Source organism: Rousettus aegyptiacus, unplaced genomic scaffold (genome assembly GCF_014176215.1).
Source record: "Rousettus aegyptiacus isolate mRouAeg1 unplaced genomic scaffold, mRouAeg1.p scaffold_m13_p_2, whole genome shotgun sequence".
NCBI lineage: Eukaryota > Metazoa > Chordata > Mammalia > Chiroptera > Pteropodidae > Rousettus > Rousettus aegyptiacus.
In genome coordinates, this window is record NW_023416295.1 from 176,829,014 (window position 1) to 176,897,734 (window position 68,721).

The window sequence follows — 68,721 nt, forward strand, 5'->3', positions numbered from 1 at the left end:
GGCTTGGGGTCCCCTGTCGCCCGAGAGGCACCTCCGGGGCCCCTGCAAAGGCCGCACCTGGTGGCAGGTCAGGCTGACAGCTGTGAACCTGAAGAGAAGCAAATTTCACCGCGTCCTCGGAGGCTCAGGTCTGGAAATTAAACGCGGATCTGGAAAGAGCCGGGAGAGTCTCACCGGACGCAGTGAACGCGAATGCCATGGGCTTCGCGTTCAGCCCCGCAGGTGGCATTAGCTTCTGAGGGGCGACACTGGCGGTCAGGTGACAATCAGGGCTCTGGAACAAAGTGGTCCAGAGAGCCGCTGCCGCCGGGGGCCGTGCCGGACGTCCTCCTGTGCCCCCACTTGGGCCGAGGGTGCCCACGCCCGCAGGGCACAAGCTGCCGCCGCGGCAGCCGAGCGGCCGAGCTCCCTCCAAAACGCGCCTGGACGGGTCCCCACAACTAGAATCAAGACCCCACCCTCAGATAACCTGTGCCCCTGACCCTGCAAGGGCCACCGTGGCACGGGGAGGGCCGGCAGGGCGCCATGTCCCGAGGCAGCCGGGCGGCGTGCACCCCACACTGGCCCAGGACCTGGGTGGGAGGTGGGAGCTGGGAGCTGGGTGCGGCTCACACGAGGGCCGCTCGGGGGCTGGACCGAGGTCAGACTGCCAGCTGTCTGCGTTTCGGGAGCTGGATAGCTGGGTGCTCAGGAAGACGGGCAGGCAGGGGGCGGAGGGCTTAGACGCCACCCAGGGGAAAAGGGCCCACCCAGACCACTGCCCAGCCTGGCTCCCCCAAGAAGGGGCCCGGCTTCTGATCAGCCAGGAAGGAGGCTCCAAGCCGGGGAGGCGGCCTCGGGCCAGCCTCGGCCTGCCCTGGAGAACGTCTCATCGGCATTAGTCTGCAGTGGGCCTCGGTGCAATTTTCCTTGCTTGCTTGGAGCTTATCGAGCTCGTCATGGGTTTGTGCTGTGCATTATACTTGGGAAATCTGAGGCCATTATTTCTTTAAAAAAGTAGAAAATCTCAAGTGCCGACAAGGAGGTGGAGCTTCTAGAAGTCTCTCACATTGCTGGTGGGGACAGACTGGCGTCTGTCACAAAGTCAAACACACATCGTCCGTCACTGGGTGCTGACCCAAGAGAGATGCAACGGGCCGTCGGCCGAGGCCTGCACACGGACGCGGTGAAAACTGGGGACAACCTCAAACTGGCGAATGGGCCCTGCGACAGAGCACTCGGCAGCGAGGGGGGCCTCCTGCATCCGCACACGGCCATCGCACACGTCACGCGTGATGCCTGGCCCTTCGTCTTGCCGACGGCCGCACGCTGGCACTTGCCGATTTTCCAGGCCGGGACCAGCCTTGCTGCCTGGGGTGGATCCCGCTTAGCCCCGCAGCGTAACTCTTTCGACACATTCTTGCATTTGAGTTGCTAACGTTTTGTCACTGTGTAAGTCTTTCGACGCATTGTTGCATTTGAGTTGCTAACATTGTGTCGATGAAGATGAATTTTCACCTCCGTGTTTGAGACATATGATCTGTAATTTCTTTTTCCAGGGATGTCTGTATTCGAAGAAAGTAGCCTCACTCAACGGGCGATGAGACATTTCCCCTGCTTCCAGCTTCTGGAATGGACTGTAATGAAATCGATCCCATTTCTTCCTTAAGTGTTGGGTGGACTTCATTGGCGACGTCGTCTGGGCTCAGTCTCTTTGTTCGGGAAGGTCACTGATCATTGATTCAATTTCTTTGGTAGACATAGGCCTATTCAGATTATATCTCCTTGCGTGACTTTGGTAGGTCATGTCTCTCAAGAAATCAGTCCACTTGATCTAAATTTTCAAATTTGTAGCATAGAGTGGTTTGTAATATTCCTTTACTGTCTTTTAATGTCCATGGGATCTGTAGTGATGGCCCATTTTTCTTATATTAGTGATTTGTGTTCTTTTCTTGGTTAGCCTGGCTAAAGTTTTATCCATTTTATTGATCTTTTCGAAGATCAATAGCTTTTAGTTTCCTCGATTTTCTCTATTGCTTTTCTGTTCCCAATTTCGTGACCTTCTGGTTTTTTACTTTTATTTTGCCCGTTTTGGATATAATTCGCCCTGCTTTGTTCCTGTTTCCGAAGGGGAGAGCTGAACTATTGACCCCAATCCGCCTTCCTTTCTGAAATCCACATTCTTCTAGAAATTCCCCGTGAGACAGCTCTCACTGAGCCCACCAGTTTTGATAGCATATTTCCATTTTCATTCAGTTCAAAATACTTTTTACTTCCTCCTGAGACTTCTTTGACCTATGTGTTCTTTATTCTCCAAGTATGTGGAGATTTTCCGGCCATCTCTCTCTTATTGACTTCTAGCTTACGTCCACTGGGGTCTGGGAGCAGACCCTACAAGGGTCTGTTTGTGTAAACTCGTTAGGGGAGGGGGCAGCCCAGAGCGTGGTCTGCCGGGGTGCACACTCCACGCGAGCCTGAGAAGTGTGTTCTCTGTGGGTGGGCAGAGCCATCTACAGGTGTCCATCAAGTCCAGGGGATTGATGTGCTGTTGAGGTCAACCGTCTTTAAATTTCCTCCCGCTGGGTCTGGCCTCACTAACAGAGGGTGTTGCCGCCTCGAACTGCCACGGAGGGTTTGTCCGCTTCTCCTCGCGGTCCGCCGGGCCTCCCCTCGCATGCTTTGATGCCTTGCTGTTAAGACGCACTCACCTCCACGCTTGCAGAAGGTGGGGGTGGGTGAGGAAGGGCGCGCACCCCAGGGAGAGGCAGGAGTGGCCCCGGCCCGGCTTGCTGGGTGGGGAGAAGGGGCTGGACAGAGGAGGGAGGCGAGGTTCGGCGGACCCCAGGGTGCCTTGGCCTCCCCACCCCAGGGCCGTGGGGCTCTGACGCCTGGAAGGCTGTGGCAGACACATGTGGGGTGGGCCCACGCCCCACACCGGGCGCCCACGCCCCGCACGCCCTGCTCCCCTTGGATGCGGGAGGGACCTGTGACTGGCTTCTAACCAAGAGTGATGGGTGCACGTGACTGTGTGCATGTGACGTCACCTAGGACTGTGGCCTCATCTTGCTGTATCACTGAGGGAGCGAAGCAGCCACACGTGGGGACCAACGGTGGCCGCTGACAAAAAACCAGAACCAACAAGCCGACGGGGCCGGGAAGCCGGCCCTGCCCGCGCCAATGGCCGCCTGGCCACGGCCACGTGCGACCTGCCCACAGACGCCGCCAGAGCCCGAACACACGCGGCCCGAGCCACGGCCATGGTGGGGGGTCTTCCTCCGCTGCAAAGGACAACAAACGCAGCGGCTCCTGCCACCAGCCTGCGGGCCCGACGCGGCGGCCTTGGGGGCTTTGCGGCCGAGTCCAGAGGGCGCCCTGGCCAGCACACGGGCCAGTCGACAGCCGCAGCCCCAGCCGCCGCTGCGCACTGGGGCTCCTTCCGCGGCCCTCGGGGAGGACAGAGGGCTGGGGGGGGCATCTCCAGTCCTGCCAGCAAGTGCCGGGCAGGGTGGGTGGGGGGCGGCGGGGGTCCCATGGGGCTGCAGGGTGTGGCCCCCGGGCACCAGCTCCTGGGGACGCCCCGTGTGTGCTGGCAGGAGCCACGCATGACTTGGTTTAACTCGGAGGTGGTGCCGACGCACTGGGCTTATCGCGGCCACACCGTCGCGGCCACCGCCCCGCGGCCGGCCGGCACTCACGTGGCCCCCGGCAGCAACGTGGCGGCCCCACCACGTTCCGGGAGGGTTGCCGTCTTGTCCGAACGCCTTCTAACTCTTCTTTCCACGGTCTCCAAGTTTCTCCGGCCCCGACGCTGATGAGTTCCAGCTAAATCTGCCTTTTCTCATCAAAAGAAAAGATCATGTATTTTATTTTTAATTAACATGCAGGAATCTATCAGAAATAATCCGGCTAACCCTCATCACTCACGATCCAATTCCTCAAGCTGCCGGGAGCCCAGGGGCCCGGGGACCAGGCCACCCCCCCTGCTGGGGTGCAGCGGAGGGGGGCACGGGGCCCGCTCGCTCCAGGTGGGGCTGCCGTGGGCGCGGGCCCCCCAAGGGAGCAGGAGAGCGGGGGATGCCCCCAACCTGCGCTCCAGGCCTGGCCCAAGTCACACCGGGACCCGGCCGCCAGGCTGCCCCCTCGCCTGCCACCCCCGGGACGCTCGGCTCGGCCTCCACACGCCAGCGCCACCAGCCCGGTCTCAGGGGCCGGCGTCCCGCGGTGCTCACGCCGTGACCCCGGGGGCTGTGGACCCGCGTGGCCTGCTCCGTGCCTCCGGGTGGGACTTCGCCCACACCATTTCCCTCCCGGCCTGGGGCAGGTGGCATGTGCGAGCCCACGTCACCGCGGGAGGGCAGCCGGGGGGCTTTCCGGATTCCCAGACGGCAGCCCCACTCTGGCCACCAAGGCCCTGCAGGGACCCTCCCCTGACCCCACGAACGGCGCCGTTCTCATGCCTCATTCTGACCGCCCTGCCCGCAGCGGACAGGCGGGCGGCGAGCGGGGACAGGGCCAGGGGTCTGCAGGGGAGGTGGCGCCTGGGGCCCGAGCTCGTCCGCGGGACCAGCTGCAGCCCCTGCGCACCCCAGCAGACCGAGCCGCGCTCGGCACAGGCGGGGACGGGCCACAGCTCCATCACTGGGCCCCTCCGCGTCGTCCCCCAGCACCTCGAGCCCCAGCCCCTTGCCCAGGCCTTGCCCAGGGGCCCTTCGCAGCAGACGGAGGCAGGTGAGCACCCCGGGGCTGGCTGTGTCTCCTGCGTGTCCGTGGGCGGCTCCTGCCCCCCCACAGAGCACCCAGCCCCTCAGGCCCTGCGTCCCCACACCAGCCTCAGCCCCAAGGAGCCCAGCTGTGCAGCTGCGGCCCTGGCTGAGGTGAAGGTGACTGATGGTGACAGAGGCCCGGAAAGGCCGCTGAAATGCCACCCAAGGTGATGGGGTGATGCGCGTGGGCTGCAGCGAAGACCAAGCACCCGCCCTCCGCAAACAAAGGCAAACCTGCGATCCTCCGAGGACAAGCGCAGCATGAGGCGGCCCACGCACAGGACGCGTGTGCGCGCCTCCAGCGCAGAACCACCGAGCACGCGGGCCTGGGAGGCGCCGCTGCCCCAAGGCCGCGGCCGCGTGTCCGGGGTGCCCGGGGTGCCGGCTGGGACGCAGGGCGTCTGTCCCGGGGTGCCCGGGTCTGCGCCGCAGCTCCGGCCCCCGCCCCGCCTCCCAACGCGGCACCCCCGCCGCAAGTCGCAAGTCGCTGGAATAAAAGCTCCGGGGTTGAAATATAAACGTAAGCACAGACGTGGTTTTCACGACTTGTTTATCCATCAAACAGAAATTAAGCCGCTGGGTTGACAGCAAACCCCGACGCTGCTGCACGGAGGGCCGGCGTAGGGGCCCGGCCTGGCCGCGGACGCCTCGCCGCCAAGACCCCACGCCGAGCGCAGCGACAGGTCACGGAGGCTGGGCGTTTCGGGGTGGCAGCCCCCTCTGCAAGGCTGACATCAAATCCAAACTCAGGCCTGTTCCCCCAGATGCGTCTCACTGGAACAGAAAGCCTGCAGAGGGGGTCCGGCACCCCGGCACGCGCGGACAGGAGCGCCGAGTGCCGGGCTCCGCCCATGCCCGCGGCCCGCCGTGGCTTCCTGCTTCGAGCTGTGCGCATCTCTGTCCCTGGAAGTGGGAGCCCAGGGCCAGCCCCCCGAGGTGGCTGGGCGCCGCCTACACCCCCTCCCCGGTGGGTTTTCCTGGGGAGCCCCTGGTCTCTGCGGTGTCTCCCCAATCCACAGAAAAGATCCAAGGTCAGGTCCCCAACCTCCACAAACCACTGCTGCGTCCTGTGGGCCACGGATGAACCTCAGAGCACTGAACATTTTCAATCTTAGCATTACTTTTTAAGACCAAACGAAACGCCCTCTCCAGGATACCGAAGCGTTTATTTCTAACGCGAGTCTCGTGTGTGAAGCAGTGGAGAGAACCACAAACACCGCCCGCGCTGCGCTTGGTGACTCAGCAGCAGCCAAGTGCTCTGGCCACGCCACAGGTCGCGCTTGTTTCTACTACAACAATGTCTCTTTAAAATGAGTTTCTGGGTCACACCAACTGGGCTGGGGGCTCAGCTCCTCTCCCGTGGCCGTGGGCAGGGGCAGGCCTCCCCAGGATGGGCTCCTGCATGATCAGGCACGGCCAGGCTCTGCTGGGCCCCGGCCCCCCAGCCGCCCCGGGGACGCCCTACAGCCCACTCACCCCCTGCCCAGCTCCGCCCGGAGCCCGGGACCCAGGTGAGAGCTGGGTACCCTGATACCCCCACACCACAGTGCCAAAGGAGACCCCACACGGGTGTCATGGCCTTCAGCCACCCTGCAAGGGACAGGAATCCAGAACATTCGTGAAAAATGCCTCAAATCAGCCTCGGAAGAAGGTCAGATCTAAACAGGAAACAGGCCTTGCCGCCTGCTGCCTGTGAGGCCCCCATAAGGTGGCCGGCCTCTCGTTCAACCTGCTGGCTTCACTCCATGCTCATACCTTGGTCTGAAACAGTAGAGAATAAGCAGCAACGAAGCACAGCACCCCGACCCCGACCCCGACCCCATCGCTAGGCGCTCAGCAGCAGCAGGAGGGGGCGGGCCGCGGGGCCGCGGATCCCGGAGGCTGGACTCTGACTGGCTTCCCGCCCTGGGCAGCAGTGCGGGACAGAAAAGGCCGTCGCAGCCATGAGCCCTGGCCCCGGCGCTCCATCAGGGACCGTGCTGCCCAAGAGGTCCTGCTGAGACACAGGTGCCCTCGCCCCAGACAGCGGGGACCCCGGCCAGCTCCGTAGAGCAGCCTCATCCAGCCTGGGCCAGAGGTCAGAGCTGAGCCCAGGGCACTTCTGAGGGGGGCGGGGCTTCCTGGGCCACAGTGTGTGTGTAGGGGGGGGGGGAAGGGCATTGGGGAGGGAGGGCACTTCCTGGGCCACTGAAGGGGGCTTCCTGGATCACTGAGTGGAGTGCTTCCTGGGCCACGGGGTAGGGTGGGGCTTCCTGGGCCACAGGGAGGGGGTGGGGCTTCCTGGGCCGCCAGGGTGTCCTTGGCGCTGAGTGCTGCCTGGGCTGGGGACTGAGGAGCCGCCAGGGACGCTGACGCTCGTGCCGACGCCAAAACGTCCTGCGCAGACAGGGACGAGCTGGCCGCCCCCCCCCCCCCGCCAGCGAGTACACACAGAAAGCGCCACCCCTAGGTGACCCGGCAGTGCCCGCGTGGGGACTCACGGCAAGGTCCAGCTGCAGTGGGCGGGCAGAACTGGGGACCGGCAGGGGCCTCCCCGCAGCCCGGGGACCCCCGCGCCCTTCCCTGCAGCCTGTCCCCGCCCCCCGAGGCCCAGTGACAGCAGCCTCCTGCAGCCACGCGTGGGCGCCCCGCACGGCTCACCTGCCACCACTCGGGCTGGCCCTCCCACAGACCCGCTGACGGGGGCCGCGGGCCCAGGGGACTACAGCAGAGAGAAGGTGTCTGCCAGACACGGGACAAAACTAAGAAAGAAAGGCGTTTTATTTTCAAGTTTCTGTGGAGACGTTACAAACAATGGAGACTGAAATGAAAAAGAAACATTTAAAAATTTCAAACTCCCACGTAAAACAAAAATATGGTCAGCAAAGTAATAAATAATGCCATCCCATCACAGTTTCGAGATGAAAGCACATGACGCGTCTCGATGAGCGGGCAGGAGCAGGCCCAGGGACCCGGGACCCTCCCGGCCGCCTCGGGCCCGGCACTCTGGTGATGTAGGAATGAAATGGCCACACTGTCCAAATCTTGACTTTATTTTTTAATATAAAAAAATCCAATTTCGGAAACCCACCCTACCTTTTCCCCTAACATAATGCTTTACCTCTTAAAAATAAAAATAAAGTACTAATTCTATGTACATCACATGTACCATACAAAAAGGTGTCCAAAGTTTCTATTGCTACCAAAGTGTCCTAAATTAAAACAGGTTACAGAAAGCCCCCATTGTAAACAAAAGGTTACGAGTTACAAAATTGAAGCACACACAGCCGGTCATTTACGCAGCGCAGCCCGCGCCGGGGCAAGTGGGATCTTTATGTGCCTGTATAAAAATGCATATCAATATATTTCTCAAATTTATTTTCATTATAAAGCAAATGAATACACTTTCTACAATAAATAACCCGCTGGGGGCGCCCCGGGGGCCGGGCGGGCAGGCGGGCGAGAGGGCGGCACCCTGAGGGGCCCGGCGCGCGGGGCGGAGTGTTTTTGGTGATCGCAGGTGACCGCGTGGCGTAGACTTTGACTCTCCGCCTCTTTCCACAGAGCACCTTTCAAAATAATGTCATTTTCTTTCTTAAAATACACATTTGTCACTGTAAATTTACACCCCGTCTTATTAAATAAGTGGTACTCTGTGGAAAGAGTATGATTTACAAAATTATTAAACATTCAAAAGTCTTTAAAAAAACAGCTACGGGTTAGAGAACGCGAGGCCAGCAGCAGCCCCCGGTGTGACCTGTGCTGGGCACAGAGTCGCGCCCGGAAGACGCACCCAGACGAGATGGGCTCGGGAACCTGGAAGTGACCCTCCCCACCCCCACCCCCCGGGGAGAGAATCACAGAGCTACGCCTAGGAACGGGGATAAGTTAGGGCGCGACAGCATACAGACATGTACAGCTCGAGGGCACGCGGCCGAGGCCGGGCCTCAGTCGATGTCGCTGAGGTCGCTGGCCGGCTCCCCGTGCACGCGGCTCAGGTGGTTCATGGCGCGGTCGAAGGCGACCCGCACGGCCTTGCGGATGCTGGAGCTCCGCCCCTCCATCATCTTCAGCTTGTCTATGGTCTCGTCGACGCCGAGCGGGGCCATCTTGGACTTGGGAAGCCACTGCCTTTCGAGACAAGAGAGAAGCAGCAGTAAGTGACCTGCAGGCGGCCTGGGGCGGGAGGGGGGGGTGGCTCCTGGCGAACCCCCAGAGCGGCAGCCCCTGAGCCGCTGGCCCTGGTCACCCTCCGGCCGGACCTCTGGGAGGCGGGGCTCAGGGAGGCACGAGGACCGGGTCGCCACGGCCTGTCCTCCACGATTCCCAAGGGGCCGCTGTGCCCTGGAGGCCTGGTCTGCCGTCCCGCACAGTGCGACGCAGAGGCCCCGCCCCGCCGCAGAGCCCGCGCCGGCCGTGCCCACGCGGCGGCCCTCCCCAAGGCCACTGTGCTCGTGGGCCTGAGGCTCGGGCCTCTGCTCGGACTCCCGGGGGCCATGCCAGCACTGAGGTGCTGAGGGCGCTGAGGGCCACGCAGACCACACGGCTACGAGGTGGGCAGAACGCCCGGCCGCCTGCAGCGCCCAAGCCGGGGGAGCGCGAAGCGGCCGGAGGCGAGACCGGCCGGAGCTGCGCTCACACCCCCGTCCGGTTCTGGCCCCAGCCGTGTCCACGGGGACGCAGGTGTGGGGAGCACACGTGGACGGGGCCCTCGGCCCGGCGCTCACCAGCTCCTCTTGTTGTCGAAGAACAGGACGAGGAACAGCCGCTCGCCGGCCTTGGTCTGCATGTGCTCGCCCGCCCGCAGCACGTCCAGCGGCGGTGCCGGGATCGTGACGCCGTTGTGGTGGCCGGGCACGCGCGGCATCTTCGGGTCAATAATCTGCCGACGGAGGACGTGGGGGTCGCATCTGCGTGCGCGCACCGCACCCCGGGGAGCATCCTGGGCCCCGACCTGAGATGCCCAGCCCCGCCCCCAGTCCCAGCCCCAGCCCCGACCCCTGACCCTGCACGCGGCCTCTCGACAGGCGCTCACAGCGCTGGTGGGACAGCTCAGGGCCTGGAGCCCCGGGCCCAGCGTGTCCGCTCCCACAGGGCGGCCCCGCGCCCCGCGCCCCAGGCTCACCAGGGCCGGGTACGAGGGGTAGCCGCTGCACTTGGCCCACACCACTTTCAAGGGCTCGAGAACGGAGGCCGCGGCGTCGGTGGAGATCCACATGCTGTTCTGACCCACTTCTGGGGAGGCAAAGGACGGAGAGAGTCACGGCAGGGCACCCGCCTCCCTGGCCCCGGCACGCCACCCACGCGGCCACCGCGGTCGGCGAGTCATCCCCACACCGAGAGCCCTGCGGCAGCAGGAGGGCCGCTAGTGGACCCGACCCGGCCTGAGGGTGCCCGACGCCCGAGTCCCCTGCTGTAGACACCACGGCACCCGCGGCCTCGCCACAGGCTTCCTCGAGCCCCTCCCTGCTGGAGGTTGCAAACACCCCCCCCCCCGCCCCCGAGCGCCCTGCGCCAACCTCCAAGGAGGGCCCCCCGTGTGACTGTGCTGCCAGCATCCCAAATCCAAAACCACGGCCCTGACTCCCTCCAAAGAGCCGTGTCTGCACCCGCATGCCTGCCCGGGAGGGGACCTGGCCCTGAGGACCTGCCGAAAGCCTGCCAGGTCCCGCTGGGTCCCCAGCACTCTCTCCACAGTCAAGGGTGCTGCTCAAAGCCGCTGCTCGAAGCCATCTGAATGACTGACCACGCTGCTCGGAACCGTCCCCAGCCACGTCGCTGCCCATGCATTGCCAGGGCCGTCTCTCCCCTGCCAACCCCAAGCCTCCTCTGGGTGCTGGAAGGCGGGGGCCACCACCCTGCACATCCCACACACGACTGCAAACCACAGACGAGCCTAAACCAACATCCGGTGTGTGAGGCCCAGAAGCCGTTTGGAGCCGAGTGTTCCACACGAAAACAGCAAGTGCAGGACAGGACTGTCACCCGGCCCCGGGCCCCCGCGCTGTGCCGTCCCGTCGGGGAGGAAGTCGGGGCGTGCAGAGGCGCCTGCGTCACGGTGCGAGCCCCCTGGAGGCCCGGCCAGAGCGGGGCGCGGGAGGGGCCTGGGCGCGACCCACCTGCTGCGATCCTGGCTGCCTTGGCGTAGTCCCCGCTCTCGATGCAGGAGATGAGCTGGCTGCGGTCCTCCAGCGTGTGCCTGCGCGCCAGGGCCGGCTTGCCGCGGCCGCACCGGGGGGCGCCGAAGCTGCGGGCGGGAACGGAGCTGGTCAGAGCGGCCTGTGCCTCCCGCCCCGCCGCCCGCGGCCCCAGGGCCAGGCCCGGGGAGCAGGGGCTGCCCGACAGGCTGGGAGTGCGGGGCCGGGGCCTGGAGCGGCCCCGCGGGGCAGGCGCCAGGGCTGTGCTCGCCCCCATGTCAAGAGGCCAAACTCAGCGCAGGGAACAGAGTCTGAGTTTTCTGCGGATTCAAACACTGTGCTCGTCCATGCCGTCGCATGTCCCGTGTCTGGTTAAAGTCTGTGAAACAGACCCCCCCGTGGGGGACCGCGCCCGGCGAGCGCCCACCTGGCGTCGCAGAGCGGGCTGCTGCTGGAGGACACGCTGGACTCGGAGGCGCAGCGGCGCCGGGCTGCGGCCTTCCTGCCCGCGGCGCCGTCCGGCTCCTGCTCGCTCCTCACGCCCCCGAAACCGTTGGTGAGACCTGCAACAGACACGTGGGCCCCTGAGCGCGCCGGCCACGGCCCGCGGCCGCGAGCACGGCTGCCCCTCCGCCCTGGCGCCCAGCCCCCGCCCCGGCGCCCGCGCAGTCTGACGGCGCGGCGGACGCGGGCGCTCACGGGACGCACGAGGGTGCCACGCGGGGGACGCGCTCCGGGGCGGGGCGCACGGGCCTGGGGCCGCCCTCCTCAGAAGGAGCGCGCGTCGGAGGCGCCCGAGGCGGAGAACGGCGCCCGAGACCCGCGCCCGGGGCAGGGTGGGTGCACGCGCTTTTCCACACTGGGGACAGGCCACGTCTGGGGGAGGCGAGGCCTCCCACCACAGCCTGACACCCCTGCCAGTGGCTTCACACAGCGGGGCCGCAAATGGAAACAAGGCCTACGTTTAAACGTCTTTGTTCGAGAGAAAAGCACGAAGCAGAACCTCACGGACGCTTGTGGGGCTCCCTGAAACTGGCCCCGTGTCGTGTGGGCCGGGCCACCCCGGGTCCAGCAGCGCCTGTAACCAGGGGCAGCGACGCCGGGAGCGGAGCCGTGGGCTGGGCTCGCGGGGCTCAAACACCCCAAGCCGCAGGCCACCATGTCCTCGCCGACTCTGACAAGTGTCTTAGTCGAAGCAAATCTCAAACCGGAACCACCTTCCTCCCAAACGGCCCGACCAGTAGACAGACACGGCGCACTGCCCAGGACCCCTCCCGTCCACGTCAGGACTGGGGGGCGGGGTGCAGAAGCGGCCCCCGCAGACGTGAGCACGGCCCGCATCCACTGCCGCAGGCCCAGCCCAGCTCTGGCGCAACGGATGCCGCATGCGTTATTTTTTCCCCAAAAGAAGAATCCTATCTCTGATGCTTAAAAAGTTAAAAACCTGCATCTTTACAACCGCCTTGGCGTGAGCGGCCAAATCATGAGGCTCCTCGTCCGCTTCAGCAGGCGCACCGTGCTTCATGGCTTGGCAGACGCTGCGTTGTGCACAGACTGAGGGTCAGTGGCGACCCCGGGCCCAGCACGTCCAGCGGCACCGTTCCTCCCACAGCCTGAGCTGACTCTGACTCCGCGCCACACTCCGGTGACTCAACACTTCACACCCTGTCATTATTCCACTCGCTACGGGGACCTGTGATCAGCGACCGCCGATGCTACCGCTGCACCTGCTTTAGGGCAGCGGTCCCCAACCTGCGTGGCCCCAGGGACTGGGCTCCTGTGAGAATCTGCGGCCTGGGGACCTGCGGCGGAGCTGAGGGGTGAGGCCAGCACTGGGGTGCTTCGCTCGCTCACCTGCCGCTCGCCTCCTGCTGTGCAGCCCGGTTCCCAACAGGCCACGGATCAGTACCAGACCGCAGCCTGGAGGTCGGGGACCCTGGCACTAGGGCACCGCAAACCGCGCCCACAGAAGACGGCGAACTTAACCAGTAAACGCGGGGCGTGTCCTGGCGGCTCCACCGACCGGCTGTCCCCCTTTGTCCCCCTCTCCTCGGGCCGCCCTGTTCCCTGAGACACAGCACTGAACCTGGGCCAGCGAACAACCCCACAGCGGCTTCTCGGGGCTCGCGTGAAAGGCAGAGTCCCGGGTCCCCCACTCTAAATTGAAAGCGAGACACGACTCGGCTCGGGGGCGGGGGGCGGGGACGGGGGGTACTGAAAGCCGGGACAGGCGAAGGCTCGGCTTCTGGCGAGGACGGCCGTGCTGCGGACGCGGCGGGAAGCTCCTGCGGGAAACGACGCGCGTGGCTCCAGGGGCCGCGCGGCCGCCGTGCGGAAGGTCCGACGCCAGAGCCTCGTCCCGCCGAGGCCCACACGCGCCTCGGCTCCGAGGCCGAGAGGTGAGGCGGCTACAGAGGAAGGCGAGGCCGGCGGAGCCGGGTCCACGGGGTCCACGGGGGAAGCCGTCTGCGTGACGGCGACGGCAGGTGCGGCCGCACGTGCTGAGGGAGACGCTGCGGCACGCCGCCCGGAAGGGCCAGCCGGACGCCTCGGGGGTGGCCGCGCTGAACGACAGATTCTCAGCGCAGGAAAAGCAGCCCTTACCGCAGAGATGCCACCTGGACTTTCCCGGCCAGAGGGGGCCGGTGCCTGGCTTCGACGCCCCCGAGGACGGGCTGACGCGCGTGCCGGGGCGAGCGCAGCCGGCGGCTTCGGGTTGAAGCCAGTGCTCACTCGCCACCTGCCCGTCCTGAGGTCCTCACGAACCCCGCTCGATCCGCTCCGCTGAGCTCTGCTAACGGGACGCGCCTGACGGCGGCGCATCTGCCCACGACGTGCTTCGCTGACGCTCGGAAAGAGATTCCTTTCAAAATGTGACTGCTCGCCGACGAGGCGCCCGGCCCCCCAAGAGCTCTGATGGGGACGGACGTGCCGAACGTCATCTTCACGCCCGCGAACACAGCACCCGCTCTGCAGCCCCTGGACCACGGAGTGACTTGGGCTCAGAGATCTTCCTTCCTGCTTGAGAGACGCATTTCGCGAGGCCAGAGCTGCCGCGGACCGCGGTTCCTCTGATGGGGCCGGGCACGGTGAGTGGGAACCCTTCCGGAGAGGATCCTGCACTCTAGATGGCATTAAAACGTTCGCGACTCAGGGACGCGGCCAAAACATCGACACTGACGGGAGCTGGGAAGAAGCCGACTGCCACCTCCTCGGACGACCGAGGGTCTGAGATCAGTGGAGAAAGTCGCTGCACACGGGGCGGAAACAAAGAGCAGGTGAGTCGGCAGCGGAGCCTGAAGATGCGACCGGGCCGGGGCCGCCCCGCGACAGAGCTGGGGCGGGGAGGAGCGGCTGCTTGTGCCGCGCGAGGAGTGCCGAGACAGGAGCCCCTCCCGGCGAAGATGCCAGCGCGATGCCGAAAGGACCGCCACGGGCTGAGGCTGCCCGTGCGAGCGGGCGGCTCCCTCCGCCGCGGACGCGCTGCTGCGGAGCAAGCGCGGCCGCCCGGCGCCGCGGGCCACGGGAAGCGCCTCCCGACGCGGCAGACTTCACCGCTGCGGTCGGCGCCCTGCCACAGCCACCCGGCCTTCGGCGACCGCCGCCCCGCCAGGCCGCCGTCACGTCGCGGACACCGAGGCAGACCCGCCACCAGCAAAAAGACGACGACTCGCTCGAGACTCGGAAGATGGTTGGCGTTTTTTACCAATACAGTATTTTTTCATTAAGGTACAGACGGTGTTTGTTCGGACACAACGCACACATAACGGACTACGGTGCAGTGTGAACGCGACGTCTCCACGCGGTGGGAAACCAAAACACGCGTGCGCCTCCCGTGGCCGCGACGGCCCGTGTGTGGCAGCGTCTGGAACGAGGCAGCGTCGCCGAGGCCCACCCGCCCCCCGTGCTGCCTCTCTGCGTTGTCTCGGTGAGTGTGACGCCCTTTTCAGTGAGAGGCGAATGAACCCCGAAGGCAGCTAAGCAGCGAAAACGCAGCGACAGACCAGGCTCTGCTGCTCGCGGACACACCGCAGCCCTCGGCCGGCGCGCCGCGGGCGTCTGGCTGGGCTTCTGCTGGACTTAACGCCCTTGGCTTTCAGAGAAACTCCGTGTTTTCAATTTTAAAACTCAGTTGTGTTTGTAAGCAGTGACTGCGGGCAGGCGGGGGTGTCAACGCTCGCTCTGTGATCTGGAAACCGGGCAGCAGCCGCCCCACCACGTCGGAAGCAGCAGCGGAGGTGACACATGAGGCGTGACGAGCACCTCGTCATGCCCTGGACGGGGAGGAACCGGCCCCGGCCCCGGCCCCGGCCCCGGCGGCAGGCTGGCGAAACGGGAGGCGCCAAAGGACAGGGCCTGCGTCCCGGCCCTCGGGGTCCTGCAAGGTGACCGTTCTCAGGAGGGCGCAGACAGCACTATCCGGGCACGGTGGGCCCCCCCAACAACAGAGCAACCCCAACTTGAGTCAGGCAAGTCAGAGGCAGCCCACTCAACCCAGACAGACAGACAGACTGACGGAGCCCAGTATGTGGGATCCAGGTCAGAGCAGGGGCCAGTCGCGCAGACGCACGTCCCGGCCCAGCACCAGGCTGAGGCCGCTGCCTGCACCTGCCCTGGTCCAGACACACCCTGTGCCAACAGTCAGGGGGACAAGGACGGGCAGCGGCAAGGCCACTCTGCAGACTCGCGGAGAGCTGAGGCGCAGCTACGGCCTCATCGCATCTAACACACGGGTGCACCTTTGCCAGCCCGGCCGGGAAGCCTCTCCGGACCGTGATGGGCGAGTGCCTCCCCTGGGACCAGTACGCGCGGCTCCTGCAGACAGCCCCCCGGGCCCTGCGGCAGGTGCTGGCCCACCTGGCCAGGGCAGAGTGGGGGAGGCCCCCGACCAGAAAGGCGTCCAGGACAAAGGAGACCCAGCACCAGCACACAGCGTGAGGCCGCACCGTGACGCCCACCAGGAGGTGACGTGCTTGGAGACGACCACCGCCAGGTGCCACACTACAGGAAAGGATTAAACGTGGGGAAGCCTTGGCCTGAGGAGAGAGCGATCACTACTTGCCGCCGAGCGGGGCGGGGTGGTGCACGGCCAGGTCGCCGAGCCGTCCACCTACACGGCTTACCACGTGTTCCCTGTGAAATGTCACTGTCACCTGCAGAGTGGCCGGCACCAGAAGCGCCCTGCTGCCGAGGCCGCGGTGGCTGGAGCAGGGCCTGACAACGACCGTCCTCGGCGGCGGCGGGCGGGCCGGCCTGCTGGCTCCGCGGCTCCCCGCGCCGACCCTTCCCGCCAGCTGCTGCGAGAGCACAAAGTGGCGTGACCAGGTCTGCGGACGGCGGTCCACGGGCCGCCCGCCAGCGACGGCGGCGGCGGCGCCTGCTCCCTCGCCCCGACTGCGGCCCGGCCGTGCGCAGCAGCTCCTCAGCACCCGTCCTCGAACGCCGGAGCGAGGCTGATGCGCTACGAACGTGGCAGGCGAGGCAGCACTTGGGAAAGGCCCTGGAGCCCCGCTCAGCCGCTCGCCCCCCCGGCGTGCCGCGGCCCAGTCCCGTCAGGCCATCCGAGGGCGCGCCAGGAGGCGAAGAGGAGACGCCCTTCGTTGGCCTGAGGCTGCTCGCCAGGCAGCTCGGGCTGTGTGCAGAAGGGGTGCCCGCAGGGCCCCCGGGCAGTCTTTCCATAAAGGTGGCCAAGGCTGGCCCTCCACTCACAGCGGCCACAGCACTGCCGGGCGGCGAGAAGCCCCAGGTGCGGCTACAGGTGTGACGGCCGCAGTCCACACCTGCCACACCCTCACTGGGCCTTGAAAAACGTCCCGGCAAGAGGCAAAGCCAGGAGTGGGCCGTGCTCCCCGCTGTCCACCGGGGCCACGTGGTGTGCACACAGAGTCCCCCAAACAGACGACGCGGCCTGCTGTGGGCGGCCCGGAGGCCAGCGGGCCCCGCAAGGGCACACGGCCCCAGTGTTTCATTCACGCATTTTTATTTTTACTGTCAGCAACAGAATTTCATTTTTTGTTTTTCGACCTCTCAACTAAAACATAAAAACACAGCAAATAAGATCCCAACCACCCCACCTGCGCCCAGACCAGCTCCGCGAAGACGCAGCGGTGGCAGGAAGGTGTTGGCGTGGTGACCAGAGACAGAGCTGGCCCTGCCCAGGACCACCAGGAAGGAAGGAAGAAGAGGCAGGGGTGGGAGACCGGACAGAGCCCAGGACGCGGATGTGGGCGGAGGCGAGTCGGAGTTCGTGCTGGTGGTCCAGCTACGCCCACGAGGCGCACCGAGCTCCGTCCAGAACCCGTCACTGCAGGCCGGGCTCTGGCCCTGCCAAGGGCAGGGCCGGGACGTGTCCACAAGTCGTCCGTGGAGGCAGGCCAGGGGCTAAGGCCAGGCCGAAGCGGGTCCTCCTGGGGGGCCCGGCTGACTCAGAGGAGGGACGGGCCTCCTCCGCGAGCTGGTGTGTTTTTGTCTGAAGAATGGCTGAACTGATGCTTCCAACGTCAAAAGAATCACAGAAACGCACAGGGGCAGCGACCGCCCTGCGCCCCAGAACAACCCCGCGGCACAACGCCAGGCCCAGCGGAGCGAGAGAGGAGAGCGAGGGTCCAGCATGAACCACCCGGTACGTTGCACGTTAGTAGCAAGCGGGGGCCTGGGAAGCAGCGGAGAGCCCTGTGGTCTGGCTGAAGACACCGAGACTGGCTCTGCCCTGGACGCCGAAGACGTGAGCCCCTCGCCCCTCACCCCCACTCCGCGCACGCATGCGCACGGCGGGAATCACGCAGCAGGACCGCGAGAGACGGGCCAAGCAGCAAGGAGCTCGGGCCTGACTGTCCGTCGCTGCAGTGAGTCAGCGGCCACGGAAGCGGGGTGCTAGGAGGCAGTGCGGCTCCACGAGACGAGACGGCGCGAGCAGCAGAGCCAGGCGCCAACACTCCGACGCCCGCGGAACCCATCTGCCGTGACTAAGTGGGACGTGCTTCGCGCTTGAGCACCAGGGACCCTAAAGGCAGCGCGGACGGCGGGTCTGGAGAGCGCTTCAGTCCTCGGCCCGCGAAGGTGCAGCTCGGAGCAAGAGGTCCAGGCACGCAGAGCCGGGGGCTCGGGCGAAGCGAAGCCAGAGACGGACGCGGGGGCGGCGGCGGCCAGCGCTCGGCCCCGGCATGACTAAGGCTCCCGGCCACACCGCGGCGAGGCCCCGCGGCATCCACTGACTCTACTGCCGCTCTGGAAGAAAGCAGAGACCTGTGTGTCAGTCGGGGTCACGGGCGCACGCGCCGCTTCTGGACACTCCTCTAAGACGCACCGTCGCCGCCCGCAAAACCCTGCACTCCGGGGCCGGGGCGCCACGCTATTCCAGAGACTGGTGAGCCGCGACTGCCAGGGCCGCTGGGAGCTCCCCGCCGGGATGAGGCCGCAGGCGGCAACGGCTCAAGCAGGGCCTGACGAGCCGGGTGAGGGCCGCTTCCAGGACGCCAGATTCGCAGGGGGCCCTCGGCACTCTGGGCTCGCGCTGCGGACAGGACAGGGAGACTGGAGGCCCTGGCGTGCGCGGGGCGTCCACGTGACGGATGTCCTACTGCTAGCGGTGAGGCCGTCACAGTGCACTCAGAGAACAAGTTTGCTAAGGAAGGGAAGTTACCGGGAACCCCTGGCACCGAAGTGTGCCGTCCGCACCTCTATCTACGCCCCCTGGAACGTGAACGTGGCCACCACTTAGGGGAAAAAAGACTTTAACGAGGCACGAAACACTCCGTGACATCAATCCACCAAGACAAAAGGCCCGATAAAGGATTTCTGTGACGTCAACTATACACGCAACAGGGTCCGACGCGGTCCAGCGGGATGAGAGAGAGCGAGCTCACTGCAGCAGCAGACAGACCCGACCACGGAAATGCGGGAAGGGACCCGAGCGAGGCCTCCTGCAGCGTCCCCCACGCGGGCACAGCCACCTGACCGACAGAGGCAGCCGGCGGCCGGCCCTCTACCTCTACGTGACCCTGCCCGGGTCCCAGGATGCGGACTGGCTCGCTGCCGCACCCCCCCACGGCCGCGATGACGACGTGCCTGACGCCAGTGGCCAGAGGAAGCGCGTGCTCCTCCCGGCACAGACGCACAGGCGGGGACGCGAGACGGGCTCCGGTCCCAGACGAGGCCCCACAAGACAAACACAGGGTAGGAGCTGTAAAGGCAACACACCACCGCCGGGAAGCAGGGTCAGCGCTGAACCAAGCGCGAGGACGAACGGCCAGGCCGGCATCGCCAACACGGACTCGCCTGGGCTTCGGGCTGGGAGGTGAGAAGCAGGCCGCCGAAGTGCAGGGCGCGTCCTGTGGTCAGCCCCACGGGATTCCCAAGAAAATGCAGCTCGCGAAAGGCGCGCACGGAGCCCTGCCGGCCAGCCGTGAACCGCACGGGCGCACCCGGCTTCGCAGACGGCGAGAGGCACCTCCGAGCGCAGCTACAGCCGGGAGCGGAGGCCCGCCATCCGTGGGCTAACGGATGTGCACGGAGCAGCGAGGGAGTGCCGGACCGTTCTTCAGTCGACGGGCAAAGCGCTGCCCTCAGCCCAAGGACGGCGCCCTCTCCAGGGCCCACGTGGCCCTCAGGAGGCGATGCCCAGCACGCCGCAGACTCGAGCCCCAGGGCGTCGGCCCGCCCCGCACCCCTCCGGGGGCTCCACTGGCCAGAGCCGCCTCTCAGCCGCCAGTCCACGTGCACGCACAGTGCGTGCAAGACGGCCGCTCCGCGCCGGAGCCCAGGGGGTGACGCACAGAGGGAAAGACGTGCGGGGCCGCCCCGCCGGGTGCCCCGAGGGGGCCCTCGGACCCACCACTCGGGGCCTGTCCCGTCGGCCGGAAACGAGGGACGCGCAGCGGGGGCCGGGGGCGCCCGCGCCGAGACCTGGGGAGAGAGAGGGCGCGCGAGGCCCGGCATTTACCTGTGTCCAGGCGCTTTCCCGGGGACCCCTCCTCCACCTCGCAGTCGCCGCAGGTGCTCCGCGACCTTTTTCTTGGCTGCAGAAGAGTCTCCAACCTCGGAAGGACTACAGACAAAAAGGTTTTGGTCCCTAGCTGAGGAGAAGCTGGCTGGGTTTCAGTGTTCTTGGCAGACTTTGGGGGGCTTACACTTTTCGATTTGCAGAAGAGAACAGAGGTGCGTCTGTTTACATCGCTTGATGGCTCCGCCACCGCGGAGGCCGCCGCCGGCGCGTCGCCACTACGGGCGACGGTGGGCTCTGGAGGGCGTCCGAGAACCAGCGCGCTCGGAGCGCGAGCGCTATGTGACTCATTATCAAATGTGACTCTTTTGAAAAGTTTACTCTGCTCTGGGTGGAGTTCTACTGGTCTGAGGGTTGGTGGTTCTGAATTAGTCTCCGAGTTTGAAGGAAGAGGTAATGCATCTGATGGTTCAAGTTTAGGGGGAGATTTATCTCCTGAAAAAATTATAAATAAAGTGATTTTTGAAAACCGGTAATTATAAAATCTATTATAAAACTTACTATAAATGTGAAATCCACCAAAATACTAATTCAATTAAGGAAACAAAGCATCACACACAACTGTCTGCTAGCAGTGGGGGCCACGGCGGCCTGGCCCGGGCCCACAGGTCACACTCCGGCATGTCCCTAAGCCCAGACTGAGGTGGCCTGGCGCTGGGTCCAGGTGCCCCGTGGGGTGGCACTACCCTCCGGAAACAACTGTGAAACATTGTTTCACATTTGCCAACACTAAACGCGTCATTCGAGTTCGCGACCATTTCTCAGCCGACAGCGCACTTACCTGGAGGGAGGAAAAGCGCCCATGACTACGTCTGCGCGGGCGCCCAGAGCACGCCCTCCGCCCCGCTTCTCCCGGCCTCGGGAGGCCGGCCCAGACCGGGCGTGCGGAGGGGCCGTGAACCGCCCCAGGAAGGAGCCCCGGTGACGTCCGCGCCACACTGCCAAACTACACACGTCAGCTCTCATCTTACGACTTCGAAAGTAGAGCCTTTCAAAGAGCAGGCTGACAACCTCTCTAAAAAGGTTCTCAGGGACTCCTCACACAGACACGCTGTCCAAGACCACCAGGAGCCGGCGCCGGCCCTCGGCCCGCGGGGAGCACCGACGCCCTCGGCAAGCAAGTGCCCACAGCCCCCTGAAGGGTGTAAGGTTGACACTTGGACCCCAAATTCATCCTGACAACAAAAAGCTACACGACTCGCAGAGCCCGCTCTACCAAAGCCGGGGTCGGGGGGCTCTCCCCACCGAGCGCAGAGTGCGGGCAGCACTCTGCACACCTCTCAGAGCTGGGCCTGGAAAGTGCCACGCAAACTTGTCAGGGCGCCTCGCAGGGGACCCCTGCACCACGGGGGAGTGCGCCCCAACAGACGGCTGCTGTGAAAGTCTGTTTCAGGTGGGAGACACCCACTCACTCGCCCAGCGCCCACGGCTGATGCCCCGGGCCTGGACGCTGGGGCACCTGCGGGCTGGGGACGCTGACCCTCGGGCTGCACGGACTGACGCGCCGGCTGGTGAAGGCCCCTCCCCACCCGCTGCCCAAAGTCACAGACAGACTTAAGACAACGAGACCCACAAAACGCACAGGCAGACGGACGCAGCGCCATGCGGAGTGTGGCCAGGCGCCGGGCAGCGCCGGGCAGCAGGGACAGGAGCCTGAGCGGCCTCCCTCCCCCCTGGGCTCCCCGCGCCCTGCCCGGCCGGCGTGTGCCGCTCCCGTCCTGCTCTGCCCCAGGGCACCTCCCCGCGGGGCGGCAGCCACCAGGCCCCCGGCCCCGTGGCCCAGTGCTCCCCCGCCACTCACACCCCCGCCACAAGTCTCCGGCCCCAGCGGGAGCCCCACGGCAAACGCGATGCTCACGACCTCGCCAGGGGGCCTCCCGACCCCACCTCCTTCCAGCCAGAGGTGGCCGCCTCTGCTCGCCCCCCACAGGGCTCACAAAAGGACAAGGCACCGAGGGGGCAGGCGGATGCGAGGCAACGGTCAAAGCAGAGCTGCCCAGGTGACGGGTGGAGGGCCCACGAGCCTCGGCGTCGTCACCCGTGAGAGGAGACCTGTGCCCAGCGCCAGTCAGCCGCGCCGGGCTCGCCGACAGAGCACGTGTCCTGCGGGAGCCTCGCTGGGAGGCGCTGAGTAGGTGTGGACACTCTGCTCACAGGGGCACGCAGTCCGGCTGGGGGCCAGTTTCTAGGACGCACTGTGCCACCTGAGCATGGAGTCTCAGAGTTTGCGAGTACAGAACTCAGCGGCCGAAATTCCACTCACTGGAACGTGTCAAGTCTACACAACGACCACTTTGGCCTCCCCCTTGGGACACGGAATCTCAGCAGACGTGCGCGGGGTGCCCTGGGCTGAAGGACAGTGCCGCGAGCCTCTGCACACGCGGCAGCCAACTGCGCCCGCCACGCGGTCCCGCGCGCGGCCACGGAACCCGGCCAGAGCCGCGGCGCCCAACCCGGCCCCGCCCGGTGCACGCTTCCCCCTCACAGCCCCACGGGGCAGGGCTCACACGTGTGCACGCCCACCGCGTGGAAGGTCCTCCCGCACACACGACGGGGCCTTTGCACGCTCCAGGGTGACGCCGAGGGACGATCCCGCCGGCGAGCCCTCCGGAGCTGCGCGGACGCAGGACAGCTCATCCCGAGGCGTCGACGCAGGGCTCACGACACGGCCCCAAACTCCCGCAGCTGGAAGCCGAAGGCCTGGGCGGTGGCCTGGTCACAGCGCCCTGTGCCCAACCAGCCCGCAACTCACCGCTCTCCGGAAGCTGCCCCCGCCTCCATCCTGCACCCCGTCTGTCAGCTGGACCCAAACTCGGCGGCCTCCATGTCTGACCGAACACAAGCACGGGCTCAGCAGTGGACACAGGCGGGGTGACTCTGGCCCCCAGCCCTGACCGATCCCCACTCAGCTCCGCAGTGACCACGAAGAACGGCCCCACACTGGGCCTCGGCACAGGCCAGCGCTGAGGCGGCCACAGCTCGCTGGAGAATCGGCCCCAAGCCGCAGAGCATGCGTGACGGGATGGACGGGCCTGCTGCTGACCCCCCGCCCACATCTCCAGGGACAGACGGGACTGCCGGGAGGCCTCCTTCCTTCAGACGAGGACGTCCAGCGGGCCTGACCCTGCCTCTGGCTTCCCTGTTCCAGTGTCTCCGACGGAGGCCCCGTGACCGAGACACCGCAAGCTGAGGCTGACCACGCGCCCACCGTTAGGAAGTCGTGACGCCGCCGCGGCGCTGGCCCGTCCTCCGCGGATCCGTGGCCCCGTCCCACCGCGCCCCCTGAGCGCACGTTGCCACAGCGACCCAGCGCCCGCACCGAGCTGTCCTCACGGCACCACGCCCCGGACCGCCCTGCTCCACGGAGGCCTGCGGCTTCTCCGGCGGGGCCGCCCCGCACCGGACCCTCACGCTGTCTCCGCCCCTCCAGGCTCTCGCCCCCCAGCTTGGAGTGACAGGCCCTCTCCGTGTACGCGGCCGTCCGTAACGAGAACGGGGTGCTCCGCAGTGAGTCCAGGCCTCTGTCTCAGATGCAGCTTTGTGAGTGCGCTTCCCTCAAAATGACACCAGCACCAGAGAGCAGCCGAGGTGGCCGTCGAGGGCCGGGGCCTAACGGGGGGCTAACGGGGGGCTCCTGCCTCGCAGGTGAGGACCCGACACCAGGGGGGGGACCCGCAGCACGAGAACGGGGCGAGTGGCGCGTGCTGGGCAGCGAGGAGCAGGAGCACTGCGAGCGGCAGGCGGTCAGAGGCTGCAGACGGGGCCGGCCGTGGGCGGCCTCGCTCCCGCTCACGCGTCAGGGCGCACGGCGCACAGACGGCCGCCCTCCCAGAGCGCAAGCGAGCCCTCTGGCTGGAACGACAGCTCGGGCAGCAGGAAGGGGACTAGGTGGGAGGACAGCTGATGTCCCACACTGACCCCGCGCTGCCGGTCCTGCGATGTCGTGGGACGCTCGCCCCCAGGGATGCAACAGGCCTGACAACCGGGGACCACCCTGGACGCCGAGGACCCGCTAGGTACGACAGGGGGCAGGCTGGGACTCGGATGCGTGCGGCTGTCGGGGGTCCCTACGAGCAGGCACTCCCAAGCACCAGACACCCCAGGCAGGACGAGCGCTAAAAGTGATGCCACTGCTCTGCTCTAGGGCCGACTGTGACTGACGTCGCCCAGGGGACAAGCTCCGGACCCTGCACCCAGTGCCGCAGGCCCCGAATCCACCCATCGCAGAACCGCAACAAGACCGGGCGCGAGCGCGGGAAAGGCTGTGCGAACGGTTCTGCGCGCACAGCTCGTGTCCTCAGGCGCACCGCGGCTCCAGTCCCCGGGGCCAGGCCACGGGAGCCGTGACACAGGAACCCGCGCAGCTCAGGGACTAGGCGGGCGCGGCTAGCGCTGACTCACGGGCCGCGCCGGCTGGCGCACGGGCGACAGGCTTTCGGAGAGCGAAGGCACGACTGGCGTGCGGCCGGCTCTGCGGCTCGGGAAGGGCACGAGCCCAGCTGCGCCCAGCTGCCGGGGGACGGCCCCACTCGCGTCGCCTTCTGTCTGTGCGGCCGAAACGCACGGACCCGCGATCAGAAGGGGGGAGCGCTGCCCCGCGGCCCCGCCTGCTCGGACCGCCGTCTCCCCCTGGGCCCTCGCCCGGGCACAAGGCTCGCGCCGTGACCGCCCGCCGTGTGCTTCCTGTCCACGCGGCGCCCGCGGCCCAGCCGTCCTCTCAGGCTCACCCGCCCCGGCTGGGCGAGGCGCGGTGCACCGGAAGCACTGCTGAGACGGCGCTGTCCGCGGCCCGCGGGGCGGCTCAGGCCCCACGCCGTGGCCCCAGCGACTGGGGCGAGCGGCCTTCCCAGCCCTCCGCGCGTCAGGCGGCCGCCCAGGTGAGAGTGAGGCACGCCCCACGGCACAGCCGTCCTCCGCTGACTCGGCACGACAGACGCCCCGCCGGCTCTCCTACCGCTGAGGTCACCTCCGCTCCACGACGACCCTACGGCTACACACGGTCTAAACCGTTCTCTTTACATCGTTTTTCAGGACCCAGCTGAAAAAAGAACCTCATTCTATGCCTGAGACTTTGTAGCTACTAAGGTGCCCGAACACAGCACAGGCGACACCGTCTGTCGGGTGGGTGGACTTTGGGAGACCCCGTTGGCGGCGGCCCCGCACGAGCGCTTACCTTCCTCCCCCGGCTCCTGCCCAGGCCGAGTGCCTTCATCTTCCAAGCCTCCAGTACCTGACTCGGCGGCCGCGGGCGAGCTGTGCCTCTGGCTCAGCTTGTGCCGGATGACGGCGATCTCTCTCTTCAGCAGCTTGGCCCGTTTGCTCCGCGACCCGCTGGACTTCATGGAGCACGTGAGGTCCAGCTTCTCCAGCAGCTCCCTCAGCTGCTCCTCCAGGGCCATGTGGGCCCTGTTGGCCGGATTCAGCAACCTGTCCACTAAACCAGAAGACACCTGTCCGTGAGCCGCCCGCCACGCTGTCCTCTCGTGACAAAGCCCCAGCACCCCGATGGCCCGTCAGAGTGCCCGGGCCCAGGTCCCTCGCTCAGCCACGTGGTAAGGACACAGGCTGCTCTGCCCCTGCCAAGCCCATGACCGGCGCTGTCACGGTGTCAAGAAGCAGAGCGGGCAGGCGCGCAGGGACATGGGCGCATGGAGGGTAGCCCTGGCTCCCGCGAGTGGGGAACTCAGCCACTAAGGGCGCAGGCCCAGGCTCAGAGGGAGGCGGGCCAGGCACCAGGAGAGGGAGTCGCAAAGGAGCCCACTGCGGACTGTGCTCGTGGCTGCCACCCACGACACAGCCAACACCCTCCGGAGCTGCCAAGGCTCACGCTGGGTGCACGTCCCCAACTGACCCGCAACGGGGGCTGCGCCAGGCAGAGTGCGGCCGTCCCCTGTGGGGCACGGCCACGTGTGTCTCTCACGTGAGCACCTGAAACGTGGCTGGTGTGAACAGAGGTGCCACGAGTGTAAAACACACACAAGGTAGCAACCTAAAAATGAAAATCAAAGAAGAATTCCTCCAGTAATTTTTACATGGAGTGCATGCCAGAAACCACGCCTGAGGCGCACGGCATGTGACGTACGAGGTACATCCTGAAAACACACGTCGTCTTTCTTTTCCTTCACGAGGCCACTAGAAAACCTAAAGTCACACGTGTGGGCGCCTTCTCGCCCCACTGAGCGGGGGGGGGGGGGACCCGGCCCGGTGCTTACCATCCTCCCAGGAGAAAGGCCGCCGCGGGGCCGCGGCGGGCCGCTCAGGCAGGTGCAGGCCGGAGGCCTCCTCGAAGCCGATGCTGTCCACCTGGCGGCGGGCCTGCCGCAGGACGACGCCCCCCTGGTCGCGCAGCCTCACCGCAGCTCTGTAGAACACCGTGTCCTTGGCGTTGTACCTCATGCAGTTGTCCACGATCAGGTCGAAGTCCTCCTCGAACTCGAGGAGGCTCCTGTACCCCTGGGCTTCCAGCCGCTTCCTCATCGTGGCGAAGTCCATGGGCTGCTTGATGTGGTCCAGGTAGTCTGGTACCTGCTCAGACGGAGGACAAGTGCTCACAAACAGTGAAGGGTCCTCCTGAGCACACACTCCGGCACTGAGTCTCACGTGCACGCACACGTGAACTCACGCATGGCAAAACCGACTCTCGCAGTAGTAAGTGGCAGCACTGAGGACAGCAAACTTCCACCTGCGCCCCAGGGACTCCCCTTTACTGAAACACAGTGGCTGCGGTGCTGGGCCAGGCAGACCCCACCCCTGCAGAGAGGTGCCTTCCAGGCGGGACTTTCTCACTCCTGATACATTACGACACGGTGTGGATCGGTTTGCAACAAGACAAAGAAGCAGATCAGACGAAAACGTGCGACATTCTGGTCGCCGTGCAGTCGAGTCACGTGCGGACACCCACCTCCTTCAGGCTCACCGGCTGGGCGAATATGCGAGCCGGGTCCTTGTCCTGCAGCTGGTCCAGGACGGAGCGCAGCAGCGCCGTCAGCGGGGTCAGCCGCAGCTCCAGTGCCATCCGCTCCACTTTCACCTGGGGGCGACAGCTCGGTCCTCAGCTCCCGCCTGCCTCCTGGTGCGCAGCCCCACCCCCCGCCCCGTGGCCTACGGAGTCCCCACCTGAAACACTTACCTTGTACCTGGGCCGCTGCCCGCTAACTGCCCAGGGCCTAGGCCCAGGCACAGCACGCATGGCGCCCCAGACACCCCCACGTGTCTCCCGCTCCTGCCTTCCCTGGCCCAGCGCCATCACGGCCACTGCACTGGACACCACACTGCCTCTGTCCTGCGCCCCTACCCCCCTCCCGGGCTCTAAGAGGCCAAGGTCACCACGATGCAAAGCGCGCTCCATGGCAGCCGGCCACCTGGCCCGTGCCACGCGCAAGGATGGCTGGGAGAAGGGCCAGGCGAGGCCCGTGGCGCCCAGGCACGCACCTGCTCCCGCTTGAGCTTCTCGCGCTTGCGCAGGAGCTCGACCAGCAGGCGGGCGCGCTCCAGGTCGTGCCGCAGCCGCTGCCAGCGCTTCAGCTGCTCCTTGGCGGCCTGGAGCTCCTCGTCGCTCTCCCTCTGAGGGGCCGGACCAGAAAGCCACAGTCAGCCTGGGTGCCCAGGACCCTCCCGGACACCGAGGGCGGGAGCAGCCCCCCGCGCTCCCTCCCCCGTCCCCAAGGCCCGCCCAGGCCCCGCGGGCCTCACGTGTGCCTGGGGCACCTGCCGCCCAGTCCACGCGCTCCAGCCCGGGCCGCCCCGCGCCTGCGTCTCACAGGGGGTGCGCCCGCCGGACACCGCGCAGCCAGGAGCGGGGCCGAGGCCTCGCCTCCTCCCAGCCCCGCCGCCCACATGCTCAAGCCTGTCCCTGCTGCGGCTTCTGACCACAGCAGCCCAGACGCCACGGTCCTATCCCGACGCACACGCTCGTCTCAGCGGCCGGAGGGAAGGCCGTCCTCCCCGTCCCGCCACGCCCCTGGGGCATGCCCATGGCCGTCCTCCCCGTCCCGCCGCGCCCCTGGGGCATGCCCGTGGCCTCCGCCTCTCCCGTCACCCGGGGAACGCGCTCACACCCGCCACACTCCTCTCTCTGGACCTCTGCCCCACCCCTTTCAGGTGGAGCTGAAACAGCCGAGGGGGACCCCGCCTCGCCCCCTGTCTGAGCACCTGGCAGAGAGCCCGCTCGGCCTGGCCCGCGGGAACCGCTGGCACTCGGCCCTGAGGCCGCGCGCTGACGCTGCTTTCTGCAGGGGACCCACGAGCTCCTGCACCACGAGGGAGGGGCTGGCGCAGGGGCCCCCGCCGGGAAGCGGCCTCGGCATCGTTTTTTTAAAACTCTCAGGCACTACACAGGAGTTAGCAACATCAGCTCTGCGAACAACGCCAGTGTATACGTAAAAAAACACATGTAAAAAGCAAATTCCTCAAAGCGTCTGAAAACCCTCTCGTCCATCCCTTTGCAGCAGACACTCCGAAAACACCAGGCACCCGGACTCTGGCCCGGTGACCGTCCATAGTGCCCCGGGCCCAGTGTGCCCACCGCCCTGGCCACAGGAAGACCGTGGCCTCGCCTGCTCTCAAGGGCTGTCTGTGCTCCACACTGACACCCGCCCTGGAAGGTTCTGCAGACTGGGGCGGGACCAAGGGCACTTCTGGTTCCGAACACCACCTGAGGAGGATTCCAGGCCACGCTCCTGAACCAGCCTGACTTCCAGTCAACACCGGAGGCCACGCACGGCCTGGCAGGGGAACACGCGGTGCTGGGGTGGGGGGATGGCCGGAACCGCCCCCCCCCCCAGTGAGGACCAGCCCAGGCCCATCGAAACCCCTGGGCTGCGGACAGGGTACCGCGGTGAGGGCCCGGCACATCCACCAGGTCGCAGGACACCACCTGACCCCAAGGGGCTGACGCTGGTGGCGGGGCAGGGTGGACTGCACAGGCCCACGGGGCGCCTGCACTTCCCGCCAGGCCAGGCCAGGCCCCGAGCAGAGTGCGTCCAGGGCTCCCTGACCCGCGGCGTGGGGGCCGGGCAGGGCCCAGCGCCCTGAGGCCCCGTGTCCGCCCTTGGACCGGCTAGTCCTGTCTGTCCGCTCTCCCTGCCGCCCCCGCACCAGGTCAGGCCCTAGAGGGACGAGGGACGGACAGGCACCCAACCTCTCCCAGGGCCAGGCTCTGGGCAGGCACCCGGAAACATGGACGAATGAATCAAAGTATCGCGTGAAGTATTTTTAAAGTTCCAAGAGACACCGAAATCACACCGAGCCTTAAAAAGTCTGTGTGGAACATGGCTGTTCTGGACACCGCCAAGAGGCGAAGCTTTGCAGGGCAGTGTGGGGAGCCGTCCCCCGCCAGCCCACGGGGCAGCGGCACCCGAGGGGCACCCTGGGGCGGTCAACGCCGACCGGCTCCGCTCCGGGAGCACTGACGCACAGCTGTGCCGACCCCTCCCAGCCCTCCGCAAGGTGGCCAGCTCGACAGCATGCCCCGCCCCAGGAGGCCCTGCCGTCCGAAGCCCAGGCGGGCAACGCGAGTCTGCAGAGGCCCAGCCCGCCACACTCCGTCCGTCACGCCGCCTGCGAGCACCTGTCCCTGCACCTTCCACGGGCCGACGCAGACGGCACCGCAGGTACCAGGACACCCGCGGCAGCCCTGGCCACTGAGGGGACGGGCCGCGGGGTGCAGAAGCACACCCCTCAAGCCCTGAGGTAGCGGGGGGTCAGGGCCCATCTTGGAGAGGCCCAGAATCTCCACTTTCTTTTGGGTCTTCAAAGAGCATTACCAAAAGACATTAAAATTCAAGCTGTTTTAAAAACTACGCACCTAAACATGTTAATGAAGTACCTGTTTGTCCCCAGAGAATTAGAAAGCATCAGGATGAGGGGTCCCCGAGAATAACGCCGACGTCCGGGCCAGGGGCGCCTGGGAGACGGGAGGCGGGGACGAGAAGCGCCGCCTCGGGACGCGACGTGAGGTAAGCGGCGTTGACGCGCTCGACGACCAAGTCCACGGCCCTCTCCGTGCCAGGCGCCGTGCACGGTGGTGACACACGCGACAGCACCCCCTCGGCAAGGAACGGGCTTCCAGACCGGAGCAGCCGGCAGGGAGTCGGGCCCAATCCCAGCACTCGGCAGAGGAGCGACACCCGGCAGTGGGCCGCGGAGCCCCGAGACGCTGCGCGCCAGGGAGCCGCGCGCCGGAACCCGGCGTCCCGCGCCCCATGCCCCGCGCCGGCCCGGGGCACCGCGTCCCGCGGGCTCTGACGGCGTCCGTCCCGTGGACTCGCTCAGCCGCTGGGCGACGCGGCACGGGAAGACCCTGGGCAACAGGGGCTCGCACACGCCAGTGTGGCGGCTGCCCCAGCGGTCTGAGGGACAGTGCCCGCTGCGTGCCCAGGAGGTGGAGCGAGGGCAGCGAGGGCTCTGACCAGACCCCACTCTCCTCTCAGCCCAAGGTGGTGGCCAGGCCTGGTGGCCAGCCGTGGACGCCACCCCGCAGAGCACCAAGTGGGCCGACAGTGCCAGCCAAGAACTCGGGCCACGTGCAGATGAGCCATCTCTGCTTTCGAAGCCTTTCTACAACGCCTTCTCTGAGAACTGCGGGAGAGCATCGCGTGGCTCCGGAACCCCAGTCAGCACTCTAATGAAGAGCGCGTCTGGCTCGGTTCCTTTAAAAAGCGGGGCTCCCGTTCCCTCGCTCACCCTGCACCGACGCTGACGCCGCTGCAGAGGAGGCCCTCGACGCACACCCCTCCTCGTGCAGGCCTCCCGTCCAACACGAGCCCGCCGGCTGCTGCTCCACGCTGCGGGCCCTCACCCACGTGGTCCCTGGGACTGCCCCTCCCTGGGCATCCCCACCGTGTGCAGAGCGGGGGAGCGCAGCAGGACCCCAGGGGCAGCAACACCCAGCCACGGGGCGTCCCCCGCACACCCACCGCGACAGCCAGGACGCCCAGTCCTCGCCTGCTGCTAGCACCCGGCCTCCGGACGGGGCGGAGCCGGAAGCAGGCGCGGGCTCCCAGGGGCTCGGACCCCAGCCCGGCCGCCCCGCAGTGTCAGGAGGGGGAAGCGACGGCAGGGCACGTACCTGCTGGGCGCTCCGCTGGGACTGCAGGCTGGACTGGAGCCGCCTCAGCAGGGGCGCGCCGTTCCTGGACAGCCTCTTCAGCAGCCAGTAGCTGTGGGCGCGCTCCACAAACTGCTTCTTCCGCTGAATGGACACCTGATTCGCAATCCTATTTAATCTAAAACACGGGAAAACTCAGAGTTTAGCTTTAAAAAGGTACGTTAACACGTTTTCGTCGTGGAAACTACAAATGACAGCACTCCGTTCCCCCAGCCGGACGTGCAAACACCACGTCTCCCCCGGCCCTGGCTCACGGAGCGCCGCCTCCGCGGTCCCAGGTTCTGCTGACACAGGCCAGCATCTCCGACTGGCCACGGGAGTCACCCACCTCGACTCGCACCGTGCTTACCAGTTCAGACACCTAACAAGAAAACGTGCCGAGCACAGCTCGAACGTGTTTAGTTCCTTCCACAGCACGCCGCCCCAGGCACGTGGCCGTGACCAGGTACGCATGAAGACCCCTTGGGGACAGCTCACGCCCACGGAGGGGGGCGGGTGCAGGGTGCCGGTCCCATTCAGTCACCTCAAAGAGCACAGAGATGCGACGACTCGAGGCAGAGGGAGAAGCAGCCGAGGGCCAGAGCTGCAGAGGAAGAGGGGCTGCTGCTGGCTGAGGTGACAACGGGGCCGCGTCCCCGAGAGACCGCGGAATGCACAGGCTTTGTAAGAACACTCGCGGAGGGTGATCGCTCAACAATCCTACGGCCACCAGAGAGCTGGCAGCTCCCCAGAGCCGCCCCCTGAAGCGGCCGCCGGCCGACCCGCCGCGCGAGGACGCTGAGCAGCAACGGGAAGCCGCTCCCAACGCGAAGCTCAACAGGACAGAGACGGGAAGGGCGGCGGGCGTCGCTCACGCGCACCGACATCGGGATTTCAGGATGGAAATCAAGGAATTTCAAAACTAATCTTTTTAAAGGATGCAACTCGAAAGTTCCCCAAAATAACCAATGAACACAACAGGCGCACACAGCCCCTGCACCCCCGGCTCCGCCAGGCGCAGCCCCGCACGGCCCTCCGCGTAGACCACAGCCCCCGGCCACGCTGCCGCTCGGCCACCCACTGAGCTCTGAAGGACATGGCTGCCCTCCTGGGGTCAAGACTCGCATGCCATGCAGGGACCCAATGCCACCTCCTCTAGGGGGACACAGCTTAAGTCCTTCAGGGTACTCAACTTGAGAAACTGACTTTGGAGACAGCTCTGTGCCAGACACAGGCCAGGGGTTTTGCACAAGTAACCTTGTCCGGTCAAGCCCCAAGAGGAAGGTGCCAAGAGCCCCCTCAGGCAGATGTGAACCCCAAGTACGTACAAGCTCGAGTGTGTCAGGCTGCCCTTGACCAAAGGGCCCCAGGTCTGCACATTCCAGGACACCTGGTCACATGGCCTCAGCATGGCAGGGACAGGATGCCCACACGCAGCACCCGGCCCGACCCCACCGTGGCTGGGGCCCCGCTAGAAGGTGCGCTGGAGACGCAGGATCTGCAGAGGGCCCCACACCCGGGCCGATGTGCCCACGGGCACAGCCATGGCCGGCCACAGTGCCCCGCGGCCCTCCGCACACGCTCACTCGCCTAGCTCGAGGGTCCCGTGAAGCAAGTACACAGAAACACTTTTTGACAATTCCATGGTCCAGAAAAATGCAGTTTGGCCGTGTGCTTTCATAAAGACACGAACCTCGCGAAACCAGCCGCCCTCTCTCCAGAGCTGGGACGTCCCCGCGGTCGGCAGCCCAGGGCGTCGGGGGAACGCGCGGGCAGCTGTCCTGACGAGCGCGCTGCAAGCCACGCTGAGCACTGGTTCCAGCGCACGGACCCCCAGGCGCCCAGGGGCGCAGGACGCACACTGTGCTCACACCCAGCGCCGCACCCGCCTGCACCCGCCCGGCCGTGGGGGGCGGAGGGCGCGCCAGCCCACACCGCGGACATGCCCAGGGGAGGGCACGGCACCAGTGCAGGACGGGAAGGGACTTGGCTCCCTGGACAAACTCCACGGGGAAAGAGGCCCAGCGGGGAGATGCCCTGGGCTCGCGTTAACTGCAGAGGCCCAGTGAGCGCTGGTGTCCAGGACGGGGCAAGCAGGTGCGTCCCACACAGGGGAGTACGGCGGCGGTCCCAGGGGCTGGGGGCTGGCCAGCTAGCCCGTCAGGCAGACTGAGGTTTCGAGCTTGCCTGCCCTGCAGTCAGTCATTAAACCAGGCGTTTCTTCTACGCAACTTCCCGATTTTGGATTCTATTTTAAACTTTTTTAGTACAGTATTTGGTAAGAACATATTGAAAGGCTTACAGTCTGACTTTCTCAAGCCTTTCCGAATGTGTCTCATAAACAAGGTGCCTCCAAGTGACCGATCGACAGGCACAACTGACAGACGCCCCGTACGTGCTGGCAACACGGCCTCTGGAGACGCATCAGGAGACAGTGAACGGCGGCAGCCGCGGCCGCCTGCGCTGAGCTTCCGGAGAAACTGAAGCGGACCCCAACGCAGGGCAGCTCGTGAAGCGTCAGTGTGCGATCTGGGGACACGGCGTGGAAGGGAGTTTTACAAAGTGACTGCATCGCTACAGCCTCTTATACAACCTACCGCACGTGCGGGGAAGGGTCGCAGCGCTCACGTCCCCGGCAGCAACCAGGAACACAGCAGAGGGAGACCCTGCCGCACCGCAGAGGGACGTCCGCACAGAAACCGCGCCTGTCTTTCCGAACCCCGCTTCATTAAGAAATGCACCCGGAAGTGTCACTTTGGGTTAAGAATCCTCAAGTCGCCCGTTTGTTTCATCTGAACATGTACTAACAACTGTGACAACATGACCACGAAGAAACCGTTCACTCAAGGTCCAGCAAGAGCGACCTGAGGTTAACGTGGGGGCGCCAGCTGGGCGGCAGTCGGCCACAGTGACTGAAGACCCGTGAGGGACACTGGTGGAACCGCCGCATGGGACACGCGCCCCCCCACGCCCCCCCCCCCCGGGCCGACTCGCTAGAGAGGTGACAGCAGCAAGGAGACAGCCCACAAATCAAAGTGCTTGAGAGCACCGTCGCTGCCCAGCCCCGAGCGGGCCGGGCGGCAGGAGCGCCGCTGAAGAGCCTGGAAGGACACCCTGAGGCCCTCACAGGACTCAAGGGTTGTTTAAGCGAGGCACAGCACTAGCCGCAAGTAAATAAATGAAGGTGCGTTAAAGAACGAAAGGCCGTGCCTCAGGTCCGCCGTCGCCCATCCCGTGGGCCCTGGGCGGGCAGTCCCCGGGCGAGTCTGGATGACAACAGGAAGAACCGCAGGCCGGAGCGGCCCGCCGCACTGCTGCGTTCACAGACGTCCACGAAGGCATCCTACCAACAACGTACTTTACCCGTCTAAAAACAAAAACCCGGCTCTATACAAATGACAAAAGAAAACAAATTTTTACAAACACCCCCGTACTAACTGTCGCGAAAATTTTACGGCGCAAACCATCGCCTCCCATGAAAACGCCGACGACGTCCTCGTGGGCAGCGGGGCGGCCACGGCCACGTTTCCACAGACGGCGGGAGCGAGGCTTCCGGGACAGTCACGCACGCTGGGGGCCTGGGCCCAGCCCAAAGCAGAGCGTGAGGCCGGGGGCCTCGCTCGGCCCGGCGACGGAGAACGGGGCGGCGGGGGGGGGCCTGGCCCGCACAGGGCAGGGCTGGGGGAGCCGCTGTGGGATTCGGACAGGTGGCCAGAGGTGCGGGGACAGGGCCGTGAGCGCTGGAGGCCGATGGGCGGGGCGCGTCAACCGGCACGCCCGCCGGCTGCAGGGAGGACGGGCGGGGCAGAGCCGCAGGGCGGTGGCCTGCGGACGCCTCGACCCGACCCGACCCCGCCGCGCCCCGCATCGGAGACCACGGCAGCTGACTACCGTCGTCAGAACGCGGCGACTGCGGCTGTTTGCGGGCCCCAGCTCTCCACGCCGACGCGCCCGTGCGGGAAGCGGCAACTGGGACCTGCCTCACAGCCATCACGAGGCAGCGGGTGAGGGCGCCAGACAGGGGTGGGGGCTGGTGACTGCCAAGGCGGAGTCGGAGCGCCGGGCTCGCCTACGCCACAGGTTTCCGAATCTGAAAAGACTTCTGAAGGCCTCAGTGAAAATGAGAAGGTGCGCCCGGGGGCGGGAAGCCATCCACACAACCTGCCCGACTCGCCACACGACTCGCCAGCGAGGACAGAGACACCCCGGGTGGTGCTGGGGGTAGCGTACCAGCACCCAAAACGCCGCTCCCAGGAGCGCCGGCGCTGGCAGCAAGGACGTACCCAACACCACCCACCAGGGACACTTCAGTCAGGACGACACAGACCCACTGCAACACGCAACCTGGGTCCGAGGTCCCCGTGCAGGCCGCCCGGACGGCCTGTGCACCCGGCAGGGAGGCAGGCGTGGCCAGTGGAGCGCACCGCAACACGCCGCAAGGCACCGCAACGCGCCGTGAGGAGGGCAGCGTCTGGGAGGGGCCCTCGCCCAACACTCGGCTCCGCTTTCTAAGGGCTCTACCTCTGATATACGGGAACGTCATCTCTCGAGTTTCTTCTTGTGTTTGAGCTTGTGATATAAAAATCACGAAAACAGAGAAAATGCCATTAGAAAGCCACCCCGCCTGCGTGTGGGAGGGACCCTGTCCACGCCGCACCGAGGCCCTCGCGACGTGGCCTGCGGTCGCCACTGGGCACCGGGGCTTTGGACGCGCCCCCCTCCCCAACCCTCTTGAAGGGTCTGAATCTCTACGATGGGCACGAACGGCTGGGGTTGGAGGGAGGTCGCCGTGGTACCAGCGAGACAGAGCCAACCCCTCAGACCTAAAGGCCCCACATTGCCTCTGGAAGTGGTTCTTGGCCACCCTGGCTCCCAGGAGAACCCCCTGCCCTGTGTGGCTCGGGTCAGGACTCTCCAGACCCTCCTGGGTTCCCAGACACGGAGGTGACAGTATCAGGGCCCCAAGATCACCGGGGTGTGCACATCAGCACGTCCCGGCTGGGCCTCCCCGCCACCGTCACAGGGAGGTGGCTGCCTGCAGTGGACCTCCCCAGCCAACCAAGAGCTGGGGTCCCCGAGACCAGGCCAACAGTAACGGTCAGCAGGGCGGAGCCCAAGCTCATGCCCACCCGATGCCCGCCTCTCCCCACCACCCACTGAGCGCCCGGCCTGGCCCAGCACTCGCGAGCCTACCTCGGGGACCCGCGGGGTGGCCCTGGAAACCACTGCCTCCTGACCCATGACGTCAGGAGAACAAGGGGACCCTGCTGACGGGAAAAGCGGAGGGAGGGCTGAGGTGGACACCATGTCCGGCCCTCACGGGGCCGTGACCCAGCACGGGCAGACGGGATGCGACGCCTGGGCCTCGAAGTGGAGCAGGGTGGCCACGTGGCCTCCGAGGGCCTCCCAGACCTCATGTCGCACTCCAGGAGCAACAAAAGCAAACAATGTCCCCGGGGACACTAGCAACATTTCTGTCACCAAGAAGCAAGGGACAGTGCGGCCTCCAGGTGGGGGACGCATGACGTCTATGTGGTCCCTGGGACCCGTCCGATAGCCACGAGGGCGCCACCCAAATCCTACAGGAGGCTGCAGTCCTGAGGGGCGGGGCTGTCTGTCTTCCCTAAAACAGGGCTTCTCAGGGACAACAGGCAGCCATGGAAGTGTCCGGACCAAGGACAGACCACGGACACTGACCAGGACAGGTCCCGACTGCAGGTGATGGGGACGCCGTGGTCCTTCCCGCTGCACTGCAGACAGGGGAGGCAAACACCGTCACGGCGCCCCGCAGGGCCCCTCGGAGGGGCCGCCGCGTGCGGGGCACGCAGGGCACGACGTCAGTCAGCGAGAGGAGACTCGGGGTAAAGGTGTGGTGTTCTTCCTTCTCCTTGTTCTCCCAATAGTTCATAAACTGCGTTTTTCCCAAGTCAAAAGCTGAACTAAAGATGACCCCCACCCCCCGGCCCGACTCTGGCCTCTACACGTGCCTGTGGAGGGCACTCCCTCGGCCTGCTTGTCACTACCCAATACGGTGCCCACACGAGCCCAGGGGACACCCAGGCAGGAGTGGGGGCCCGCCTGCGCGTGGCGATGACCCGCCGCCAGGATTACAGTCTGCGGGTGAACTGAGGGAGCGAGCGCAGTGGCTGGGAACGGACGTGGCAAAGCCCACCGGGCGAGCTCTCCCCGGGGACGGAACCTGCTCTGCGCTCCAGGAGCGTGGCGGGGAGACCCCGTCCAGGGGGACGGCAATCGCAGCCGGCGGGCTGAGCATGGGGGACACCCGGGCAGCCCTGGCCACGGAGCCCGCCGACCCGGCAGAGCCGCCAGGAGGCGGCGGCTTGAGGGCGGCGGGGCCGAGCCGTCCGAATGCTGGCTGACACACGGCAGCCGCGCACCGGCTCCCGGGAACACTAACTTATTCGCATTAACACCGCGACCTCGTCGCAGCCAAACGCATCGGAAGTGCACAGTGCCAAGCGGACTCACGGCCTTTCCCAGCATTCCCGGCCTTCCGAGGCCCCGACCCACAGGGGGAGCAGGAGTGGAGCGCGCAAGACGGCGCTCGGGACACGGGGCGCGGACGCCCCGCCACCGCGGAAGCGCGGTGCAGCCTGCGCGGGCACACCCGCCGCCGACCCTCTGTCCTGGCTCCCCAGCCGCGTTCCGGAGCTGCCTGAGCACCTTCCCCTGGGGGTGCTGGGGGAGCTGCCACCCAGGCCACGGGGTTTCGGGACAGCCCCCGACGCATGTCCACAGGTGCACACACAGCCCCGCTGCTGTGGGGCCCCCAGAGCGGGGCCTCCGCCCGGCAGGGCTGAGCCGGCATGTCTCTCGCGTCCCCAGGCCACGGCTCGTCGTGGTACAACATAACTCGCTGCTGGACACGTGAAGACACGAGACGCAAGGCCAAGTTCTCACCGCCGCAGTCACAAGCACGAAGTCCCCCGTCGGCCACTGCGCGGACTCACTCGCGGCTGGTCTGACGTACGGAAGCGAGGGTGCCCAGCAGCAGGGGCCTCAGGGACGGAGGGCTGGGGAGTCGCTCCTCCGTCCTCACCGCTGACGCAGACCACCACTTACTTTGTGGCATCGGCCCTGACTTGAGACTCTACGTGCAACAACCCAAGTGGCCGAGAGGACCTGGCTGAGAAGCGCATCCACTGTGTTCACAAGAAGCCACAGATGAGGGGCGAAGTTACCTGACCGGGCGCTCCGGAGGGGGGCGGGGGGGCTGATCAGTTACACCAGGGGAGCCAGGCAGCCCGAACTCAATGAGTCCCTTCCCCTGACCATCCCCTCCCCCAGGAGGCAGCTGTCAAGGAGACAAGGAACCGGAGGAGGAGGACGCACGGCGAAGCCGGCGTGCGAGGGGGCAGCGGGCAACGGGAGCAGCGGCAGCACCCAGGTCACGGCGTTTCTCGGAGGCGATGGGCACCGTCTTCCCTACAGCTGGCTTCCCACCCCAGACGCTGGCGCTGCTGGAAGCAGCTTTCGTTCTAAGGAGAGCAGGGGAGGCAGCTGCTCAGGAGTGACTAGGAGAGCCCGTGCAGTGGCCGACCACACCCACGGCACCCGGGGACTGGCGCGGGCGGGTCCGCCATGGGCCTGGGTCCCCAGCCTCAGTCTAGCAACTCGGGACTCTCAAGTGGGTGGCCAAAGCCTTCGATGAACCACCTCTTATCCCGGGATCTAGTACTCAAGGAAGTCAAAACCAGTCTGTGACTTCAAGGCATTAAATGTTCTAAAATTGAACACGCTGTCCTCTGCTCGTTGGGAACAGACTAACTTAGAACCAACTGTCTGCTGTCCTCACTACTTGAAAATTTAATGTTTAAACCACCAAATCACAAAGCACTCGCTGTCCCTGTCCTCTGTCCTCCCTGCAGGGCGCGAGGACGACCCTCCTCCCTCGGCCCACGTCCCTTCCACTGCCCCGCGGGCCTGGGGCACTGTCACTGCTCGGCTGGTTCTCGCAGCACAGGCTGTGGAGGGCGCCCAGCTTCCCCTGCAGGCGGCGCTCCCTGGGCCCCCTGCACACCCCGAAGTAATGCCTCAATCCTGAGAACAGGCCACCAGTCAGCCACCACAACCAGCACCTGCCCTGACGCCCACTAGTGCTCCAACACTCTGACTGGGAGAGCTCCTCCTGCGGCAAGGTGACCCGGGGCATCAGGGTCTCCCAGAGACTCCAAGCAGCCCTGTCGACAAAACCTGCGGCCCAGACACTTGTCCAGGTGCATCCTTCGACTCTACTCCAAACCGAAATGACGGGCGATCCCTAAATTAGGACAAGAACAAACAGCAACCACACCTTCAGCACGTGGCTCAGCTCCACTGTCTGCTCTGAAACGCGGGCCGAAGCGTGAGCGTTCTCACGGGCCAAGTCACCTCAGACCCCTGGCCGCTCTCTCCTGCCCACGTGCCCGTGGCCCCAGGCCGGCCCATGTGGGACCAGGGCGGGGACCAGGGGAGCTCCCTGGACTTCTGTGTTTGTTTGTTAAGTCACATGTTTGTTGTCTACCTCAATTTCAGGAAAGCTGAAAATGCTGAGGCTCTTAGAGACCACCCTTAACACGAACCCCACACTTCTTCACTCAGAGGTGGGAACTCAAACGAAACCGTCTTTCAGAGTCAGGCCGACAGGTTTTCTCCAAACGTGAGCACGTTTCACCCACTTTGTCTGGATTCCCTGGCTCTGTAAAGAGCACACACTGCTCTGTAAAAGAGAAAAGAAGCCGTTTCGGGGGCGGGGGCAAAGCCGCACTTCTACCTCTCCAGAGTAAGTGCCTGCTCCCGTCCAGGTGAAACCAGGACTCTCCGCGGCAGGTCCCGGCACACTCATAAGCTCACTAGTGAGAGCGTGACGAAACTCGTGACACTTAAACGCAATGTGTCAGAAGGCACGGATACACAGGAAAAACACAGAGAAGGCTAACATTCGAGATAGTAAAACTGACTTTCTCTTTAAATAAAAATATCTTGGTCTGTCACCTACTGGACTTAACACAGTTTTCCCTCCACATGACTCACTCGCAAATACCAAGACAGTCCGGGTACCAACAGGCGCCTCTCCTACCGCTCTCGCGAGCAGACGCCCCGCGCACCCTGACCCCGTCGGCTCGATGCCGGACTTCCTCCCCAACCAGGCCCGTTACAAGTGTGTCACTTCCTCAAAGCTCAGGAAGCACCGGTGTGGGGTGCCTGCCCCCCCAGCACTCAAGGCCGCTGGTGTGAAACTGCCCTCGTCACTGAGCTCACGCTCCCGACAGGAGCACCTTCGGCAGGGCCGTAACAGGACAAGCAGGCAGAGGAGACATGTCCAGGCACAGGAGCAGACATAGCTGGATGAGGACCGGCCAGGGGACCGGGCAAGAGCGAGGCGGGGCCTGCCCACGGCAGGCGCTGACAGGGCCGGAGCCCGCCACTGAGACCCCCGCTCTCGGCCGGACAGCCCCACGCTGGCCAGCGACCACGCCACGAAGGACGTGGTCAGGAAAACCAGACACTGTCACACGTCAGAAAGGCAGCCGGCGCCTCCCTCCGCAGGGCTCAGGCTCTGGCCAGCCCCACTCCGGTCTCTGCCCCAGGGTCTTCCCACCCGGTCACGCTGCTTTCCTTCCCGCCAGGTTACGCCGAAAATCCCACAAGGTTCCCCAGCTGCGGCGAGGGAGCGGGGTGAGGAAGAGCATGTGGCTGTGTCTAAGCGAGCGAGCCACGCCTGGGCACTCTCAGCCCCGGAGCCCGGTGACCAGTGTCCGGCTGACCAAGGGCTGATGTGGGCAGCAGGAACGTCGAACATCCTTCCAGAGTGGCTGACCCCCAGGGGGCTAAAGAACAGGGACTGCATGGGGCAGCGCCCTAGTGGCCAACAGCAGGCGCCAGGGTGCCCCGCCCGGCCAGTGGGGCCCCTCCCTGGCGCCCCCAGACCCGCTTACCTCTGAGGGGGGATGTAGGGGGCGCATACAGGCGGCAAGGCCGCACAAGGCTCGCTCAGCGTCTTCTTAGCCTTCTTCGCTTTCTTCCTGACCTTGGACGTGGACCTGACCGTTTTGACCGAGCCCTCTTTTCGACACACACCGTTCTTCATTTCGACATCCCCATAAATGTTCAGAGGCCTCCGGGTGCAGCCCGGGGGCGTGTGGACGTCACAGTACGCGGTCTTTCTGACGGAGAAGGTGGTGGCGCCACCGGCCAGCTCCCTCACGGGCTCCATCTTCATGTAGAGGCCGGCCCTCTGGGCGCACGTGACGTGGAAGGCCGTGTAGCAGTTGGCCTTGTGGCACTGGATGCAGGCGCCCACGCCCTTCTGCTTGCAGAGGTAGCAGGTCAGCTTCCAGCGGGCAGGCGGGATGTTCCTGACCCCGTCGATGGGCTCGATGAACACCGTGTTGGCGAAGCCCACCTCCGGGATCCACAGGGCGCACACCACGTGGCCCCAGCGGTCATCGTCCGTCTTTTTGAAGGCACCTCCCTTGTTGGGGCAGAGCACGCAGTCGGCGGGCCGGGCCCGGGACTGCAGGCAGTGTCGGCACAGCCACTGGCCCTCGGGGATGTAGGGCACGCCGTAACACTCCTGGTGCACAGCCAGGTTGCACATGTCGCAGAAGAGGATGACGTTGCTGTTCTGGCACTCGCCGTCCATGCAGATGCAGCACACGGCGTCCTCGTCGATCAGCGACTGCTGCTCGCCCTGCTTCTGGTTCTCGCAGTAGGACTCCTTCTCGAAGCGGTCCATCAGGAACTCGAACACGCTCTGCGACACGGCCGACACGCAGTCGCCCTTGCGCCGCTCGTTGATGATCTCCAGCCAGGCGTAGTCCTCCTCGTCCATGTCGTACTCCACCTCGTCGTCCAGCTCCTCCGCCGACTTCTCGATGAACTTGTAGTACACGGGGGGCCTCCTGGGGGCGGACGGGGGGCTGTACTCCACCAGCCGCACCTTGGGCTCCGGCAGCGCACTGGCCGAGGCCGGCGTGCCGTGCGCGCTGGGGACGGCCTCGTTTTTCTTTCGGACCCTGTTGTTTTTGTGGCGCTTAGTTCTCAGGCACACAGGCGGCCTCTCGCTGTTCTCTTTATTGCTGTTGCATTCGCTCATTTCTTGAGCGGTGAGGTCATCTTCCAGTATGATCTCCAGGGGGTCGAAAATGCTGATCCTGTGCAGGCGCCCCTCGATCTCGATCTCGACCATCCTCTGCGCCTGCGCGTAGGTCAGGGTCTCCCGCGCCGGGGGGTGCTTAGTGCTGCACGGGGAGGAAGGGTGCCTCACTGCAGCGCCTCGATGGCATCGTCCTTTCCTCCTCATTTGGTACTGGCTCCCTGAGACAGAGGCAGAGACCAAGTCAGCTCGAGGAAGCTGCCACAGCCACGCACACGAAATCAGAACTCGCAGCTGACGGGCTCGGAGGGTCCCCAAATCCCTCATCCCAGGACAGCCCGTCCCCACCGGGGCCTCCCAGGATCAGAAGAAAGGGCAGGTGGTGAGAAGTGACCCTCCAGGATACTCTGCAATTCCCACTGCTTGCCAGACATCTTCCCAGACCAAGCCAACCTGTCACCAAAATGACTGCAGAGTCCCTCAAGAGCAAGGGTCCTAGCCCTGGGCCAAGCAAGGCCACCCACGCACAGGGCTAACCTCTAGGAGGCATGGAGGTTGTGACTGTGAGGCAAGGGTGCTCGGCAGCTCCCTGCCCCTGACCAGTGCTCCCAGGACGCACCCTGCCCTCCCCTGATACTTCCCACCCCTGGCAGTGCCCACGCTGGGGAGCGGGGGTCGGGGGGGGGGGACAGAAGCCTTGCTAGTCTGACTAGTCTGTCCTTCTCCATGAGCACGTCCTCCACACCCGTGGTGAGGCACAGGGCCACCAACCACACTAGGACCCAAGAGGGGAACCCCATACTGGACTGGGGAGACAGTCTTTGCCCCCGAGAGGCCCCACCTCAGCCTCTGTAGGGTCTCGGCAGTGACCACCACAGAACCCGCCCCTTCCCCAGGGGGATTTCTCAGCGACTGGCTTGACTGCGGCGCCTGTCCTGCCCAAGTACACCGGAACATGCAAGGCGCCACGGACGGCACCTGCGCTCCCACTTCGCAGCGAGGGCCACCCCCGAGAACCCTGCGCCCCGTGTAGGCCCCCACCATGGCGCGCCAGCACTGGCTCAGGTGCCTGAAATCTTGGCCAAAGACTTCTAATTTGCTCTTTGCAGACCACTGCCTCTGAATGTCACTGAGTGAGCCCACTTTCATGTGAAGCCCCTGACTCTGGACCGCCACCCGCCAAACGGGAACTGCCAAGGACCTCTCCCAGACCGCTCAGACTCCTCCCTGCAAGCAACCACATTTTACTGATTTTTAAGAGACTGGCTTACAAACATTCCAAGCTGGAGCCCAAAGCCTGCTGTGCGAGGCCCAGGGGAAGCCTCTGGCACCCGCGGGAACTGGAATGTCAGCCTCACAGCCACCTAGCTGGTCCCTGGGAAAGGTCCTGGAAGGGCAGGCTTCACTTCGTAAGCCCCGAAAGGAAATCCCAGCAGACTCTAAATACACTTTTGAAAACAGACCCATCAGGTTGTGGCTTTATCAAATGGAAATCCACGTTTTTTGAAATTCAAGAGGAATTCCTTGCAAAAAGGAGCACGGCCATGCTCAGCCAAATCCCAACTCACCTGCACCTCAGGGGCCTCCCGAGGAACCCAAGAACCCAGGAATCCCGGACTCCTCGGGAGCTGTCGGCAAAGCCACCACCCCATGGCCCAAGACCTGCGAGCCCTTCTGCGGGGAGCTGGGCATGTCCCCCCGGTGTCAGCGCCACAGCCTGCATGGAGGGGACCCTGCTGCACCGGGGAGAGCTCCACGTGTCATTACTGAGGTGGGGCCGAAGCAACAGCTGCTTACTCACCAGATGCAAAGCAACATGTAATTTTCTCTCCCCAGCAGAGCACCGAGAAGCGCTCACTCCAACCAGCCCCTCACTCCCACTGTCCCGATGGGCACTAAGGCTCCACCTGACCACTTTCCACAAGTTCCCGGACACCTAATGGTCACAACAGCTCTGTAACTTGAAATGTAGTTGTGACGGGGGAAGAAGGCATTCAGTCACAAGCCTGGCACAGCGACGGGCCACCTCACCTGCCTGTCATCTCCCTACGCCCACAGGCTCTGTCTCCAGCCCTGTGGCTCCACCCACCCTTGGCACTTTTGTGCAAGGACAAGCATTTCCACATCAAGGGACCAGCAAGAAAAATTAACAAGCGTCTCCAGAAAGTATTCTGCTAAACGCATCCTGAAAAGCCCTGTGGGCCACGAGAGGACGACTCCACAATGATGAACGGCTCAGGTTGTCAAATCACTCCATTTCCTGCCTGGCTTGGGTCGAGTCACTTGAGCGTCCGGCTTCTGCTCCTTGTACCGTGTAGAGTGTGCACAGGGGACAGTCCGCGGCACACTGGCCGTGTGCAGGCGGAGGGGACACAGCGCTCAGGTAGCTACCCCGCAGAGCAGGTGCGAGGCGACGTAAGTAAACACACCCTAACTCTATAAACCCTGTCTTCCGTGATGGCCCAGGCAGGGGCGAGCTCTGCGGGGTGACGGGAACGTCCTCGAGGGGGGTGGCTTCCTGGGCGTAGAGCCGTTTGTCGGAACTCACACCAGCCGCACTTTCTGTGAACTGTACCTCGGCAAAGCTACTTCTTTAAAAGGGACCGGCAGGGCCGGGGCACAAGTCCATTTCAAGGTGTTTACTGCCAACACTGCCCGGAAGCGGGAGGGACGCCTCCCGGGGCTGCCGGCCGCCCGCCGCCCCGTCCCCGACTCCCCGGTCTCCAGGAAGCCTTCGGAGCCGGCCCTGCGGCCCGGGCCCGTCCCGGCAACACCAACCAGGCTCTCTGTTACATAATGCGCCCCGCGGGCGCGCCGAGGGCGCCCGGCCGCCTCGCAGCCCGGCTCCCGTGCGGGTCCCGCCCCGCCGAGCCCGCGGCCGCAGCCCCTGAGGCGCCCGAGCGCGAGGAGGCCCGCAGCGGACGAGCGCCGGGCGCGCCGCCCGCCGCCCCGAACCGCCGGCCGCCCCCGAGCGCCGGCCGCCCCGACTCCGCGGCCTCCGTCCGGCCCCCGTCCGGCCCCCGCCCGCCCGCGGACAATGCGCCGCCGCGGCCTCAAACATGGCGGCGGCGCGGCGCCGGGCGGCCGGCGGCCCTCGAGGCGGCAGCGGCGCCCCCGGCCCGGCCCCCCCACTCACCTTCGGGGCCGCGGGAGCCCGGCGGGCGGGCGGGCGGGCGGGCGCGGGGGCCGGCGCGGCCGAGGCGGCGCAAATGGCGCCCGCGGCTCCTCCGCCAACGGCCGCGCAGGCCCGGCCGCCGCCGCTCTGGGCGCGGGCTCCTGTGGGCGCGGGGCCCGGCGGGCGGCGGGCGGGCGCGGGGCCGGGGGGCCGGCGGCGGGGAGCGGGGCGCGGGCGCGGGGCTGCTGGGACGCCCGGGCCGGCTCGCTCACTCGCTCCCCAGCGAAGCAAACAATGCGGCGAGCGCTCCGCCCGGCGCGCTGCGTGCGAGACGCGCCCCGCCCGCCGCCGCGACGCGAGCGCCGGGGGCGGGGCGCCGAGGGGGCGGGGCGCGGGGCGGGGCCAGGGGTGCGGGGCGGGGCCGCGGGGGGCGGGGCCGCGGGGGGCGGGGGCGGGCCGGCCGCCTAGCGGGAAGGGGCTGCGGCGGCCCCAGGTCGGTGCTGGGCGCGAGGGTGCCTTAGGGGACGCCCGCCGGGAGACACAATGGGTGAGCGTGGGGGCCGAGTCAGAAGAAGGGGACGTGGAAAGCGGAGAAAGGAAACCCCCAACGACAAGATGGAAGAGAACCTGAGCGGGCGCCGGACGGGAGGAGCCACTGCACTGGGGGCGCCTGGTGGAGGACGGCGAAGCGGGTACTGGTGGGGTGGGAGAAGCGGGGGTGGGGGGGGTCCCTGTGGAGTCGGGAGGCCGGAGGGGCGGCTGATGGGGTGCGTGCAAGGAGAGAGAAGAGCAGCCCGGCCTGAGGCGCCGCCCCAGCTCGGCCCTCCCTCAGGCATCAGAGGCCTAGTGTGCAGCGACCCGGTGCCGGAACACTTCCCCCAGGGTCCTGGGAGAGCAGAAGAGGACCCGCTGGCTGCTTCCACCTTGGCCTTTGTTTAAACTCTAAAATTCAGTGGCTTCACGACAGTTTTCATCCGAAGATTAAGTCCCAAGATACTGAGGGGAAGGAGAAGCCTAAATGGCTACTCGGTGGCCTTGGAGGGTTTGTCAGCTTGTCAGCTCGGTGGCCATGAAGGAGTCCCTGCTGTGGGAGCAGCGCAGCCCCAGGGGAAAGGCGCAGCAGGTGGCCCCCAGCCTGTGCACTAGGGGAGTCCCTGGGGACAAGAATGGACACCCTCATCCAGGGCAGCGGCTGGGTCCTTCTGAGCTGGTAAGAGCCTACCCCCGTGAATGGGCAGGGCAGAGTCCACTGCTTAGGAGGCCCCCCAAATGCCTTCTTGGGGGCAGGCTTCCCCGGCCGCCTGTCTTGGGTGGGGGATGGGGCCCACAGGCCTTTTGCTGGCGGTACCTGTGCCCCACTGCCACCCAGTGCACAGGTTGAGAACTGAAGGCTTGGGGGTGGGAAGGGACTGCAGCCAAGGTCACTCAGTGGTCCGTCATGAGAAAGGTTCCACCTAGAAGCTGGTGTTTCTCCAGACACACTCTTGGGCCAAGGTGGGGCATGCCCAGGACTGGACCCAGAAGGCGTGTGCACAGGACCCAGAAGCTGCAGGTTCTCCCCGCTCTTCGGACATGTGCTGACCTGAGGCCAGCAGAGCTGGGGCGCCGGCAGTGGAGGGCATGCCAGCTGCAAGCCCGCAAGCCAGAGGGTCTCACAACGCGGAGCAGGAGGAGGAGACAGTCTCAGGAAAGAGAAGGTGAAAGACAAACCCTTCTCTATGGAATAAGAGACGAGAGAATGGCTTCTCAAAGGAGGACTTGGTGCCCAGAAGGTAAGAAGAAAGCCCCACAGGTGTGTCAGCGGCCCCAAATGGCAGCCTTTCCCTTTGCCCAGGGGCCTGCGGCGCGGGATTCCAAGGATAAAATGGTGGAGCTCGGACACCTTCAGAGAGGGGGCCTTCTGGTCAGACTGCACCCCACTGTCATTGTTTTGCCCCTTGACCAAGCAGTGGCTGCCTAAGTCCTAAGAACATTGAACCTAGAATTCCACACACAGGGAAGCCAGCATCCCAGTGAAACAGCAGAATGACGGTGTCTTCACAGCCTGTAAACATCCAAGTACCACACATGGTCTCTAAGAAATTCCTGAAAGACACACCCTGGCAAAAGGAACAGGGAATCCTAGAGTAAGACAGGGATGCCAGCAAAGAAACCGCTTTGGACTGTTAAAAAGAAAATCAAATAACAACTTGAGAGTGAATCCCAGATGACTGAACACAGCACCCAGCAGAGGGAGGAGCGGGAAGTACAAGCTCCCCGGAATTTGTGTATTGTTAGAGGATTTTAGAATGGAGAGAAAAGGGCTTAAAATTTTAAAACATCGAAGTTTCTCCTAAAAAATGGAAATAAGATTTACAAATTCCATGACACATGGGTGAAAACTGAAATGAAGAAAAATTGACAGTGCTAACACAAAGCAGGAAAAAAAAGGAAAAATGCACGATAAATAAGGACCAGAACATGAGATGACAGGAATCAGTTCAAACATTCGCGCGATTAGAGACAGGACTGAATTAAAGTCATGTTAAAAGACTGAGACTCTCAAGCCGGAATGTCACTATCGTTAAATAGTGCTTACAAGAAATACTAAAATATCAGAGATGGAAAATAAGAGTGAAAAGTGTGTATCATATAATTTTTGCTCCTCGAAAGACCATGAAGAGAATGAAGAACAAAAGGCTGAAAACTAGAGGATGTTTGCAACACGTGTGCCCTGCAAGTGGTCGGTACGCGGAGTGTACAGAGAGCCCTTTCAGCTCCACTGGAAAAAGGCCAGCCAGTGAGAGGCGGTGAGAGGTGGGCAAAGCCCTCCATCCAGCAGAGGAGAACGTGCAAAGGGCCGATACCTCCACTGGGAATTTTGCAAATGCAAAGTGAAATGCACCAAATGGTCACAGACGTCCGAGCCTGGCAATGCCCGGTGACGCCACGGAGGTGAGTCACTGGGATACGCACATCCTGCTGGCCGGAACGTCAGCTGGCGCAATCATCCGGGTAACTTATGTGGCATTCGCCAGCGAGGTTGGACGTGTGCATAGCACACCACCCCCGAACTTCGCAGTCAAAACCACCACCATGCCCTTGGCCCGCGGGTCCGCCCCGCGGGCAGAGTCCACAGTCACGGCTCGCCTACGCCGCGCCTCGCCAGCTGGGGCACCTCCCGGGGGCTGGAGGGGCCGCGTCTGAGATGGCACACTCCTGCAGGTGCTCGGCCAGTTCAGGCTGTGGGCTGAGGGCGTGGCGACTTCCTCGTGGGACGGAGGCCAGGTTCCGAGAGCAAGGAGTCCCAAGAGAACCAGCAGGGACCCATGTCACCTTATTGTCATCCCCTCAGAAGCCGCATGGCATCACTTCCGCTCCGGCCGTCCAGATGCAAGTCGTGAGGGGACACCGACGCCTGCGCCCTATGGGGAGAAGCGTCAGGGTCTCTCTTTAAGAGGAGCACGTGCTGCAGGAGAAGTTGCCGTGGCCACTTTGGGGAGATGCAAGCTGCCCCGGGTGCGGGCCGCGCCCGCACGCAGCGGGCTGGAGACCCGAACGGGTTCTCTGGGGGCCTCGTGGCAGTGTCCAGTAGCAGAGATGCTGGGGAGACCCTGAGAGTCCACGGACAGCGGAGGGGACGGGCAAGGGGTGCCACACCACGGCGGAGCGACCGCAGCCGATAGGAGCGGACCGCAGAGCCACGAGGCACGTGCCAGGTCCAGACAACACTGCTGAACGGGACCGGCCCACAGGAGGCTGTCACCTGCGGTTCCACGCACGCTGGGCTGTGACAGGCGTGTGGGGCCGACACGCACCCCTCTGTCTCCCCTGCCATCTGTGAACAAACCTGGAGCCCGTGCTGGGGTCGCAGTTCCAGCCCGGCAGAGGCCGTCCTGCCCGTCCCCTCTCCGTGTGACGCTCTTTCAACAGGAAGAGCCCCCGCGCGCACCTCGTGGGCAGCCCCCGCTGCGTGTCGGGGCTGGACCGGCCCGGGGCTCGGCCTCGGACGCGACGGCTGCCGCCGCACCGGCCAAGAGCTGGGTTCTGGGGACATCGAAGACCTCCTGGCCCACCCTGCACGTGCCGCCGTTAGCTCTGCGGTTGAGGCCTGGGCCGGGGAAAGGCAGGCGAAGGCGCCAGCGTTGTCGGCGACGCTCTGCTTTCTAGAGACAAGAGATAAAACTTCTTTCCCCCTGCTCTGTCTCTGACCTCAGAGAGTGGCCCATGCCCTCACAGGCGCGCGGAACTTTCTCTAAGTGGTGATTTTATCACTTTGGCATTCAGGGGAAATTGCTGTTACTGACTCTTCCCTTTCAATAGAAATCTGGTTATTTGCATAGTGTGAACAGAGATCGGTCCTCCTCTTTGCCAGGACACGATAGGACAAGTCGATTGTGCAGCCAAGGCCTGACGCTGGTGTCGTGTCTGTGAAAACATCTTGTCTGGTTCCGTGTGACCCACCGAGCTGAGGGTCAAGGGTCGTAGGGCCTGTGCTGACCCAACACCCCCACAGGCCTCAGGCCCACGCCGTCCAGGCCCCTGCACCGCAGCGCACCTGTCTCACAGGCAGCGAGGAGGACACGAGCTGGGCAGACACCACGGTCCTGGGGAGGGCGGCGGGCACCTGCGGGCACCTGCGGGCACGGGTTCTGCAGGCAAGCCCGGGCACGCTGCCTTGGTTCAGTTGTATAACCTAGGAGGAGAGGAGATTAGGAGAAATTAAAATCTCAGGTGAGACAGAGGCCCAGTCCCACACCCCCGACCTCCCAGGCGGAAGCCGTTTCCGGCCTCGGCGGTGGGAAATGCCACGTGGCTCAGATGTGTTGGCCGAAGCTGTTAATTATCATCCCTGCGGCACCTGTGTGGGCGAATCAGGTGCAAACGCAGCAAGCCTTGCTTCCTGTGGGGCGCGGTAACCTTTGGAGATTATCATGAGGGAGGGAGGGGACGGCGCTCATAAAAATTCTCCAAAAGGCAGGATGGTGGGGGGCCCTTTGGGTGGGAGGCTGAGTGCGGTCCACAGACCTGACCCTCTGGGGTGTGCTGTTTAACTTGTTATTTACCATGGATTATGATTTTTTTTCCAGCTCATGGAGGACAGACTCATAGAAAACGGTGGCTAGGTAAAATGATTCTTGCCTGATAGCGACGTAAATGAATTCTGCTTACTAGAAAGTGACAGACATGACTTCTGTCTGGGAGGGAAGATTCCGGTTAGAACAGCTTGCGGTTCTACGGCCCCTGGAGAACAGAAGCCCGTTTCTTGACCTCAATGTAACATGCTTAGCCCAGCAAGCTTTTTTCCAGCCCCGACGAATACCTTCCCTCTCCCTCCAAGCTTTCGAACCAGCCTCACCATCGTGCTGGTTTCTGCATGAATGACTTAAACAGACCTTTGACACCCCCTTACTTTAGAGCTGGAGGGTCACATTTTTAACTTGTTGAAAAGTTGTGTTTGGACAGCTCCTGTGTGCAGCCGCACCCTCAGCCCCTCCCGTGGGCGTCTCACACGCATCTCCGACCTCACAGGCCTGCGAGCGCGTGCCTGGCCCTCATCCCCAAACTTCTCTCATCTTTTTCACCTGCTACGGGTTGAACCGTGCCCCCCAAGAAGATAAGTGGATGTCCAGTCCCAGACCCGTGGCTGCGCCCACACTGGAAGTGGGTCTTCACGGGCGATCGCCTCGACAGGAGGTCCCCGGGCCGGCCCTAACCCCGTGACTGCTGTGCTTGTAAGAACAGGGGATTTGGGCCAGACGCGCAGGGAGGAGGACACGGGACAAGAGAGGCGGAGACCGGGGGACTTGGCTGCAAGCCAAGGAAGGCCGAGGGTCCCCGGCCACCAGGAGCTGGAGGCAGGAAGGGGGGGAGGGCCTGCGGACGTGTGGCCTCAGCCTCCGGCCTCCAGGACGTGACACAGCATATTTTCCGTTCTCCGAACCACCCAGTTTGTGGTACGTTGTTACGGCAGCTACACTATCTCATAAATGCGGACCCCATGCTTCCTGAGTGAGAGGCAGAGCCTCACCACTCACATCTGCTCCGTCAGCAAATGCCGTTGGCTCCCCCTTCAAGATGTGTCCAGAACCAGCCCTGTGTCCCCGCCTCCGGGCCCCTCCGCGGGGCCAGGCAGCGTCCTCCCTCACCAGGCCACCGCAGCATCCTGACTAGTGTCTGTGCTTCAGCCTTGCACCACTGTATTTTCCCTCTACACGGCAGCCCAAGTGGCACTGCCACCCCTGTGCTCAGAACCTTCCAGGGGCGCCACGCCTCTCAGAGGAAAAGCCAAAGTCCTCAACTCAACAACCAAAATAAACCACCAGGGTAGAAAATGGCTAAAGAACGTGGAAGACATTTCTCCGAAGAAGATACGCAAACGGCCGAGGAGCACATGGAGAGGTGCTCAGCATCGGCGGCCGCCAGGGGGACGCAGGTGAGGACCACAGACGCCGCGCCCAGGGGGACCCGGGCGAGGACCGCGGACGCCGCGCCCGGGGGGACGCGGGCGAGGACCGCGGACGCCGCGCCCGGGGGGACCCGGGCGAGGACCGCGGACGCCGCGCCCGGGGGGACGCGGGCGAGGACCGCGGACGCCGCGCCCGGGGGGACGCGGGCGAGGACCGCGGACGCCGCGCCCGGGGGGACGCGGGCGAGGACCGCGGACGCCGCGCCCGGGGGGACCCGGGCGAGGACCGCGGACGCCGCGCCCGGGGGGACCCGGGCGAGGACCGCGGACGCCGCGCCCGGGGGGACCCGGGCGAGGACCGCGGACGCCGCGCCCGGGGGGACGCAGGTGAGGACCGCGGACGCCGCGCCCAGGGGGACCGAGAGATCCGAAAAGACCGACAGCAGCAAACGTTAGCGAGGACGTGGAGAAACTGGCGCTCTCGTGCACGGCTGCGGGGGAATGCGGGATGGCGCCGCCGCTTCGGGAGGCAACGGAGCGTTTCCCCAAATGCTTAAACATAGAGGCAGCGCGTGCCCCGGCCCCACTCCCAGCCGCACCGCCGAGAGAGTGAACACACCTGTCCACACAGCTCTGCACGTGGAGACTCACAGCAGGATCGTCACCACTGCCAAGGAGTGAAAACGAACCAAATGGCCACCAGCTGACGATGGACAAGCGAAATGTGGCCTGTCCGTGTGGAATGTTATCTGGCGATAAGGAGAAGGCGCTGAAACCCACCACGACACGGAAATGATGCTCGGAGGAGGACGCCGAAGGCTCGCGCGATCGCACTGCTGTGAAGTGTCACAGAGACAGAAAGCTCGTTCGCGGTACGGGCTTTCTCTGGGGACGACGGAAACGCCCCAAAGCTGGCTGGTAAGGGTTGCACAACCTTGTGCCTATAATAAAAGTCATTCGATTGCACATTTTAAATGGGTGAATTGTACGGTTTGTGACTTATATTTCAATAAACCTATTTTTAGAATACATTGAATAATTATTCAAATAAAATTTTAAAATAACACCAGACACTTCTGGTTCAGGAGTGGATGATGTGAACACATCTCACCCTCCTCTTCCAACTGAATGTAACTTTAAACACTGGGAAATGATGGAGCAGACAAGTACGCGCCCCTGAATGGTGGAACAAGGGGGCGGGCTGGCCAGGGACTAAGGACTGAGGGCAAAGACAGCAGCCCGGAGCCTCCCACCCCCACCTAGCAGGAGACAGCAGCCTGGGCCCAGCGTGTCCCCCCCTCACACCCGCGGCTGCTGGGAGCCCACCCGTACCCCCCGCAGGGGACCCGGCAGGGTGAGCGTCCTGCTGGCCCCGTCTCAGGAAGCACTCTCCATCGCACGGGGCCCTTTCCCGGGGCCCCGGGCCGTCAGCTCTGTCCCTACAGGCAGCACCAGCAGAGCAACGTGGAAGTTCTGGTGGCAGCAGATGAACGAAACGGACCCGATGGAACGTCAAGCCCTGGAAACGACGCCATCACTGGAGCCACGACCCGCAAGCGTGGGCCAAGACGAGCTGCACCTGCCCGCAAAGCCGAAGGCTCACATGGGATTCAGCTCTCCTAACGGAACGCCCTAGCGGCGGAGACTACAATTTTAAACTTTACTGTCATACCAAGACCCAGGAAATTTACAGCTGGAACAAGAAAAAAACGTACCAACTCAGATGGATCAGATGTTGGAATTATCTGACAGAGACTGTAAACAACCATCACAAATACATTTTGACAAGAAATTTCAAATTATCATGAAACAAATGGAAACATTAAATCTTAGCAAAGAAACAAATTATTGAAAAAAAAGAAATTGAAATTATAGAACTGAAAAATACACCAAAATAAAAAAATTCCCCAAACGGGCTTAGTAGCACAATTACTATGACAGGAGAGAGACTCCATGAACTGGAGCATAGAACAACAGAAATTACCCAGTCTGAAAACGAGAGAGAAAACAGACTGAAAAAAGAAATAACAAAGCTTCAGGGACCCGTGGATCATAAAGGGAAATTAACATTTGTATCACTGGATCCCAGGAGAGGAGAAAAAACGTGAGGCTGAGCAAAATATTTGAAGAACTAATGGCAGAAATTTTCCAAATTTGGCAAAAGATATGAACCTACACATTCAAGAAACTGAGCCAATCTCAAATGAGATAAACTCAAAGACATCCATGCCGCACGCATGATAACCAAACTTCTGAAAACTCACACTGACAAAAGTATCCTGAAAGCAGAGAGAAGCAGCACATGCCTGTAAAGGGAGAAAAATCAGAATAACTGGATGTTTTCACCTGGAACCATGGAGGCCTGAGGAAGCGGCCTATTTTTCGAGTGCTGAAAGGAAAGAACTGTCAACCATAAATTCTGTGTCTAGTGAAAATATACTTAAGGAATTAAGGGAAAATAAAAACATTCCCAGACAAAACTTAAATAATTTGTCATTAGCAGAACCACCCTTACAGAATAGCTAAAGGAAGTTCTCCAAACAAAAAAGAAATTGTAACAGACGGCTTAGAGCTTCAGAAAAGAAAGAAAAACACTGGATGGGTAAAATAGGGATAAATATAATAGATCACCTTTTATCATGAGTTTCTTAAGCCATATTGGATGATTGAAACAAACCTTGTAACCATCCGATACGGCACTAAACGTATACATAGAAAATACTTTAGAAATCATAGTTTTTAAAGGGGGTTGGTAAAGGGTTTCCGCGCTGCTCAAACTGTTAAAGTGGTAGCGATAGAGAGATAACAGGTGCCTCCTGGAACACCCAGAGAAACACTATGCAAATGTTATACTCAAAAGCAGCATGAAAAAATCGAGATGGAATTCTAAAATATGTTCAAGCATCCCACCGGAAGGCAAGAAAAGAGAAGAATGAAAAAGAATAAACAGAAAACTCTTATTTTATTTATTGGCTCAACAAACTTACTAATAAAATGGCAGACTTAAGCCCAAATATATCACAAAGTTTAATGCAAATGGTCTAAATACGCTGATTAAAGCACGGATTGATGGAGTGGATAAAAAAAAAAAAAAGCACGACCCAACTACACACTGTCCTACAGGAAACTCACTTCAAACATAATGGCTAACTATTGAAGAAAAAAGATATAATAAATGCAAATATTAGTTCAAACGTGTAAGAGCGGCCATGGTATAGTATTTATTAACTATTACATAATATACATTACATATTTTGATGTTATTAACCATATATTAAAATTAGATAAAGTAGACTTCAGAAGGAAGAAGATCAGTGGGAACAAAGAGGACCATTATGTAGTGATAAAAGGATCAGCCCACCTGGAAGACATCCTGATCCTAGATGTGTATGCGATCGAGCAGCCCAGCTGAAACATACAGAAGTGAAAAATGATAGAGCCGGAAGGAGAAACAGACAAATCCACAATTCTAGTTGGGGACTTCCACATCTCCCTTTAGCGACCGACAGAACCGCTAGACAGGAAGGCGACGAAGATACAGAAGAACTAACAGCAGCACCATACAACAAGATTTACAGGACATGCCACCCAGCCACGGCAGATCACACAGTTCATGGGACGTTGGTCAAGGCGGACCATGTCCTGGGCCACAAAAAACAAACCTCAAACAATTTAAAAGAGCTGCAATCATACAGAGTATGTTCTCCGACTGTAACAGAATCAAACTGGACGTCACTAGCGGAAAGACCACAGGAAAATCTCCAAACAGTTGGATGCTGAACGATCCATAGCTCAAAGAGGAAGAAGGCTCAAGGAGATTTTTTAAATATTGAACTGAATAAAATGAAAATACAATGCATCCGAATTTGTAGCACACAAGAAAGCAGTGCTGTGAGGAAAATCTATACAACCGGATACCCTCTGAGAAAAAAGGAAAAGTCTCAGTAATCTAAGCTTCCACCTTAAGAACTTGGGGCGGGGGGGGGGGGGGCAAAATAAGCTCAAAGCAAGCTGAAGGAAATAATAGAATAAGAGCAGAAATCGATGAAATTAGAAACAGAAAAATGAGAGAAAATCAATGAAACAGAGCTGGTTTTTGGAAAAGATCGATAAAATCGACAAGCCTCAGGCAAGACTGACAAGGAAAACGAAATGACCAATATAAAGAATGAAAAAGAGCTATCACTCCAGACCCTACAGGTATCGAAAGGGTGATGAGGAGATTGTGGTTAATTTCACATGTCAACTTGTCCGGGCCGCGGTGCCCAGAGATTTAGTCCGATGTTATTCTGGATGTCTCTGTGAGGGTGTTTTAGGAAACAATTTACAAGAAAATCAGTGGCCTCTGAGTAAAGCAAATCGCCCTCCAGACTGGGTGGGCCTCGTCCAATCCGTTGGGTGCAAACTTGTTTGACACCATTCACCACGGGGGAACCACCAAACAAAAGCACAATGGGGCTATCACAGCTGTGGCAATGACAAAAATAAAAAAGCCCTGTGACCGTAACAAATGCTGGCGAAAATGTGGAGAAACTGGATCACTTAGACACCGCCCGTGGGAACAGGAAACAGTAGAATGGCTCTGGAAACCGGCTTGGCAGTTTCTCCAAAACCTGAGCATGCAAGCATGGTATGACCTGGGAGGGGTGCCCGGGGCACTTCTCCCGGAGAAATGAAGAGGCGCTCACACCAAAGCCTGCACACAAACATTCATAACACCCCAATCAGTCACAGGCCGACACTGGGATCAACCCGGATGTTTCCCAGCAGGTGAGGGGTTAAATGAACAGGTCCACCCACACCACCGAAAACACCCCCGCCGTGGAAGGAACCAACCGTTGATAAGGTGAAGGAACCAACCGTTGATAAAGTGCCCCCACTGGGATCCAGGGGGATACGCTGGGCGGGAGCAGCCGCTCCCAGAGGGTGTTGACCCTGTGATCCCACATATGGAGTGTGAAAATGACAACATTTTACAAATGTTGACAGATGAGGGCTTGCCACGGAGCAGTGACCGGTGGGGGCCGTGGGGACGTCGGCGTATCCATAAAGGGGTGACAGGCACCACCCTCGCTGGGGGTCTTCAGTGTCTTGCCTGTCGCTGCAGGAACCTACTTGGGAGGTAAAACTGTATGGAATTCAATACATATGTGAGCACAAGTAAAACTGGGACGTCAGAACAGGAACGGTGGACTGTGCCCCCATTGCTGTCCAGGGTGTGACCTTCTGTTTTATAAAGCGGCAGTTACCTCTGGGGAAGCTAGCTAACACAAGGCCTCCTTCCACGTCACTTCCTAGGATTGCATGAGACTCTGTAATTGCCTCCCTAACATTTTCTTTTTAATTTTTATTATGGTGACATTGGTTAACGAAATCCAGTAAGTTTCAGGTGTACAATTCAACAGTAAGGCAGATATATATTGCATTGTGTGTTCACCACTCATAGTTAGATTTCTTTCGGTCATCACTAACATTTTCAATTAAAAAGAAAATTCTACTGCTAGGAGTGTTTTTCTGAGGAAATAACCAGAAGGGGCCTGAAAAGGCATTGGAGCGATTAGGTTTCTGAGGATTGTCCATGAGAGGGAGCAGGACACAGCCGGCACCCTTCCCCCGCTGTGTGCTCCCAGGTGCTGCGCAGTGTCAAGCGGCCAGCATAGTGGCCCGGCCACCTAAGATAGGATCGGGGGTGTGGACACGTGGAAGTAGGTATTTTGTTAGGTGGAAACAGCAGATCAGAAAACAGTAGATATAGTAAAATCTTTTCATCTAAAATCTGGGTAAGACATACATCTAAGTGTTTTCGGTTATCCTCACCCAAGTGGCAAGCTTTCAGGAAGTGGTTAAGTGCAGGCACCACCGTTGTAGACCCCAAAGGAGGAGGGCCACTCCCCCACCACCACCCGGGAAAAAAACAGCCAGACACCTTGCACGTCTACAACAGGAGCCCGGAGTTCTGCCTCTCACTGCACCAGGTGACAATGAAAATGGTTCAAAAGGGAAAGGCGCCAGGGAACTTCCTCTTTACTGGTCCAGGGGCAACTGGAATCTCATGCCAGGTCCCACCCACCACAGGAACCTTGAGAAGTGTGGGAAGGGCAAGGATGGAGATACCTGGGTGGGGGATACCAGTGGGGGTGGTACCAGGTCAGGGGACTCCGCCCAAGGAGGACTGTCTGGGTTTACCTGGCCCAGCTCCACCCCAGGAGTCCTCACCCCTGCCCTCCACCCAGCCTGCCCCACCTTGCCCTCCCACACCCGCCTCTAGGAGTAACAAGGGTCTGTGGGCATCTGTGGGGGTTTCTATGGGCTACAGAGCTGTTGGGGGAACTAGCATGCAAATCATTTGCATTTCACATAATTTTTACAGGTCATGAAATACTATTTTCATTCTTCCCCAGCCACTTTGCTGGGGGCTGTACAAACCCAGTGGAGGGTGGGGTTGGTGAAAAGAACAAGACTCTGCTGCCTTTAAGCTATGTTAATAAAAGAATAAGGTCCTAGGGTCCGGCCTGCCTGGCTCAGTCATGGAAATCAGGCCCCTGAGGCTGGAGGCCGCAGAGGTGGGTGTCTCAGAGGCTGTGGGAGGGTAAAGACGGGAGTCACGAAGGGCTCTGGGCAGAAGTGGTCACCGTGGACTCACCTTACAAAACTAGGCCAATAATTAAGTGAAGTTCCCAATCTTTACATTGAGACTTATAAAGTGAACATATTTATCTCATTTTCACACAAAATAAGCTGTAGTCCAAAACAGGGCAACAAAGGAGGGGCCCCTAAGCCAAATTCAGTTGGTAGAATTTATTCGGCCTGAACAGAAATTTGTACTACGGAATTGTTACACATACTGTGAGAGGACCCGGGTTCCCACGTGGTCGGCACCTGCTGCGGCTGGGGCTCTACCCGAGGGGCTGCGGGGAAGCCACAGCCCGCCACCCCGAGGCCTCCCTGGTGCTGGCCACTGCAGTGAGGGTCTTCCTTCCTGGCCTGCACAGGGGTTAAAGTTTTAATCCCTGTTCCACAGTAAACGAGGCCGTGCATGGAAACACCTTATCGCCTTAGACTTAAGGGCTTAAGTGCATTCACCACGTTGCTGAAGCAGCCTTCGGAGCTCCTCTGCAGAAGAGACACTCAGCGCCGTTCCAGGTAAGCCGGGCTCAGGGCGCCCCGCGTCACGAGGCCGAGGGCACGCGGGGCAGGTTGCCCGCAGGTGGGCTCTCTGCCATGGCAGCTCCGGTGCTTCGCGGCCGGGCGGGCTTGGGTGAACGGGAACGAGCGATCGGGCCTCGTCCCGCGTACCTGCGCGAACCGGCCAGCGGAACCTAGCGCCTGCTTGACCCTCTAACGGCTGGGGCTCCTCCAGCCCTAGGCCCGGAGGGAAATGGGGGCGGAGTCGGCACGTGGGGACTGCGCTTGCGCGGTCGTTCCGGCCGGGTCCGGGCGGGCGCGCGAATCTGCACCTGAGTAGTCGAGCCAGACCACCGTGGGGGCGGGGCCGGCGCGCGGGGTCTGCGCCTGCGTGGTCGGGTCTGCCGGGCCCGGGGGCGGGGTCGGCATGCAAATCTGCACGGGAGAAGTCAATCGGCCCGGCGTGGGGGCGGGGCCGGCGCGCGGGGTCTGCGCCTGCGTGGCCGGCCTGGGCCAGCGCGAGGACCAGACGTGTGCCCGGGGACTGCGCCTGCGCGGTCTGTCCTGGACCCGCCCCGTCAGCTGCGCCTCAGTCCCTGGTGCCGCTCTCCTAGTCGGCCGTGGGGCGGGGCGGGCCCGCGGGCACTGCGCCTGCGCGCGCCGGGCCCGGCCCCGGCCACGCCCCGCGCCGCGCGGGGCCCTGGGAGGGGCGCAGCGTCCGGCGGCGTCGCGGGCAGGCGGGCTGCGGGCGGCGGCGACGGCGGCGGGAGGGGCCGGCGGGGGCAGACAAAGCCGCGGCTAATGAATGGGAGCGCGTCCGCCTGCGCCGTCCGTCGTCCGCAGCCGGGCGGGAGCCGCGCCTCCCGAGCCCGGCGTCCGCGGTGAGTGCGGGCCGGAGCCGGCTCTGCCTCAGCCGCGAGCTCGCGCCCGGGCCCGGCCGTCCTGGTGCGCCGTGGGGCCGGCGAGGGTCGGGGGCCTGGGTCGGGGTGCGGGGCCGGGGTCGGGGCGCCGGGCCGGGGTCGGGACCAGAGCCCGGCCCCGACAATGTTTTGTGCGCTGGGCGGGGGTCGGGGTTGGGGGCTCGGGTGGGCGCGGCCTCCTGTGCCTCGACCCCGCCCGGGCCGCCCGACTGGGCCTCGGTGCCTGGAGCGCCGGGGCCTGACCCCCGGTCCCGACCCCGCGACCCCGACCCAGGCCTGGCTGACAGCTGGCGAGCGGCGGGCCCGGAGACGCGGCCGGGCCGAACGATCGCCCCCAAGTGCGTCTTCCTAGCAGCAGGATTTTGTTGACGAAACACCTCAAGTGGTAAAAAGTTGGTGCGGTTCCGTCGCCGCCGCGGAGAGACGACGGCGGGAGTGGGGGTTTCGTGCTAACGGAGGGGTCGGAGAGGTGCCTTCGCGGAAGTGCCCCTGTTGGTGCCGGAGGAAAGGCTGACCACCCGTGGGGTGTGCCCGCGATGCGAGTGGTCGGTCTGGGAGTCCAGCCGGGGCCGGAAACCATCCGAGGAGTGTGGTTCTCGGGTGGGGGTCGCTGGCCTGGCGGCTGGGACAGCTCCTCCAGCAGGACACAGGTGCTAATTAGGTCTTTCTTGAGGCATTTTGCCCTCTGCCACCGCAGCGAATTGCCTTATAAATTATTTTTTTAGGGTTTTTTTTTCTAGATATATTTCATTTTCAGTAGCATTTCCAGGAAGAGGCAACCAGGGGCCTTATTTAAATGTCTTAGGAAGCAGGTGAGACACGTTCATTATTAGTACGTGCTTTCGAAGCTTTTCAGTTACTGTATGTGTTTCTAAGTATGACAGTTCAAATTTAATAAAAAGTGTGCTTCAAAGTGCAAAGCATTTCAGGTGTTTTTCCAATTGAAGTCTTTTTTCCTAGGCCCAAGTAAACTTAGAGTCATTTGTTAATTTCTTTTGTCCTTTTTCTGTGACCCACACCACCTCCGTTGCATAAGAGAATTGCCAGCCCTCAGTGTTCCCCTGTGCTTTCTTCGCATTTTGGGTGGCTTTCGGTAGATACATGTATTTCTCTGGAACAAGTACCAGCCAAGCCGAGCCAACAGAAGTTTTATTGGTGTTCTCATGTTTGTGAAAAGGGGAAGTTGTTTGTTTTGAACTTAACTGTGATCAAGTCAAGTGCAGAGTTTTTAAAAATCCACTTTAGACCTTAATGATGCCAGTTTGCTAAAGCAAGCGTATCCTTTTGACTTTTTATATAGAAATATTAATTTTTGGTGTTTTCTCTATAACACGGTGATAGGAGACTGAGAAGGATTTAGTTGGAGTTTTCTTAAGTGCTATGAATGAACCAAATTTCAATTATGAATTAATTTTCGTTACTAAACAAAGTCATCTTGTGAGAGGAAACCGCTTGCCCTGAGGGTTTCCAGTGGGGTGTCTGTAAGGAGGGCACCTGGCTGTGATCCTTCACATGTCATACCTGCTTGTCGTGATTGACGCTTCCTCAGGAAAACGTGTGGCACAAGAGAGATTCTGTGACTCTTAAAAAATGTTTCAAAGGACCCTGTTACTACACTGGAAGAAAGCTCAGGCTTTCAGTCCACCTGACAGGTGATTACTTGGCCGCGCTCCCCACCTCGACTTGTTCTGGTGAATTCCCGATGTTTTTGAGTGCGACAACTGCTGTTCTTTCGTGTACTGCACACACATGAGGGGGTTTGTCAGTAACCCAGGGTGTGGGAAGAATGGTCCTGACATCTCGGACGGGGATCTTAAGTAGCGATGGGCTCGTCCGCCGGGGTCCGTGTCTGCAGAGGAGCTGCAGCGCAGGCCCGAGGGAGGCGGCGCGTCGGCCCCCGCGCCCTCGGCCGTGGCTCCTTCCCCGTCGGCGGCGGGCAGCGGTGTTTGGAGAAGGGAAACGTGTGGCCGGCGTGCCCTTCGCAGTTAGGCCTGTGATGTGTGTTGAGTCCGCACTGAACGCGTACAGACTTTTAGCATAACTAAGGTACCTTGCGTTTGCATTGTACTAGGTGTTGTAAGTAATCCAGAGGCGACTTAACGTTTATATATATACGTGCAGTCAAACTTGGAATATGGCTTTGAACTGTGAGGATTCCTTATGTGTGGATTTTGTTTCAATAAATACTGTAAATGTACTTTTCCTTATAACTTTCTTTACATTTTCGTTTCTCTAGATTACTTTATTCTAAGAATACAGTGCATAGTGTACACAATGTGAGTTAGTAGACTGTTTATGTTACTGGTAAGGCTTCTGGTCAACAGTAGGCTGTTAGTAGTTAATCTAGAGGGGAGTCGAAAGTTAAATTCGATTTCTGACTGCATGGCGGGGGGGGCGGGGGTGGAGCCGGTGCTCCTGACCCCGCAGTGTTTGAGGGTCCGCTGTGCCCTGCCATTTATAGAAGGGACTTGAGCGTTCTTTAACCTTGGTTTCCGGGGAGGGACCTGGAACCGGTCCCCTGTGGACCCCGAGGGCCAACTGTGTGTGTCTGTTTCAGACCCCTGTCCCGCGTAGCATCTGGAAAGTGACCGGACTCGGGGTGGAGCCGTTGGAGCGCAAAGGGCAGTGATCACGGTCGGTCATCCTTCACTTCGTGTTGCCCGGCTCCAGCCCCTTCGGTCTGGTTTCCTTCCCCTTGGGCGTGATGACTGCCTTGCCAGGGGAGCAGACAGGTGAGTGACCCAGGCACAGCGGCTGGCGTGGCGCAGGGAGCCTCCGATGGGGTCTGGGGCCCCGTCCACTGTCCCCCGCCAGCATCAGTCCTTTCTGGGCGTCTCTGCACAGGACGTGCAGTGTCAGAGTCAGCAGCCGTCCTTCTTGCCCCTCTCGGATTTGTGAGGCACCGTCTGAGGCTCAGGACTTGAGGACGTGAGCCACAGGAAGCCTCCGTTCTTTATTCTGTGTTTCGCCAAACCTGCTGCTTCGGAGTCCCAGCGAGCCTCCCGCTCGCTGCGCTGCAGCCTCTCCACTGCGGCCCCGCCGCGGTGTTGGCATGCGCCGGTTCCAGCCGCCGCCCTCCCGGGCCCGGCTCTTCTGCACCCCACTTTCCACTGTCTGGATTTGTCTTCATCTGGAGTATCTCAGGGCACATCCTTGCTAATTTGACGTGTGCTTCTGGTAGTTTGCATCTGGAGGACGTTGCTAGGGATAAAGTCAAGTCTTCTCGTGCGCCCTATTTCTGAGGCAGAGGGGACCAGGAGGGACACGGATGCTTGACTCCGCCCGAGGTGTCCTCGCCTCACTGCTCTGGCACTCTTCTGCCTGCCGGGGCCACAGTGTTCTCACCAGGAGCCCCTGCCCGGGGAACCGAGGAGCGATGGTGCAGGCGGCCCCGAAGCAGAGGAAGATCGTGAGGGCCCGGGAAGGTGCAGCGGCCGGAGGTGATGGGCAGTCTGTGTGGGCTGCGCTCGGGGGACCTTTCTCGGAGGGTGTCCCCGAGGGTTGGGGTGATGGGGTGGAGGCCCCAGGGGAGAGAGATGCCTCCTTGTGGTGGCATCTGACCCCTCCGCTAGCTCCGTGTCCTGTCGGTGCGGCCCCCTCCCCCGCTGGGGTGTCCCAGCCCCTGCGAGCGAAGGCCCTTCCGCAGCCAGCCCTGCTCTTCTTCCCCGGCGGTCCGTGCGGTGGGCACAGCTGATGCCGGCCCCCGGAGCCCCCCGCAGTGGCCCCTTGCCCCAGCCTGCCTCGCCAGGCCCGCAGGTGTGACCCAGGAAGGCCTGAGCCTTCCTCTGAGGCCAGTGCCCGCCAAGCCTCTCTGGTGCTCAGCCCGCGGCCTGGCTCAGAGGCGGCGGCAGCCGGAGCTGCGTGCTGTCGGGAGGGCTGCGGTGGCTCCGCGGGGCCGTGCTCCGCCGCCTGTGAGTTAAAGGACCCTCTAAAGCCTCCGGCAGCTTCTAGCCACAGCTGCGGTTTCAAACTTGTCACTGAGGGGCTGCCCTGTACCCCAGAGGGAAAGGTAGGCGGCGAGCGTGCTGGTGGGGAAACGGGGACCATGAAAAGAGTAAGCAGAACAGCCTCGGTGGCCCTGGCCTGGGGCCCAGACAGACGTGCCAGCTCCGGCTCCGGCTTCATTTCCCGGGAGCCCTGCCGCGGCTCTGTGCATGTCTCGTGGAAAGCTGGGCCTGGGCGTCCGCCTCTGCTCTTGGCCTTGGGTCCTCCGTCTTGGTGTGGCCGGGCTGGGGTAGGGTTTCTTCCTGCGAGCAAAGCAGCTCCTCCCGGAGCCTCTGGCTTCGAGGCGCCTGGTGCCGTCGCCACCCCCAGGATGTGCTGGCCTCGTCCCCCGCCCAGAACTCACCGACGGGTTCTTAGATGTAGACCAGACCTACCGCGTGGCCCAGGCGGCGAGGCTTCCAGATGTGACGCAGACGGGAGCGCGCTGCTCACCTGCGACCCCGGCGTGCTTGACAGACGGCCCCTTGAGAACACGTGCGCTTCGGGAACCGGCGCGCCTCAGCGTGTCGGGTCCTGCTGGCAGCTCCTGACCTACGGGGCGGAGGGCGCCACCGTGGTGCCCCTGCACGCCTCACCCCAGGGTGGCACGCTGCGGCAGCATCACGGGACTGCCGCCTTCCGCCCGTCGCGTGCTTGCCCAGCTTTCTCAAAGGAAGCTGCAGAGGTCACATCCCGTCAGCTCTGTGTCCTCGTCTCCGAAGAAAAGGCAAAAGGACGTTCTCTACCAGCAGGACTGCCGTCGCTAGCGTCGAAAATGTAACTGATCCCTTTGTGTCATCCAGTGGCCGGTCCAGGTCAGAGTCCCCAGCTGTCCCCAGTTGTCCTTAGCTGTTTCTTTCCACACCAGGGTCCGGCCCAGTCGTCGCGTTAGTCGTTAGTCTCCGGTTCTGGAGCAGACTCTCGCCCCCACAGCGTCGGCTCTTTGAAGAGTAGGCCGGTCCCGCGAGTGCCGCCTGTTCCGGACTTGTTTGCTGTGTCCGCGCTGTCCTTTACCTTGCTGCCCCGCCCCCTGCGTGCGGCCCGGGCCCTGGCGGGAGGGCGGCCGTTCCCGCAGGCGGGCCGCTGGCCCCGGTGCGGGCTGCTGCCGCTCTTTATTCACTTCATTTGTGTCTCCTCATCCACTGCTTCCCGAGAAGACGGGACAGACGCCACACGCCCTCCCTCGAGTGCGACTCTTCGGGGGAAGCCGCGGCTCGTAGCGTTCGCTCCGTGGCTTTCTCTTTCCTTTTTCTTCTTTGACTATCAGCGCAAGCTAATCGATTTTTGTTTATTCATTGTGAGACCTTATATCTTGGCATCGTTTTTATTTAGAGTGCTTAATTTTGAACGAAAAATGGAAACATAGACTTTGCTAAATGGGATCTATTTGGTGGTCAGAGCATTCGAGATCACTGTGAAAGGCGACCGCTGGGAGTAAGTCCCCAAGGCCGACCAGCCTCCGCGGCGTGGGGGCTGGGAAACGCCGCCCGCCGGAATTCACGCCGGCACCGCCTCCCGCGCCGTGTGCTTCCGACACCGTTTCCTTAATTCTTGAAGTAAAAAATAACCCTAGGTCGTCCGGCAAGTCAGAACACGTGCCTAAAGTTGAGAACATTCTATACATTTTATTTTTTCCAGCCTATAGAAAGGATCCTCTGATTAACTAGCTTTATTTTTAGGCATTTTGTCTTTGAACTAAAAATGTAAAATAATTCCAGAAAATGTTGGTTTTGGATGCTTCGTGTCTCCCTCGCATCCTCCTTCGGCCTCAGGTCGTGATTCGGGACCGCCGTGCTCGCTGTGCGAGTGCGACAGTGCTTTCTGACCGCTGTGGTGTCGTCACCAGAGAGGCCTCGAGCTGTGAAGAGATGGGGCTCCCTCATGTCTCGGGGGGTCAGGTGACGCGAGCGGCCGTGCAGGATCTGTTCTGGAAGGATCCTGATTGTGATCGATCACCCAACTTTACATTTGTGCTGACTGAGCCCATGTTAAGCTCTTTTTTGTTTGCTGGAGAACAGAATCAGAACCATGGAGCGACTGGCCCCGGACGCACCATGAGTAGGCAGCCCCGTCTTTCAAGGCCACTGTCCTCTCCAGAGTTGCAGGGCAGGTGGCAAAAACCAAGGTGTTCTTCACACACACATAAACCTATCAGAAATTTCACAAGGACAGAGTCTTTTTGTGGTTTGAAAACCAAAGATAAACTGCTTTATTTTTTTTAGTTAGTGCTGAAATAGGAGGAAAAAGTTATTTTCTTTGGAAGTAAACTGTTAGAACAAACAGCATTTTCCCTAAGATAAAAGTGCATTATGTACGACTATAAAATGACGTGCGAAATAGTCGAGCAGCAGAGAAGCATGTAGAAGAGAAAGTGGAAGTCCCCCGGTCGCCACGGCTGGCAGACAGGTGTCTACCTGAACGAGTGCGGCTGCCCGTCCCTCCGCAGGGAGGGTGCCAGGGGCGGGGCCTCCCACCTGCCAGGTGGGCCTTGGCCTACATGATGCACTCTAGGGAGCTGTCGCCTACCTGGGGACAGTAGGCGGCCCCAGCGCTTCCTTCCCTCCCCTCAACTGAGTAGCCGAACGCTGCCGTGGATGCGTGTGGCACGTGTGCAGGTGTTGCCGTTGGGCGTGTCCCTGTGAGGGCGTCACGGGTGACCCCATATGTGGAGCTTGGCTCTCCAAGCCGTGGCAAGCATCTCTGCAGCGTGGTCACACTTACCTGCTGCTGGTCTCCCCTGGCATTTGCCACCGTCAGGCCGTGCGTGTGTGTCCATTTTACAGGCGGTGCGTCGCTGTAGCTTTAATTTGCATTGCCTCGATTTTTAACGAGGTCGAACATTTTCCCAACCGTTTATTGGCCCCTTTTACGAAGTGCTTGTTCAGGACACTTATCCTTTCTGAATCTCCTACTCTAAGGGTTTTTTATTATTCACATATTGGTGTTTGTTGAAGAACAGTTGTTTCTTTTCTAAGTTTCTTAATTTCATCTACGACCACACCACCCTGAACAAGCCCAATCCCGTCTGATCTCAGAAGCTAAGCAGAGTCGGGCCTGGTTAGTGCTTGGATGGGAGACCACCTAGGAAGACCAGGTGCTGTAGGCATAAAAAAATAAGAGATTGTAAGCTGACAAGGTCCTTGCAATCTGTGAGGTAAACCAAGGGTTGCGTCGCCTAAAAAAAAGTTTCATAATTTTAATGCATTCCGACTTATCCATCTTCCATAAATGATTACTCCTGTTTTGCTCTAAATCGTCATCAGGATACTTTCCTACATTCTTTTTTGCTTCGTCTTTAGTGAACCATCTGCCTGGATTTGATTTGGGGGTTGGCGAGAGCTAAGGGCCAGCAAGTGTCACTTTTTCTGCAGAGAGATCTAATTGTCCTGGCACTGTTTACTAAAAGGTCTCCCTCTGCTCTGCACGAAACTCGGGCGTGCGGACCCCGCCTCTGGGGCCCCGGGCCTGCACACCAGCGCTGTAGCACTCTCACCGGCCCCCAGAATCCCGCCGCGTGCCCTGTCCCAGTCACGTCTCCCTCCCTCCCGTGACCTCACTGTCATGCAGCAACTTTCTTACTTTTCTCAGTTTCATGACTGAATTGCACATCTCTAAATAGCCCGTGTTTCCGTAAGACATTTCAGCCTTGTCCCCAGGCCGCCCCCTGCCCCCGTGCACCCCTCATCCGCAGCGCAAGCCTGTGGTGGAGTCATGTCCCGCTCAGTCTGGGCCTTGCTCGCCACAGCCCCCCGCTGCGCCGTGTGCGTGCTCGGCCCTGTGCACGGGGGCTGGCTCTGCAGACTCAATCAGGCGGGACTCCTTCAGGGGCTGTGGCGGCGTTCCGCCAGGGCTACTGCATGTGCCGTCTGCCTGTGTTTGGTGCTGCGGCCGACGAAGCACGCGCTCGTGTGCTCATTCCTCAGGCGCCGCGAAGCGGTGACAATGCTCCGGCCGGGCGGGCGCCGCTTCATTTGGGAGCGGGGCCTGTGCGTCCTCCGCGACCGCAGTGACTCAGCAGCGGGTCCCGTGGGGGCCGAAGACAGACGCTGAGTTCTTTCTCTGTCAGTTTTCAAAACGAGTTGATTTGCTGTCGTCCTCCAGAGGTGGCCAGTGGCTTTTATTTTGGTGCCGTGACTGCGTAGATTAAACATGTTTGACGCCTTTTTAACGTATTGTTACCCTGGTCCTTATTTATGTGCAAGCTGTCCCATTTTGGATGGCGAGAGCCTTGCAGGCTGGCTCCCACAGCCCTGGCACTCGGTGGCCCCTGGCCCTCTGGCTGCCAGCCTGAGCTGGGCGCCCCTCACGTCGCCCCACCCCGGCCCCGGAGCAGGCCCTTCCTTCCGGAAGCCCCGGTCTCGATGGGCAGCGATGGTTCGGGGTGCGGCTGCATGCCGGCGGCGGTCACCGTTTCTGGGGCTTTGCAGCGAACAGCTGGGGTTGGGGGTGTGTTCGCTGGATGGCGGATGGTCAGCTGACCTCGATCGCATGCCCCTGCCACGTTTCTGCCCCGAGAGTCCTGGCTCTCGAGGACACGGGAGGTGAGGTGCGGGGCCCCGCCCCGTGCTGCGCCCGCCGCAGACGCCTGTGCCGCGGCGAGAGTGGTGAGCACAGCTGTCGCGTGAGGCCCCCAGTGTCGCCCCTGCTCTGGCTGCACAGGCTCCGCCCCGTGGAGCACACGGCCACTGCCCGCCCTGGTCTCAGCGCACCCCGCGTCCCGACAGCGCTGTTTCTCTAGACTTTCCAGCCGAGGTTTGTTCTCCAGCAGATTTCTCTGGAAAGGAAAATTTTTTCCTGATTTGTTTTGCTTGTTGCTAAAAGTTTATCTGCATCTTTTACACCCGAAAGTCCCAGTGACGGGATATAAAGCCTGTGGCTCACGTCTTCTTCCGCTGGACACCTAAATGCCATTCCTTTGTCCTCTAGCGTGGGACAGTGCTGTCAAACTCACGATGGCTTTGTTTTCCCTTGCAGGTGACTGTTTTTGCCTGACTGTGCGTGTGGGGCCCCGCGATCTTACCGGAGACGCCGCGGCGGTTCGCAGGCCGGCGCTGCTCGGCTCCGCGGCGGTCGGGGCGCCTCTCTGCCACGCCGCCCCTCCGTTTGCGGGTGCTCCGACCGGCGTGTGTTGGGTGCTTACCTGTCT

The 68,721-nt window shown here is 62.5% G+C and overlaps 2 protein-coding genes, 1 long non-coding RNA gene and 1 pseudogene across 16 annotated transcripts in view; 3 read left to right on the plus strand and 1 right to left on the minus strand.

Annotated features, from left to right (window-relative positions):
* Positions 1–7,484: 7,484 nt before the first annotated feature.
* Positions 7,485–45,314, minus strand: BRD1 (bromodomain containing 1). Of its 11 annotated transcripts, none has more exons than XM_036237710.1 (13): positions 45,180–45,314; positions 40,884–42,264; positions 30,928–31,084; positions 27,291–27,422; positions 26,761–26,889; positions 26,072–26,384; positions 25,033–25,293; positions 19,800–20,294; positions 11,286–11,421; positions 10,841–10,968; positions 9,847–9,956; positions 9,449–9,603; positions 7,485–8,852 (listed from the first exon to the last, which is right to left on the minus strand). In XM_036237710.1, the coding sequence occupies exons 2-13, from the start codon at positions 42,248–42,250 to the stop codon at positions 8,669–8,671; spliced, it is 3,567 nt and encodes a 1,188-aa protein (XP_036093603.1). In that variant the 5' UTR covers positions 42,251–42,264; positions 45,180–45,314; the 3' UTR covers positions 7,485–8,668. The 11 variants fall into 11 exon arrangements, 10 of the variants coding, with proteins under 10 accessions (XP_036093603.1, XP_036093604.1, XP_036093602.1 ...); XM_036237711.1 differs by lacking the exon at positions 45,180–45,314 and adding an exon at positions 44,619–44,874; XM_036237709.1 differs by lacking the exon at positions 45,180–45,314 and adding an exon at positions 43,315–44,874.
* Positions 45,315–45,616: 302 nt separating this feature from the next.
* LOC118613828 lies at positions 45,617–56,771 on the plus strand. The gene is made up of 2 exons (XR_004955938.1): positions 45,617–45,850; positions 50,228–56,771. It is a non-coding gene; the product is annotated as an uncharacterized LOC118613828 (long non-coding RNA).
* Positions 56,772–58,596: 1,825 nt separating this feature from the next.
* The window catches only part of ZBED4 (zinc finger BED-type containing 4), a 19,938-nt gene continuing 9,813 nt past the window's right edge, over positions 58,597–68,721 (plus strand). The window contains exons 1-2 of one of the 4 annotated variants that reach the window (XM_036237719.1): positions 59,392–59,552; positions 62,149–62,323. The gene's annotated coding sequence lies outside the window, so the exon portion shown is untranslated. Of the gene's footprint in view, positions 58,690–59,391; positions 59,553–62,148; positions 62,324–68,652 lie in introns of those variants that run through there. The other 3 variants (XM_036237720.1, XM_016125305.2, XM_016125307.2) reach the window with 3 other exon arrangements.
* LOC118614843 lies at positions 66,563–66,681 on the plus strand (annotated as a pseudogene).

Bases quoted from the DNA above. Each gene is read 5' to 3' on its own strand.
- BRD1 (XM_036237709.1), bottom strand. From the start codon at position 43,510: ATGGGTCTGTTTTCAAAAGTGTATTTAGAGTCTGCTGGGATTTCCTTT. The intron at 10,969-11,285 runs GTGGGCGCTCGC...TCCCGCCCGCAG, and splicing joins AGCCCGCTCTGCGACGCCAG to CTTCGGCGCCCCCCGGTGCG. The intron at 9,957-10,840 runs GTGGGTCGCGCC...TTGCCTCCCCAG, and splicing joins GGCAGCCAGGATCGCAGCAG to AAGTGGGTCAGAACAGCATG.